At 36.9% G+C, this 59,939-nt stretch overlaps 4 protein-coding genes across 5 annotated transcripts; 2 read left to right on the top strand and 2 right to left on the bottom strand.

The window, feature by feature from the left end:
• Positions 1–8,063: 8,063 nt before the first annotated feature.
• Positions 8,064–18,002, top strand: arr3b (arrestin 3b, retinal (X-arrestin)). The gene is made up of 14 exons (XM_073820681.1): positions 8,064–8,153; positions 9,599–9,632; positions 10,050–10,080; positions 10,341–10,401; positions 11,689–11,733; positions 11,826–12,019; positions 12,118–12,177; positions 12,263–12,339; positions 12,429–12,564; positions 12,664–12,748; positions 15,002–15,074; positions 15,237–15,374; positions 15,982–16,086; positions 16,327–18,002. Exons 2-14 carry the CDS (start codon positions 9,625–9,627, stop codon positions 16,409–16,411), a joined length of 1,098 nt encoding a protein of 365 aa, XP_073676782.1. The 5' UTR covers positions 8,064–8,153; positions 9,599–9,624; the 3' UTR covers positions 16,412–18,002.
• Positions 18,003–19,677: 1,675 nt separating this feature from the next.
• Positions 19,678–26,244, top strand: nkrf (NFKB repressing factor). The gene is made up of 3 exons (XM_073820070.1): positions 19,678–20,545; positions 20,723–20,847; positions 22,487–26,244. Exons 1-3 carry the CDS (start codon positions 20,214–20,216, stop codon positions 24,715–24,717), a joined length of 2,688 nt encoding a protein of 895 aa, XP_073676171.1. The 5' UTR covers positions 19,678–20,213; the 3' UTR covers positions 24,718–26,244.
• Positions 26,245–26,319: 75 nt separating this feature from the next.
• Positions 26,320–32,363, bottom strand: ube2a (ubiquitin-conjugating enzyme E2A (RAD6 homolog)). Its single transcript, XM_073820071.1, has 6 exons — positions 32,162–32,363; positions 31,865–31,945; positions 31,421–31,446; positions 29,877–29,966; positions 29,358–29,446; positions 26,320–27,493 (listed from the first exon to the last, which is right to left on the bottom strand). Exons 1-6 carry the CDS (start codon positions 32,203–32,205, stop codon positions 27,365–27,367), a joined length of 459 nt encoding a protein of 152 aa, XP_073676172.1. The 5' UTR covers positions 32,206–32,363; the 3' UTR covers positions 26,320–27,364.
• Positions 32,364–45,186: 12,823 nt separating this feature from the next.
• LOC141288723 (uncharacterized) lies at positions 45,187–55,439 on the bottom strand. 2 transcript variants are annotated; one of them, XM_073820895.1, is made up of 16 exons: positions 55,180–55,439; positions 54,409–54,511; positions 53,925–54,138; positions 53,114–53,256; positions 50,647–50,806; positions 50,517–50,572; positions 50,213–50,406; positions 50,016–50,126; positions 49,789–49,929; positions 49,573–49,680; positions 49,325–49,483; positions 47,913–48,492; positions 47,759–47,822; positions 47,497–47,672; positions 45,833–45,921; positions 45,187–45,739 (listed from the first exon to the last, which is right to left on the bottom strand). In XM_073820895.1, exons 1-16 carry the CDS (start codon positions 55,360–55,362, stop codon positions 45,647–45,649), a joined length of 2,574 nt encoding a protein of 857 aa, XP_073676996.1. In that variant the 5' UTR covers positions 55,363–55,439; the 3' UTR covers positions 45,187–45,646. The 2 variants fall into 2 exon arrangements, with proteins under 2 accessions (XP_073676996.1, XP_073676997.1); XM_073820896.1 differs by having other exon boundaries at positions 49,804–49,929.
• Between the last annotated feature and the right edge of the window lie 4,500 nt (positions 55,440–59,939).

Genomic DNA, 59,939 nt, shown 5'->3' with positions numbered 1-59,939 from the left:
GGATCATGACCCAAACCACATGCTAAAACTCTCCAATCCTAGCCCAAGCAGAGCTCGAGATTTATTTTAATCACGTTAATTTTTGACTGCATTGGCCGCTAATTCAGTGTGAGCCATTAAGACTAGCAAAGATCAGACTAGCAAAGAGCATTACCTGCTTATTCCAAAGTATTATGAGAAGCAAACAGGTGACGGAAGAGGATTTGCTGTCTCTAAAGATAGATCCCTCAAGCTTAAATAGAAATTTGTGGCTATTTAAAATCCTCCCCAAAATACTATTAGAGTATAGGTCTACAAGCCTACTTTCTATATGAGTTGAGTAGTGAGCATTAAAAGAAAATGTTTGAATACTGAGAGAAACGGAAGGGGAAATCCTCTAGTATTCGAGTAACGTGCTTCAACAATGTTTGTTTTGTCTGCCTCCGAACCGTGAGGAGATAACAAAAGGTCTAAGACATTAGGAAAGAGGATTATGAATACAAGCTCAGCCCCTTCAAGATAAACCACTTTGGTTTTACTGCAAAAACCTTAACTGAAATGTTCTCCAATCGAATGTGATTTCTTCTAGAGTTTTAGGTAACGGCAGCATGTGTGCCTTTTCAGATAAGTCGTTTAAATTAGTCATATGGGGAGTGACTGAGCATGTGAGAACACAGGAAATGAAACCAAGATGTTTAGTGCAAAGTTGAAAACTGAATTTGGTTTGGAAATTCTGAGATGTGAACCTTAGTAAAAGTATTTGTGGCTTGGAGATAGCAAAGTCATGTGTTGTCATCTAGACCACCCGTTTTGAATAAAACTCTGAACCAAAAACACATATGAAGGCCCTGTAAACAATCATTATTAAATGTAATTTTCAACATTCCTTATGACAAATAAACTATAACATATTTGCTTTTTCCTAAGTGAAGACTTAAATGGTTTTGAAACTAAAAACATACTGAATTTTGAACCTTGTAAAAACTTCAAATCCAAATGTGTCTAATTAGTCAGTAAGTCTAACTAAAAACAACTTGTATATACTCAAAGTCTATATGTATATACGCAATATATGCAAATGTATATGTAATATTTTGTTAAATAAATGGACATATCCACCTTCTTTATGCAGAAGTAAGCCTATGGGTGATGATCTGCTATAGGTAAATATCTAGAAGAAAAACAACATGCGCTCAACGGTAAAACTGTTTGCACTACAAACCAGTGTGTTCATAATGAAGATAATACATGGTGAGACACACTAATTTGCAATATCAAGCAGCAAAATGAGCTGTTTTATACAGCTAAAAATAGCTGGATGCTGATGAGACCGGAAGCAAGACCCATAAAATTTACAAATGGCCATGCCCTCTCTTACGGGAAGAAAAAGGTGGATATATTGGTAGTTGTTTACTCAATAAAACCACCTTCAGTGTCTTTTTTTCTAGACTACTGCACACCACAGCAGTTACAGAAACTTAAAAAGGTCTGACAGTAGGTCTAACCTTACATTGTCCATTTCTGCAAATATATTGATACCTGTATTCATAGGTTTCACATAATTAAACAGTTGGTGTCAGAGTTAACAAAGCATAATAGTGATCAAAACACCTTTACATGCCATCTGTGTAGAGTGCACAAGCCCTATAACCTTAGACCATCTGTTACAGCAGATGTGAGGTGTGATGAGATCCCAGACGTCCCAATCTGATCCTCTCTCTTTCATCCTCAGAAACAGGATTACATTAGTTACTACTTCCATTAATAAGGGTCATAAGGGTCAATTTTTCAAAATTGAGATTTATACATCACCTGAAAGCTGGGACAATATTTGGTCGAGATACAGCTATTTGAATATCTGGAATCTGAGTGTGCAAAAAAATCAAAATATTGAGAAAATTGCCTTTAAAGTTGTCCAAATGAAGTTCTCATAATGCATATTACTAATCAAAAATTAAGTTTTGATATATTTAGGGTAGGAAATTTACAAAAAATCTTCATGGTACATGATCTTTACTTAATATCCAAATGATTTTTGGCATAAAAGAAAAAATATATCATTTTGAACCATACAGTGTATTTTTGACTATTGCTACAAATACACCCATGCTACTTAATACTGGTTTTGTGGTCCATTATCACATATCAGGGAAATAGAATAAATAATGGTGCTTACATTATTATATACATACATGCATACTTTTTTTCTCATTTAGGTTGTTTGAGAGAGACCATAGTGACAAAAAACAGATCTTTTCAGCTGTTTTTTTAGGTACATCATATAAAAAACAACTAATAGTGACACCTAGTGGTGAGGATGCAGTGTAATTTAAAAAGATGTTCACTTACCAGTGACATTGCAGATATGCATTATTGTCGGTCATGGTTCATTTATTCCACAAGCAAAATGTGTCTAATAAAAGGTGATTTCTCACGTTGATAAAGGGCGTTTCCTCTGAGCAGGCAAGGGAAGCAGTGCCTCCTCAAAAATGTACAAAAATAAAACAAGGCAAATATTACAAAATATGACAATAAAACGTGTATAAATCGCTTGTTTTTCTAAAGAGCTACTATCCAACAGTGAAAAGTTACAGCAGGAGTCCGTTGCTGCGTCCCAATTCGCCTACTTATACTACGCCCTAAAAGTATGTACTCTTTTTGTGAAGAAAAAGTACATACTTTTGAGTATGTAGCAGAATAGTAGGCGAGCTTTGGGACATACTACTTCGTCATAACTGCTTTTTTAACGGACGCTCTGTTGCTTAATCCTGTCACTGTTTAAACTGCCCTGTCAATCATCACAGTTAACATTTGGTTAACATTATCTACTTTTCGTTTAATTTAATTTCCTACCGTATTAGAGAGAAATGAAGAGGCACGTTCTTTCAGGAGTCTTTCATGCCGAGAACTCTTCTGCTCGTGTTTGCATAATTATGCATTTAAACGTTAATGACCAAACCTATCATTATAAAAGTTCATAATGTTGCTGCACATGAAATATAACGAGGGTAACATTTAAAAAATATATTTTTTATCAGGTTACACACTGATTATTTATCACTCAATCAAACCCCTTTCTCTATCTGTCCGTTGGTCGCGCATATCCTCCATGTTTGTAGTTTTTTAACACTTTTTATGCGTGTTTGTAGTTCTAATCGAATCCTCGTTCACGGCGCAGTGTGTTGTGGGCAATATTAGCCGTTAAGGGGGTCGCACACCGAACGCGCAGCGCAGCGTCGCGTCGCGTCGCGCCGAGGACAGCTGGAGGTATCGCACACCGGACGCGCACATTCTATACGCGCCAGCTCATTAGGCTAGATTCCAATTCATCAATTAGTAGCATTTTGTATTATTACAAGCAATTTCAACATTTCTTATGCTGTAGCTAGTAATATGATTTGTTTGCTCAATAAAAAACTACATGCTATTTTGTTGTGTAAGGTATACTTATTTCTTTTTAAACTTCAATTATAATCGTATTGTTGTTGAGGCAGTTTATTGGAGTCTTAATTCAACATGAGGGTTTGTATTTAAAATAAAAGAATTGTCATTTTGTGGTCAACAGTATTGATATTTTTAAGGACATGAAATGACAATGCCTGTACTGTACATTATTTTATGATTGTACTGTACAATTACATACAGTTGCTCACTATACATTTTACCTCAGATCGTACGTAAACAAAATTGAACATTCTTACCTGAAAAACCGATGACATCGGCAATCTTCCTCCAAGCTGATGAATTCCTTATGTTGAATCTATGATTTGTTGCAAATAATTCTGCCTATTTCTATTTCCCTACTTCCTTGATCAGTTTTTCGTCGTCCATCGCGCTCCGCTACACCGTTATTTAAATGACCTGAATGACGGTTGTGACCTTGTAAATCCAATAGATGGCAGTCAAAGACAGTGAATGTAATAATGACAGGCAATGTTACATAGGACTTTAGATTTTGCGTAGCCTATGTAAAAATGTCTCGAGAAAATAAAATATGAATTAATTATATAGGTTTACATTTTTTTCAAGCTGTAAACCTAATGTAAGTAGTATTTTGCAGCACGGGTATCTTGTTTTTTTAATCTAATAGGACGATTTGAGACAAATATGATGTTATTTAATATAAAACTATGCAGATGGCGCTCTGTGGCGCGGCAGAAATTTGAACAGCTTCCTGAGTCGTAGCTGGGCGCCGCGGACAGACGCCGAATGGCGCCGCCGGTGAGCGTATGCTCATAGAAAACTATCACTGCGTCCCAATTCGCCTACTTATACTACGCCCTAAAAGTATGTACTCTTTTTGTGAAGAAAAAGTACATACTTTTGAGTATGTAGCAGAATAGTAGGCGAGCTTTGGGACATACTACTTCGTCATAACTGCTTTTTTAACGGACGCTCTGTTGCTTAGTTACCTGAATCCTCTCACTGTTTAAACTGCCCTGTCAATCATCACAGTTAACATTATCTACATTTCGTTTAATTTAATTTCCTACCGTATTAGAGAGAAATGAAGAGGCACGTTCTTTCAGGAGTCTTTCATGCCGAGAACTCTGCTCGTGTTTGCATAATTATGCATTTAAACGTTAATGACCAAACATATCATTATAAAAGTTCACAATGTTGCTGCACATGAAATATAACGAGGATAACATTTAAAAATATATATTTTTTATCAGGTTACACACTGATTATTTATCACTCAAACTCCTTTCTCTACCTGTCCGTTGGTCGCGCATATCCTCCATGTTTGTAGTTTTTTAACACTTTTTATGTGTGTTTGTAGTTCTAATCGAATCCTCCGTTCACCGCGCAATGTGTTGTGGGCAATATTAGCCGTTAGAGTGTGCATTGATCCGCACTTCGAATTCTGAAGTCAAGTAGTAGACCATCCGGGAATCTTTGGAATACTTTTTTGAACATACTACGATTTGGGACATACTAATTCTATTTTCGAATACTATTTAGGACGGATAGTATGCGAATTGGGACGCAGCATATGTGTTCGAATTTTAAAGACGTGGCGCGACGCGACGCGGCGCTGCGCTGCGCGTTCGGTGTGCGACCCCCTTTAGAGTGTGCATTGATCCGCACTTCGAATTCTGAGGTTAAGTAGTAGACCATCCGGGAATCTTTGGAATACTTTTTCAAACATACTACGATTTGGGACATACTAATTCTATTTTCGAATACTATTTAGGACGGATAGTATGCGAATTGGGACGCAGCATGTGTCTCATTTCCCCTGAGCCCATTGAGTTTTAACAGACACCTAAAGGGTGCTGTGAGGAGGCAATTCCTTTGTGGCATGTGATTGGATAGACTGGTTATGATCAGCTGTGATTGGTTCATGCAATAAATTCCGCCTCTTGTGTTTGCGCCACTGATCTATAATAGAGAACTGGATTGCTCATGACGTCATAAAAGTGAAGCCACCGCGCCGCCATATTAGTATTCCCTACTATTCGCATACATTCCATTGAATGAATAGGAGATCATACGATTTCATTGAGAAAACATCACATAACAAGTCAGCGTTTTTATATCTGAAGTCTCACTGTGCATTTTTACAACGCAAACGTCCTAAGCATGTAAACGGTTATTTGTTTATTGTCGGGAATTCCCTCTGCTTATTAAAAATGTACGTTCATAAAGCCTACATTACAGTCATGTACATCAGATAAGCATAAACATCGGGCGTTCAACATATGTTTACAAAAGAAAATGTGCTCATAAATCTGAATAATCACTGTTTATGTCATTTTGTTGTATTTATTCGTACAGTAGGCTAACTGCATGTTTCAACAATACTTTTGTTATTAATTCGTTTATTGTATGTTATATTATTATATATTCATTAATAACATTATTAATTTTGAAGCAGGTAATGATTTGTTCGTTAAATTAATAATTAATTCAACATATATACGCAGCATTTTACTCACATGGAAACAGTAATGTTAGTAAATCATTACAGAATTTGGTGATTTGAAGAGACTGAAATAGATGCTGCTCATGAAAAAAAAACGCACCATACCGCGCTGACTACTTAAAGACATTAAGCTTTATTTCAAAGATTTTAATTTATAGTACAAGAGCAATATTGTACAATCGAAACAATTTCAGGTAGGCTACTAATACCATATACACGGTTTTGTTTATAATTTCCTGCATAATTGGGTACATAAATATATTTTCGTTTTGGTTCAGTTAACTCACCTGTGTCTGCAAGTGCGCGGCTGACACACCCACCTAAACGATTTCAATATATATCGCTTATCCAGCCCGAAAAGACCATAAACATTCCAGATAACATCTTAAGTATAATTTATTTACATACACATATCCTCAAAACTAATGATGTGTGAATGAAACGCTTCAAATCGGGTGATTTTAGGTCAGTGGTTTACATGCGAATTCAATGGCGCACTCTGCCGGTAGGGAATAGTAAGATGGCGGATCGAACACTTCCGGTGGCTTCACTGCCTAACGGCATTTTATAATGGCGTTAAATGGAAGACTAAATTAAACACACACTTAAAATAAGACTTGAAATGGCGTGAAAACAGGATCTGGGAGTTTTTAGTGAGTAATCAGCTTGTTGAAATTTAAGGAAAATCTCATTGTCTGTGACCAATATTTACAGAGCTTTGATGACTGGTGATCCGAAAAATTAAAAAATAGACACTGAATTGATGGGATTTATACTTGACTTTAATTAATAGAATACTGATTACATTATTAATGTCAAAATACAAAATAGAATTGATTTCTCTCTCTTTCTGATTGTGTAAGTAATGTTTAATTAACCAAGAAAATGTGACGGGCACATGAATTTACATTTGATAAAAAAAATTTAAAAAAATTGTAGGATGTGTTTACAGAGGGTTTGCACTTACGTCACTGTTTGGTTAGTTACTCAGATGAGCGGCCAAATTGGAGATTCTCAGATGTAAACAACAGCATCGATTGCAAGGTTAATGTATATCATGTAAATCATATAGAGAAGGACTTAGTAAGCAGGAAAAGGTGCAATAATTTGACAAACTAAAGTTAATAGCTGGTAAAGATACGTACAAGCAGTATTTATTAAGATATTAACCTAACATTTCACCTACCTGACTGAAAATAATAAGAACAAACACGAATGTTGTCAAGATTTTTGCCCTGGAAATCCTGGTTCAGTTTGGCCAACCACAAACGCCTTTTGTTCCTAAAACAGTTTTTTGCACTCTTCTCCTTGATTCGTTATAACTGTTGGTAGTCTATAGTACTCCAAATGTTTTTTCCCGGTCCAACCAATTAGTACAACCCAAAACATTACAATAACTGACCTTTTTAGCAGCAGAGATCTGTTCAGTTCAGTGGCATTGTTTATGTTCAGATATTCAGCCTTAGTGCAGATGCATTTTGACCTTTTTGACCTCCACCTTTGTAAGTGTGATTGACAGACGTCCTTGAAATAAATGTTGAGTGTGGAGTACTGGTTAGTCCAAATACTGTAGTAACAGCTGTTTGTACTGTATGTCACGGTCACAAATCCCCCTGAGGGTACAATGACAAGTCCCTCTAACTGCTTTTGAAGCAGCCGATTCTAAAATAGTCTGACACTCACCTCATTCCCTTGAAACCCTAGAAGACCAATGAATTTATTAAGCAAACAGCAAAAATGTGAGCAGGAGTTTTGATGGCTGTCCATGCTCGTCCTGTTAGGATGAACATGCTGTATCATATGAAGCTTTGGGAGCAGTGTTTATTGTTATTCTGGCCTTATGACTTGGAAAGTGATGCCACGGTGAGGACATGCCTGAAATGGACACATGCTATGTTGGAGGAGGAGCTCCGTACACAGACAAGCGTATTATCACAGTTCTGTCGTCCAACCAAATGACCCTGAGGCTGACACTCTCATTCATACATGTACTCCACAATAGCTAATCCCTAAGTCCAATTCTGTGTCTATTTTTATACACATTGTAGCCAGAAAAAGACGGGTACTAATCAACTAATAGGATTGGGAGCGAAATGAACATTTTATAACGTATTCCGTGTAAGCCAAAGAGAGGGAGGAGAGTTTGCACTATAAAGGCGGACAAGACAAACTGGGGAACACACTAGGAAATTTACAACATCGGCTACAGAACGGTGCTCACGTGCAACAGTGCAGAGGACACCAGGTAAGATCTGGACTATCATCACACTGGAAAACACACAGTTAGACTTTGAGGTACAGCTGTTGATTTTGATTCAGTTGATATGAGATTTCTGCATTTCTGGCTGTTATACACATAGAATTTCTACCTTACTAGAGCAGTACCCTTAAAAGGACATCTTTTTACCCTTTTTACCCCTAATAGGTGCATATTAATACCGTAAGAGTATGCATTACTACTCTAATGTAATAATATATACCTATTAGGGCTAAAAAAAAGTTACAAAGATGTCCTTTTAAGGGTACTGCTCCAGTGACAAGCTGTTGTACCCCAAAACAATTTTGACCGCTTTTTTATTGTGTAAGAAATGTGTCATAGTATTTGTACACACTAAGAAAAAAAGGTACAAAAGCTGTCACTAGGGTCCTACCCTTTCAAAAGGTACACATCTGTATGTTATTTACTCCTAAAGGATGCAATTTAGTTCCTAAAATGCACATATTAGTGGTACATTTAGTACCTTTTGAAAGTGCACTGCACCAGTGACAGCTTTTGTACCTTTTTCTGAGAATGTACTTAAATACAAAGATAACAAGATGCTAGAGACAGAGGAGCATCAGTTGTTTGCACATTCAGTGTTTGCTTTCCACATATTCCTTGATGCTATCTGATTTAACCCTGTAACCTGAAGGAATGAGGCCGTCAAGAATATTCATAGTCGATCATGAGAACAATTGTCATCTGAATATGACATGCACTTGAGAAAATATTGTGATTATTGTTTTGTTATAATTTCTGTAGCAAAATCAATATTTGTTTTATTTTATTACTTTTAAACCACACAAGCAAATCCATTTAACTACACACACACAATAAGTCAGTATTATATTTCATGTGATTTATTTCAACTAATTTACACATAAATAGTAATTAATTCATCTTATTTGTTGGGATGCTCCTACTTAGACTTTTGAAAGATTTAATTATTATTTGGAATTTTTATGTTGAAATATATCCAAATATTTTAAAGGAATTTAACTTGACTTCTGTTAAACTCATTTCTGCCCATTCATTTTCCACCTATGTGACAAAGTTGACTTAACACTTTTCAAACATAGTACTTCAATATTCATTACATTGCATTTTCTTAAAAATCTCATTGTTTTGGCTCTTCCAAGGTTTGAAATAGTTGGCCTCATCCACAGAGACACATTAGAAACAGATAAGAGCTAATCCTGAGTGCGGCTTCTGTGGAGGATTATGAAGCAGTCTGTCGTTATGCTAATCTTCTCTTCCCTGATTAGCCCTAATGGCTTGAAATCTCAGCAGGACAACATATAAACATGAATGGGTTTCCAAACACTGTTCGCAATTCAGGGAAAGATGTTGGTATTTTTAATGTCGCTAAATCAAACGACTGTCCTCTACTGGCACATTTTACAAAACAATCTTTTCACTTTTCATTTCAGAACGCTTCAGCTGACTTTCCATAACCATGGCAAAGTAAGTGCATGTTCAACTATTCCAACATTTTATAAACACTTTAAATATGCGACATAAAGGCATTTAAACATAAAAAGTGTTTACGGCCATCATTTCTCTGTATCCTACACACCATTCTATATTTTATTAATTTTTATGACACCTCTCTAGATTAAGCAGCCTACACCCTGTTCACTACTAGCATTAAATCTGAAGTCTTTTTGTTCTTCAATCCTAGTGGATTACCAGATTATAAGAAATCCCTTTTAGAGTGGATTGACAGGATTACCACAAGAGTTTTAAAGTTACAGTGCACAGTTTAGCATATGCAGATGACTAATCACCCCAAACAGACTAACATATTAAAAGCAACAGATGTTGAACTCTCATAATGATTATTAAAGATTATAATATCAAGACATCATGTCGTTTCTACAGGGTTTACAAGAAGACTAGTGGCAATGGTTCGGTAAGCCTACACTTGCCATTACTTGTCATCTGCTTCATATGCACATGCTCTCAACCAGGATTGCCAGATCTGAGTATCAAAACTAACCCAAAACTAGCCCATTGACCCTATCCCAAACATCAAAACATGCCACTCCAGTACCTAAAAATTTTAAAGTAGCCCCATTCTGTGGGAAAAGTGCAGATTTGGCAACCCTGCTTTCAACATATTTATAAGACATAAGCATACATGATAATCATCTTAGTAAACTTTTATTACAGTTATGCCTTTATTTGGGGAAAAGAGACTTTGTGGACCACGTGGAACATGTTGACCTAGTTGGTATGTTCTAGGCTACTTAATGTTAAAATAATTATTATTCCTTAAGTTTGTAGGGAGTTTTTACTTTTTTAATTAAATGTATATACAGTTGAGGTCAAATGTTTACATACACCTTGCAGAATCTGCAAAAATACAAAATACATGTTATTTTTTTTATTTAGGACTGAACTGAATGAGATATTTCACATAAAAAGACATTTACATATAGTCCACAAGAGTAATTAACTCTTTTATTTTTATAAATAAAAGAGTAATTTATAAAAAATGACCCTGTTCAAAAGTTTACATACACCTGATTCTTTATACTCTGTTGTTATCTGAATCATCCACATTTATTTTTAATTTTTTCCTGAATAGTTGTTGTCCCTTGTTTGTCCTGAACAGTTAAACTGCCTGCTGTTCTTCAGAAAAAATCCTTCAGGTCATACAAATTTTGTATTTTTAGCATTTTTTTTTTTTTTTTTTTTTGTATTTAAACCCTTTCCAACAATGACTGTGTGATTTTGAGATCCATCCTTTCACACTGAGTCTGAGGGACTCATATGCAAAATATTACAGAAAGTTCAAATTCACACTGATGCTCCAGGAGGAAACACTATGCATTAAGAGCCAGGGACTGAAAACTTTTTGAATTTGAAGATCCGGAAAAATGTAAAGGCAGTACTAAATGAAAAAAAAAAAGATATTTATACAAAATAAGAAATATGTACACTTCTTCGTTCTGTTCAAAAGTTTTCACTCCTAGCTCGTGTTTCCTTCTGGAGCATCAGTGAGTGTTTGTACCTTCTGTAATAGTTTCATATGAGTCCCTCAGTTGTCCTCAGTGTGAAAAGATGGATCTCAAAAGCATACAGTCATTGATGGAAAGGGTTCAAATACACAAAAAATGCTGAAAAACCAAAGAACAGTAGGTAGTTTAACTATTCAGGACAATCAAGGGACTCACTAACAACTATCACTAAACAAAAAAAAAAACACACACAGCTGTGGATCATTAAGGTAACAACACAGTATTAGGAAAAATTGTATAAAAAACTTTTGAACCGGGTCACTTTTATAAATTCAACTATTATTATCTCTTGTGGACAATATGTAAACATCTTTTATGCAGAATATATTATTCAGGTCAGTACTAAATAAAAAATTACACACATTTTGTACAATCCCTTTTATTTTGGTAAAGTTGTTAAAATTCTGCAGATTTTTCAAGGTGTATGTAAACTTTTAAACTCAACTATATATACACACTACACTTTCCTAATTCAAAAGACTTGTAATTTTCCTCAGATGGGGTGCTCAAGATTGATCCTTCAGCTCTTAATGGAAGAAAAGGTATAATTTAATGTAATACATTGCCGTTATGAAAATTTGTAATTTATTTAATTAATTTAGACACTTCATCTAAATTGATTAATTTTTTTTAGTGTGGGTACAGCTTGCGTGTGCCTTCCGCTATGGACGAGAGGATCTGGATGTGATTGGAGTTTCCTTCAGAAAAGACATCTGGATAAAGCGCATGCAGATATATCCCGTTCAAGGAACCAAGCCCCCAAACTCACCAATGCAGGATGCGCTTTTGAAGAAAGCTGGAGACCAAGGACATGCCTTCACTTTTGGTGTAAATTCACAATTACACATTAAGCATTGAAAAACAATGTTGTTGAAAACAATGCAGGATGTCCTTCATTTGTGTCCCACCTGTTTGTTCTGTTTCAGATCCCAATACATCTCCCATGCTCAGTGTCCCTTCAACCAGCACCAGAGGATGCCGGGAAGGTACAGTAGCAGAAATACATGCATGTACGCAAATGCACTCACAAACAATATGTGTTTCTCTAATATGCAATGTTTACTTTTACAGCCTTGCGGGGTTGACTATGAAGTCAAGGCCTATATTGCAAATGAAGAAGACGAGGTAGATGATAAAGTTGACAAGAAGTATGTACTGCTCCATTTCAACTTAAAGATTCTCTATGATCAAATGAATACATTTTTTAATTTTGATTCCAATATTTCTACAATAATAGGGACACGTGCCGTTTGATTATTCGTAAAATCCAGTATGCACCAAATGAGCTAGCAGCCGGACCCAAAACTGATGTCAACAAACAGTTTATCACTGCAGACAAACCAATTCACCTGGAGGCCTCCATGGAGAAAGAGGTACAGTGTTTTAAATGCCTGTTGTAGATAATTTATTAATTGTTTTCATCATATGCAGTTCTGTGTTTCTTTACTCACTGTTGATTTCTCACCCTTCAGCTCTACTATCACGGAGATCCCATTCCTATCAAAGTGAAAGTGAATAATGAGACCAATAAAGTAGTGAAGAAAATCAAAATCAGTGGTAAGTATTTTTATTATCCCCAAAAATACTATAGAAATGCTTATAGAATTTGTAATGGTTATAATGGGAGTTGTATTGGATTTAAAGGGATTGAAAGTTCACCCAAAAATGAAAAAATACTCTTGATTTACTCACTCTTAAGCCATTCTAGGTTAATATGACTTTCTAATGCAATTGGAGTTGGAAAACAATGATTTAAAAACAATGTCCTGGCTCTTCTAAACTTTGTAATGGCAGTGAATGGGTGTTGAGATTTCCAATAAGTCCAATAAAGTGCATCCATCTATCATACAAAGTGCTCCACATGGCTCCAATGGGTTAATAAAGGTCTTTGAAGTAAATCGATGCATTTGTGTAAGAAAAATATCCATATTTAAAACTTTATAAACTATAATCTCTAGCTAACGCTAACTTTTAAACACACTTTCAAGGGAGAGTGGTGTTTCAGTGGATGACATTGAGTTAGAACCAAGTTTTTTTTTTACAGCAAAGGAAAACCAGTTTCCTCTTGTCTTACATTGAATTCCCAAATACTTTTCTTTACAAATCCTTGTTTTGTACTTCTAATTCATGACTGGTATTTTGTTTTTCTCTCTCCTCTGCGCTTCCGCATTCATCTCTTCCGCGGAAACTTTCCACTTTAACAGAAACTAAAGATTACGGTTTTAAATATAGGTATTTTTTCCATTTTTCATCAATTTGCTTTCAGAAGGCCTTTATTAATCCCCTGGAGCCATGTGGAATACTTTTTATGATAGATGGATGCACTATTTGGACTTAATAATCTCAGCACCCATTCGCTGTCATTATAAAGCTTGGAAGAGCCAGGAAATGTTTTAACCCTTGAGCGTCAAAAAAAAAGTTGCACATAGGTGCAAAATGGGCAAAAATGTCCATGTACAAAAACTGTCATAAAAATATGGTTTATTAATATTTTCTTCCACCTTCCACTGATGTCGATATTTTTAACCAGCATCTGTTCTATCCATAGATACCAAACATTCATTAATTTTCAGAATTGTAACCCTTTAAATGCTGGTTTGTTTACATAATGCCACAGGTGTTTTTTTTTTTTATGAAAAATGAAAAATAGTAGTTAATTTCCATATACTAAATGCTGAGCAGAATTTTTTTTTTCTTTGCTTATTAGATTCTTGGGTGTGTCAGTGAAGAAGAACAACATTAATTTTGAGGCAATTATAATTTTTATATAGTGTTAGATTAAAAAAAAACAATCTAGTAAAAATGGTAAAAAGGTCAAATTTAAAGCCTTACCGATAGAATGAATGCCTATTAGCAAATATTGCATCATTTTATAGTCAAATGGCCTCTGGGTTAAAAAATTGCAGTTTTAATGGGTTTCAATGTGAACATTTTTGTCCTTAAGGTCCTGAGTGTGAGGTTTTTTGTTTTTTTATGGAGGGTAAAATAGATTTTTTTTTAAGGAAATGAGGCAACATTTATGCAGTTGGCATTAACATAGGAACACTTATAACAAAAAACAAAACTAAATTGTCCATAAGGTCGCACAAGGGTTAATATAACTCAAGATTGTTTTCGTCTTAAAGAAACTCATATATAGCTAGGATGGCTTGAGGGTGAGTAAATCGTGGAATTATCATTTTTGGGTGAATTATCCCTTTTATTAAAACTTTAATAGTCTCCTTGGGTCTCTATTGATAATTCGATACCTTACTTCTACTGGTGGCATGTTAAGACTACTAATTCCTAACGGAATATAGTCCAAAACATACTTTTGGACAGGATTGCCAGGTCTATGTAGCAAAACCAGCCCAAAGTTAAAGTGGTAAATTAATGGCTTACAGTAAATAGATTGTAATGTTTGTGTTGGCATTTGTAGTGGAAACCATTAGAAATTCTGTGATGGTTTCTATTGCTTTTGGAAGCAAGATGATGGCGCCCATCTGATTTCTGCTTAAGGCAAACTTTATGTAGCCTAACATGTTTCTGTATTAGTGCAGCCCAACACTTACCTCATGACTTGACACTATTTAGCCAAACCAAATGTATCTCGGTATCGTTATATATCCAGTTTTCTTGGTATGTTGAATAAGAGTGTGTGGTGGACAGATAGTTTGGTGGAAACGTGTTTGTTTTGGTTTGAGATACGGTGGTCCCATGTGACATCTAGTGGTTAAAATCGTATATTTACGATTTAAGAATGATCCAGTCTTTACGTAGAAGTACGTTTCCCAGAATGAGCCAGAATAAACTTTAGTTTATGTGTTTCAGTTCACCAAATTACAGATGTACTGCTTTACTCATCGGACAAATACGACAAATGTGTCCTGAGTGAAGAATTTGGGTGAGTGCAAAAAATTGACAGAAAATGCTTGTATTATTTTTGTAGCAAATTTAATAAATAAGGCTAAACGGATCAGTTAAATAATACAACAATTTTTCAAATGTTTGTTTCATACATTTTCGATTGTTCTTGAGAGGTAAACAAACACCTTTTTTGTAACAGGGACCAAATTAATGCAAACTCCACCTTTGAGAAGGAATATAGAGTCACTCCTCTGCTTGCCAATAACAAAGAGAAACGTGGGCTTTCACTGGATGGCAGACTGAAAGATGAAGACACCAACTTGGCTTCTTCAACAATGTCAGTTAATCTTTATTACTTGATTGAATATATACTTAAATATGTAGTTGGAAACTAGTAGGTTTTCAGATTTTAATGAACATAGTCCAAATAACATCTCTGTAGTTTTATACATTATAAAAAATGTGACCCTGAAACACAAAATCAGTCATAAGGGTCAATTTTTTGAAAGTGGGATTTATACATCTTCTTCTTTTAGGTTTCGTAACGTTATACATGTTTTATCCGACACGTTCTTAGCTGCAGCTGTAACTAGCAGAGCTGGCAACCCGGAGGACGAAACTCTACTGACTTCGTGATTGGTAGATAGCTGGAGGGTGGAGCCTCAGACCAAAACACAAAATGACAACAATAACATCAGTCGTGGGCTGCAACTTTCACTTTTAAATGCCAAATCCTGGCTGGACCACTGTTGTCAGTGATATAAGTATTTGAAATGAACATGATTTCTTAATGTCTAGTGACATGTCAGGGACATTTTGATTAACTGAAATAAATTTCTTACATACGGTTCCTTTAAGACTGGTTTTGTAGTCCAGGGTCACTAATATCAAACTACAGGCAGATAAACAATGTGACTTATATGAATCTCTCTATCTTTCTGCAGTCTGCTACCCAACATGGATAAACAAATGCAAGGCCTCGTTGTTTCCTACAAAATTAAGGTTACCCTCATGATGGGAGGTGGACTCTTGGGAAGCCTAACATTAAGGTTTGCATCTTTATATTAACTTGTCTCAGTGAAGAGTCATAGAGGACAGCATTTTTCTTCCTTCTTTCTTTCATTATTTTTCTACTGATAATGGCCAAACACAACTACCTAACAAGGAACGGTTTGCTTTGTTACCTTGTCATTAAACAACAATGAAAATAAATCCAGCAGCACACAGTGTGATGTGGTTTACCATTGTGAGCAGTGAAAGTACTCAATACATGTTTATCTTCTGTACAGTGATATTACCGCTGAACTCCCTCTGGTTCTGATGTCACCCAAACCAGCAGGTGAGGTTTCTGTTGTTTTTTTTTATTATTATTAAATCTAAAATGAAGTGGCCTTGTGTTTGTGTGTAAGGTTCTAATGATAGTTCTGTATATGTAACTACAGTGCCTTGCAAAAGTATTCACACCCCTTCATTTTTTTTCACATTTTGTTTTGTTGCAGCATTATGTTAAACTGCTTTAAATTAGTTTTCCCCACATCAATTTACACTCGATACACCATAATAATGACAAAGCAAAAACCAGATTTGCAAATTTTACAAATGTATTAAAAATAAAACACTGAAATAAGTATTCATACCCTTAACTCAGTACATAGTTGAAGCACCTTTACAGCCTCAAGTCTTTTTGGGTATGATGCACATCTACATTTGGCAGTTATCTGCCATTCTTTGCCTCACCTTTTCACCTCTCAAGCTCTGTCAGCTTGGATGGGGGCTGGCAGACATTTTCTAGAGTCCTAGTTGTTCCAATCAACTTCCATTATGGATAATGGAGGCTACATGCTTCTGTGAACCTTCAATTTTTTCTGAACTCTTCCCTAGATCATTGCCTTAATGCAAGTCTGTCACTGAGCTCTACAAACAGTTATCTTGACCTCAGGACTTGGTTTTTGCTCTGATATGCATTTTCAGCTGTTAAGCCTTTTCTGAGAGGTGTGTGCCTTTCTAAATCATACTCATTCAAATGAATTTGCCACAGTTTAACTCCACTCGAAGTGTAGTAACATCTAGAAGCAATATAAATGCTCCTGAGCTAAATTTCGAGTGTCCCAGAAAAGGATGAATGAATACTTATGCAACGGGATCTTTTCAGTTTTTTATTTTTAATAAATTTGCAAAGTTGTTACAAACCTGTTTTGTGCTTTGTAATTATGGTGTATGAGATGTAGATTGATGTGAAAAAAAGGGGTATGAATACTTTTGCAAGGCACTGTATAACTTATTTTACATTTCAAATAATACACATTATACTTTATTTATAAAGTGGCACTGCTGAAACATTCTAAAGAGAATAATTTTTCTTGTCTTCTAACCGCATCCTTGTGCATTATCAAATTGAGCAGAAGTGTAAGTACCAACGTAAACATCTTTCATATGTTCCCATGAGAAAGAAAGAATGTTTAACTTTCAGGCTTTAATAAAAATGTAACTTTTTTCCATTTTTTGAAATCCAGGACTGATATCAACCTTGTAGAATAGATTCTACAACCAGTGATGGAGAGGAGCAAGTCAGAAAAGGAGAGACACTCAGGAATAGATGCAAATTTCAAACAACCTCATTTCATGAGCCATAGACTGTAGATGCTTCCTTGTTGCAAATATCTGTGTAAAAGTAATTAGCTGTATATTGTGAAACATTTGGCTAAAGGCCTTGTACACTAAGGTGAACTCAATGACATTGAAATCAAGTGTTGGTCTGATGCTGATGTCATGTTTATTTCTTCTGCCTTTATCATGGGATCTCAGATTAAAAATGTTTTAGTTTATTTTTGTATTGTGAATGTAAAATATCAAAGAGTAATGAACAACTTACTTTAAATGTATTATTATGATTATATTAAGTTGTATTTTGTGTGGTGGTCTGTGGTGATGGTGGAAATTAATAAACACTGGACTGTTATTTGGAGCAATAGCAAAGTCTTTCTACATCCTTCATCATGACTTAATACAGATTCAGGGAGCAGTGACAGAGTTTAATATTATTATTATTTATTATCCTAAAAGTCTGCAAAATGTTAATTATTTTACTAAAATAAGAAGGATCAAACAAAATGCATGTTATTTTTTTATTTAGTACTGACCTGAATAAGGTATTTATTCATAAAAGACGTTTACATATAATCAATAAGAGAAAATAATAGTTTAATATATAAAAATGACTCCGTTCAAAAGATTACATACACTTGTTTAGTGATAGTTGTTCATGAGTCCCTTGTTTGTCCTGAAGAGTTAAACTGCCCGCTGTTCTTCAGAAAAATCCTTCAGGTCCCACAAATTATTTTATTTTATTTTTTAACATTTTGTGTATTTTAAGCCTTTTTCAAACAATGACTGTATGATTTTGAGATTCATCTTTTCACACTGAGGACAACTGAGGGACTCATATGCAACTATTACAGAAGGTTCAAATGCTCACTGATGCTCCACAAGGAAACACAATGCATTAAGAGCCAGCGGTGTAAACTTTTGAACAACTGAAGATGTGTACATTTTTCTTATTTTGCCAAAATATATATATATTCTTTATTTAGTACTGCCCTTCAGAAGCTACTTACATGTTTCCCACACTGCAAAAAAATGCTTTTCGTACTTAGATTTTTTTGTCTTGTTTCCAGCCAAAATATGTAATCATTCTTAAATCAAGAAGGATTTTCTAGACAAGTACAAAAAAATTTCTTGTTTTCAGAAAAATTAAGTCAAAATTAAGTGTGTTTTGCTTGAAACAAGCAAAATAATCTGCCAATGGGGTAAGAAAAACAATCTTGTTTTCTGTTTGAAATAACATTTTTTTTTTTTTTTGCTTACCCCACTGGCAGATTATTTTGTTTGTTCTAACCATAAAACTCACTTTTTTTTCTGAAAACAAGAAATGTATTTTTACTCGTTTAGAAAATACTTCTTGATTTAAGAATGTTTAGATATTTTGGCTGGAAACAAGACATAAAATCTAAGTAAGAAAAGCATTTTTTGCAGTGCAGAGGACAAAATAAGTAAAATTTACCCTGATCTTCAAATTCAAAAAGTCTTAATGCATAGTTTTTCATTCGGGAGCATCAGTGAGCATTTGAAACTTCTGTTTCAATAGTTACAAATGAGTCCCTCAGTTGTCCTTGGTGTGAAAAAAATTATTTCAAAATCATTCAGTCATTGTTGGAAAAAGTTTAAATACACAAAAAATGCTGAAAGCCCAAAGAATTTGTGGGACCTAAAGGATTTTTCTGAAACACAGCTGAAAAACAATAAACTTAACTATCAACAACTATCAACCATCACTTAAGAAAAACACAGCTGAAAATCAGTCAGGTACAACACAGTATTAAAAACCGAGTATGTAAACTTTAGAACAGGGCAATTTTTATAAATTTAACAATTATTTTCTGTTGTGGACAATATTTAAACGTCTTATTTTGTCAAATAATTAACATTTTGCAGATTTTGCAAGGTGTATGTAAACTTTTGTATAAGATTTGATCTGACGCCAGTCAGAAGTTTAACTATTGTTAAACGGGTGTTATGAATAATAAACACCCATTAATAGATTAAAGCAGTGAGTGTCGCTGGTGATAACGAGTCGCCGTCTCTGAATGAATGACTCTTTTCCTGGTTGGACTAGTTTTCCAGTGGATTAGTTTTAGCAGTGTCAGTTTAAGCTGCATATTCGCTTGTGAGTCTGAATTCACCTTAAATCGCAGTACGAAACAGGTAAGCTTCACTTAGTTACACTATGGATTCGTGTAACGTTACATGGTCTTATAAACATCATGACAAAACGGTGAACAACTGTGAGAGAATGAAGACGCTACTGCGTTACTTTCGGTTTCATCCTGTTGAAACAAGTGGTTAAGGTCCATAAGGGAAAACAACAAACGTATGCCGAAGTGCATGTTTGACGAACGCTGAGTTGCGGCCGTGCTATTTAAACTTCAAATCCAGTGCAATTATGTCCGAGAAATTTTGCTGAAGTTGCTGTAATTCTGATGCGAGGTCTGTAATAATGTTGTCAAATGCCATAGAAAATATGCTGGGCAAATACAGATCGGAGAATGTTGAGCATCTCGCAGCATACGACTCTATACTTAAATAGCTATTGCGTAGTTGTAAGCGTTAGCTAGCTTACATGTTATGCTCTATTGTAATGTTATTGGGCCGTGTGAACTTCCCAGCATGCACTGCACGCTCTACGTTGTTTCCGGTTAGCTGCTGGCTACCCTTAGATACCGGGATGATCAGACCTCACGCACCGGGCCCGTGTGTTTCAAATAAACCCGCTGGTCTTCGTCACTGGAACTATAATGTCGATGATTACCGTCAGTATCACGAGAGTGACAAGCAGTGGTCCGCCAGACGCCAGTTCATTGCGAAACACATTGAAGACTATGAGGAAAATGCTCTTGATAAGCTACTGGCCCTGTCGATGGTGTGGGTTAACCATGTTTTCATGGGATGCAGGTACGGAATGCATTGAACAGGACGTGAGAATTAAGCTGTTTAATTTATTTGAGTAAATGCCTGTATCACAAAAGTCTTGCCCAAGTATATTTAATGTCATATTTATACAGATCATATTAACTGCAAAGTTATACATTAGTAATTCCAACCAAAACATGTCAATCTTTTTTTTGGCAGGTATGGCTCCCAACTAATGCACAAGGTGCTTGAGATGGCAGAAGGGATTGATGTCGGCGAAATGCCTTCGTATGAACTAGTTCCAAATGCTGAAGTAAAAAAGAGGCCACATTCATCTGATGGAAGTAAGTCTTTCTATCTATCTACCTATAAAGTCACAATTTGGTCAGTTACCTAAATGCTCGACCACATAGGAAACTGCATGTTTAAGGTACTATTGAATACATTGTTTTGCTAATTTATGCTGTCTAAACCACGGAAGAAATGTATGGAAGCTGCTAAATCATATAGAGAAGGAATTAGTAAGCAGGAAAGGGCCCAATATTTACAAACTAAAGTTAATAGGTGATAAAGATAAGTACAAGAAGTATAAATTAAGATGTTAGTCTAATATTTCACCCACCTGACCGGACATTATAAGAACAAACACGGATGTTGTCAAGATTCTTGCCCTGGAAATCCTGGTCAACCACAAACACCTTTTGTTGCTCAGACAGTTTTTTGCACTTGTCTACTTGATTTGTTATGACTCTATAGAAGTATAATCGTCATCTAAATGGTTTTTCCCAGTCCGACTGATTAGTACAGCCAGTAGTGTTTTGTGTTTTGAGAATAAAGTCAAGTTTATTAATTTAATTTGTAGCAATTAGGAGATTGAAGTTATAATATTTTGAGAGTATATTCTAGCTTTTTGCGCATGCAAATGGCCCCGATTGGAAGAACCGGGAGATATCCCAAAGTCTCAGCTTTTAAAGTCTGTCAGTTTTATAGCGAAATACAACCATTATGCCTATTACAATAATGTGTTTTTTGTGTAATGTATAATTTGTAGTGCGCCAGCCACCCAAAAATAGCAATAAACTTGGTGCTTTTGGTACTTTTAATAAAAACAATGTGTCTTGCATAATGTTTTTTACTCTTTAAAATAGCCTGACAGATCACCTCAGTTTAATCTGCATGTGAATCAGTCAAATTTTCCAATTACAGATTACATTTGTTTCATTAAATTAAATACTTTCACAAAGAAAACAGTATAATTTAATGAAAATTTGTTGTCTCGTTGTAATCAAAAAGACGATTTATTTACGTGAATACAGCAATCCCGCCACATTAAATAGTGTGAAAAACATTGCAAGTTTGCAATTATTGCAAGACACATTGTTTGTATTTTACTGTAAAACTAACAGATTTTGAAAGCTGAGACTTTGTTTCATATTGAAAGTACCAAAAGAACAAAGCTAATTGCTATTATTGGTGGCTGGTGCACTACAAATAAGCATAATGAATGCAGTCGAAGATGTGAAATATTATTTCCAAGCATACTGTCCCTGCGAGTAAAACACATGGTATGATTTCTGTCAATAATGATATGTTCAAATAAATTCCAGTGGCCTGGCACCTTCTCCCGGTGCTCTCAATCTGGGCCATTTGCATGCTCAGGTTATAATCTCAAAATATTAAAACTTTATTGCTATGATTTAATTCTTGTAATTTAAAGGTTATTCTCGAAACGTTTCGACTTAATTCTCAAAACATTTACTTTATTCGTGTAATTTTAACTTAATTCTTGTAATATTACATTAATCTCATAATCTTCAAATGTTTTACTTTTTTTTTTTTGGTACCATGGCACTAAAACGGCGTCTTCATTTTCTAGGTGTTTTACATCAAATAAATACATTTAAGCATTTTTTTAACAAAACATTGAGTAATCATATTTGCATGTAAATGGATATTTTAATCATGTATTATTCCATATTATAGGTGAAGTGCCCATGAGGAAAATGCCTGTGTCAAAATTCACATCCAGACCTCGATTCGAACCAGTACACTTTGTAAGTGGTGGAAGCGGTGGTAGTGGAATCGGAGAAACTGACGAAAAAGAAAACGAGACGGAGCGCAGGAGAGATGAGATGAATGACGTAAGACAAAGGGAACCAGATCATCAGCCGTATAATGGTAATCATGGCAATGGCTCCTTTTTGTCCTCAGGCTCTCTTCAAATGGAGAGTTACAGTTATGATTCTCGGCCTGAGCACAGAAGTAAGGACGTGGTCTCGGGCGGCACAAGTGGGCTTGGCTATGGCAGCAGATCAGGCTGCATTCCGAACTTCATGGGCAAGGTGCAACAGGAGTACACCGCTAGATACGAAGCACATTCTGCCAGACAATCTGACTCATTTCCCCAGGCAGGCCGAGCTGATGAATACGGAGATGGTGGACGGTCTGGAGCCTGGGATAGCGGACGGCGGGGACTGGGATTTGGACATCAGGATAAGCCGACCTCCAGCAATGCTTTAAGCAGGGTATACGACGCCCCAAGCAGAGGTGGCTCTGGTCTTCTCCCAACACCCTCGCTGCAGTCTACTATCCCCACAACAAACATTGACGAAAAACAGAGGCTGATCACAAGAGTATCATCAGCTGTTGCAGTTACCATGAGAGATCCTGCGTTCATGAGTGGACCTGACATGCCAAACTACAATTTCATACTCAGCCGCAGCATTCAAGCTTGCAAGACAAACCCAGAGTACATCTATGTTAATTTAAGAGATATCCCACCTGCTGACCTTCCTAAAAACAGAAAAGTACCCTCTGAAGGATACGCATGTGAACTGAGGTGTCAGTCTGTGTACCTTGCCACAGGGTACTCTGGGAGCAAAAATGGTGCCAGGGATCGAGCGTCAGAACAGGCAGTCAAGCTGTTCATGAGGCCGGTGGAAATTCGTGTCCTCCAACGGCAGTACAAGCGTACTTACGTTAACGACATGGTGGTGTGCCAAGTTAACACTCCAAACCCAATTCTTCCCCCACCTCTTCGCAACCCCGAGGATAAGCCGCCCCCTAGTACCAAGGGCCAGTATGAGCCTGATCGACGTAAACACTGGACTGAATTTGTGATCATGGAGAATGCACATGATGCTATCTGCATACTCAACAACTCGGCTGCGTTCAACCGCATGAAAGTTGATTACACCTTTGACCCGGTTCCTAACAGCAATTTATGGCTCTGTAGTGTGTACTTACAGGACGAACTGGTGGCACAAGCCAGAGGGACCAAGAAGAGCTCAAAACACTTGGCGGCGGAAGAGGCGGTTAGGAAGTTGCGAATGAACCAGGCTGCTCGTCAACAGCAAGAGCAGCAACAGCAGCCAAATTTTTCTGGAGGCAACTACACTCAAGACCACCCTGGTAGTCGGTACGCCCAGCAAAGCAACAAGAAACCGCATCAAGGTGAACTGGTGATTCTTGAAAACTCTGACAACGCTATTTGCATAATAAACGACACTGCTCAATTTAATAAAGTACTTGCTGACTACAAGTTCATGGTCCTGCCGGACCATCGCTGGCAGTGTGAAGTTTACCTCAACGGTGAGTATGTGGCTGCAGGCGTTGGACCTAAAAAGACAGTCAAGCACATTGCTGCCGAGGAGGCCCTTGCCACTCTTCGGCGCACTCAAGCTGTGGTGAAGTCTAACCTCAGGAAGGAGGGCCACGTGGATGCGATTTCCCGAAATCAAATCATGGCTCGTTCCGGCGAGGAATCCTTGCGGCAGGAGATCAAGGAGGACAACATTGGTAACCAGCTCCTCCGTAAGATGGGCTGGACGGGTGGTGGTTTGGGAAGAGAAGGAGAGGGCATTGCAGAACCCATTAAGGTCAAAGAGCAGTTTACTAGAGAGGGACTTGGTATGGACATGGACAGGCAAAGCAGTCAGCTGACTAAGCGTGATATTGAGGAGATCATTCGAAATTATGCAAGTTCAGACCGTCAGGATGATCTGCGCTTTTCTACGGAGCTTAACAATGAAGAGCGTCGACAGATACACCAAGTATCTCAAAGATATGGGCTGCGGAGCAAATCGTACGGACAGGGTCGACAACGCTTCCTCGTGGTTAGCCGCAGAGTTCAGAAGGAACAGCTGATTGGTCAGCTATTGCAGGAGGGCCAGGTGGGACGATATGAACTGGTGAAGCCTCAGGGTTCACAATGACTAGGCTTTTGAGAACCAACAGATGACTGTTAAAAAAAAGCAGAGTGGTTTTACTTGTTTCCTTCTGTTAATTTGTTTCCGAAGATTGTAAAATATTTTTTAAAAAACAGAAGGTGGACTTAATCCTGGAGAAGCTGTCAATTCTCAGTGACTACAGTGTGTACTCTACATCAGTGATTCTCAACTCCAGTCCTCGAGGCCCACTGCTCTGAACATTTTGTATGTCTCCTTCATTAAGCACACCTGATTGAGATAATCAGCTCGTTAGGAGAAAGATCCATGAACTGAACCGAGTGTGTCAGATTCAGAAACATACAAAATGTGCAGAGCAGTGGGCCCCGAGGACTGGAGTTAAGAATCACTGCTCTACATCATTGCCTCCCTTTACAATGTATTTCTGTACAATTTGTCCAGATTTGTTGTAGGTTAGCTTAAGATCATAAGATGAACACATACAATTGAGGTCAAAAGTTTACGTATGTTTACATATAGTCCACAAAAAAAAAATTGGAGTTGAATTAAAAAAATGACCCTGTTTAAAAGTTTACACACACACACACACTTGAATTTTAATACTGTGTTGTTACCTGAATGATCCACAGCTGTTTTTGTTTGTTTGTTTAGTGATAGTTTTCTATCCTAGGACCTTGTTTGTCCTGAACAGTTAAACTGCCTGCCGTTCCTTCAGATCCCACAAATTCAGGTTTTTCAGCATTTTTGTGTATTTGACCCCTTTCCAACAACGACTGTATGATTTTTAGATCCATCTGTTCACACTGAAGACTTTTTCGAATATTACAGAAGGTTTAAACACTCACTGATGCTTCAGAAGGAAAGTGGATGCATTAAAAACCAGGGGGTGAAAGCATTTGTGGGACCTAAAGGATTTTTCTTAAGAACAGGGAACAATGTAACTGTTGAGGACAAACATTGGAACTATCACTACAACAAAAAAATTCTGTGGAACATTCAGGTAACAACACAGTATTAAAAAATCAAGCATATGTAAACTTTTGAACAGGTCATTTTTATAAATTCAAATATTTTCTTTTGTGGACTATATGTAAATGTATTTTACATGAAATATCTTATAAATAAAATACTAAATAAACTAACATGCATTTTGTATGATCCCTTTAATTTTGGTAAAAAAAAAAAAAAAGACCATTTTGAAGATTCTGCAAAGTGTATGCACACTTTTGACCTCAACTGTAGGTCACTAACTAAACTTTGTCATATCACATTTCCTGTGAATATTTATTGACATTCCATTTTATGTTTTCACAACGGACAATATATCATTCACTCAGTCTTTCATCTGTAAAATAAACACTTGAAATATAAAAATAATCTTTAAGTAATTGCAAAACAGTATATTTTTGTCATTTTCTGGTTGTCAATTGTAGAATTAAATATTTATCTCAACCCTGAAATGTTTCAGTTCCGTCCAGCAGCAATGCACGTGAAGTTGTTTGCTGTTACAAATACTGTCAACCGGTCTGCTTGTATTGACACATTAAATTTAGTCTGGTCATAGTCCATTTCTAGTTTATTTAATGAAATGTAAATGCTGATCTTTGTTCAAGAACAAACACCGCAGAGTTCGTTTTACTATTTATTTACAAGAAGTGAGAAAATGTACAGTTTCTTACATGGGTTACTAGTGCAAATCCGACACTCTTGGTAAATTAGAAAAATGAAGATTAGCTTAAATGGATACTGCATGACAGCATCACATCCATATGGTTGGAGAAGCAATTTAATGTGAAAATAAACGGCACTTTAATGGAACTTAAGAAAACGAGCAAAATAACCATGCATCTGGGGTGCAACAGACACAAAATAGTGAATACAGAAAATAAAGCAACACATGCTCAAAGCCAATTTGTAATTTTCTGAATCCCAAACCTTAGGCGTGGGGCGTTGTGGGACTGACAGTTCACTGTGTACTTCCAAACAATTACTGCTGACAAACTAGCACAGTGTCAATAGGCAATACCTTAAACAACACTTTGAACTGCTTACTTAAAACAAACCACTTGCACTTGATAAAAAAAGGGCCATTTTCAAACTGGTTTTAAAAGGTCAGGGTTTCCAAGTGCAGTTATAAAGGCATGTTTATGAAACATCGAAGCTTTCCATACAAGACAAAATATCATCCATCTTTAATGTCCTCGCCATGTAATTTGGAACGACACATTAAGCGGCATTTGGTATGACAATTTTGCAGAGACGCCACAAAATCGATCTCTGGATTCATACAAGGATACTCAAACTCTGATTCATACTGAAAACAGCAACCAACATGTTAATACCCAAAGTGAAATCAGCCCGCAGTGTAGGAGCTACTTATAAAACCAAAGAAATAAGATGACAAAAACAAGGGCAGGCCAAATAAAAGCAAGTATCCCTAGCAACAATATTTTGTTAGACTAAGGTTTATCCCCATCCAGGATAAGGTTCTGCATGAAGAGGGAGACCACAACACAACAGCACTCTAATCTTGCAACAGCTACAGAACAGACAATTCTACCAAGTACGTGGAGAATGATTCAAAACATGATGTGTTTTATTTTATTCTTTGCAAGGTGGTTTTTCCTCTTGTTGGCGAGGCGGACTATTGTTCGTATGTGAACTGTAAGGAGGGTCAACAGTCACGCCAGCTCTGTTCCACAATGGCCGACACACGCTTCTCATACTCTCTCTTGTTTTCCTGATACAGCTGAGCTGCCTGGCTGTTGGCAGGGCTGTTTGGGTTTGGCTCATCCAGTAAAGACTGTGACAATGAAAGGTATGTTAATAACCTCAATAATGTCCTCACATTTTTAACAGTATCATCAAAAAGGCATAAAGAAAAGTTAAGCAAAAATCATGCTAATTAAAACATTTACTCTCAAGGTTCCTACACATTTTTTATTTGACGTGTCAGTAGATTTTAAGACCATATTGCAAAAAATTTAAAGATTTAACAATTAAATGGTAAATTCACAATTTTGAATTTACAATTTGACACTATCCTAATACTACAAACTAGTCACAGTACCAGTACCACAGTTCATGTTTTTGGTACAAAAGCAAAAACTATTAATTAAAAATATTAAGTAAAACAAGAACAACCCAAGAAATGTAGTGGCAATGAGCAAGTCTGTTAGTCTGCATTCACACTGCAAGATCTATTTTTTTTGTCTCATCCGATGCTATTGTTATCACAGAGACAATCGTTGCAATTTTGGATTTAGTGCCACATTCAAGTAATTTGCAATAGGGGTGTCATTAAAGATTATTTTGGTAATCTAGTAATTGGTGTATATTTTTTGGGTGTGCTAATAAAAATAGACCTAAGTGAACAATAAACTTTAAAATTATACATAATGATACATATGTGACCCTGGACCAGAAAACCAGTCATGAGGGTAAATATTTTAAATTGAGATTTACACACCATCTGGAAATTTAATAAATAAGCTTTCTATTGATGCACGGTTTGTTTGGCCAATATTTAGCCCAAAATCTGTAATATGAGGGAGCAAAAAAAAAAAAAAAAAGAAAAGTTGCCTTTAAAGTTGTCCAAATGAAGTTCTTATCGATGCATATTATTAATCAAAAATTATGTTTTCACATATTTATGGTAGGAAACTTACAAAATATATTCATGGAACATGACCTTTATTTAATATCCTAATTATATTTTCCATAAAAGAAAAATCAATAATTCTGACCCATACAATGTATTTTTGGCTATTGCTACAAATATACCTGTGCTACTTATGACTGGTTTTGTGGTCCAGGGTCACATATATAATATAGCAATGAGGTAATAAATGGTTCAAATTAAGTATTAAAAGCAACTAACCATATGTATTTTAACGGTTTTGTTCAATAAAACCATAGGGTAATAAAACTAATTATAACTTATGTACATTATGTATTATATCAAATGGCTGCATAGGGTGCCTGAGAATTATGTTTACACATTATTTGTTTAATATTGAATATGTTAGGGTGTGTTCACACTTGTTTGTGTGAAGTAGCATTTATTGAGAATGGAGCCTTTCTGAGATGCACATAACCTACACGCATTAAACACATTAAGCACATATTACAACCACAGCGCATATATTTATTTAACCGAATCATAGCCTTTGTTCATTCATAATAACACTATGCTCCATGATTTTCAAATGGTTTTAATATTTTGTGCAGCCTTAGAAAACAGTCTAATGTTTATCAATCTATATTTGCATTTGTTTTTACATTTTGCTGGTTTTAATAAAAGCACAAACAACTTTGAAGTGTGTGTTGAATAAAAACTCCAGCATTTTGAGCAGTATTGAGTGGATTCTCACTAAAATAAACATGTCCGATTGGTAAGAGTGCTCACTCGTACCACTGGTCCTGGAGAATGGCTGGTATCATTAGATTTTCAAAATTTCAGTACTGGCACTTTTGACTACTAAAAACATTAATTCTTAATTTTATATTTTAGACAACAGAATGGGACAACAGTCTGGAAACAAACATTTTTCCATACTCATCCAGATGTGGAAAATACTACAATAAAATGGTATACTTTTCCATACTGTGTAGGAACCCTGTATGTGCAAAAAGCAGAAATAGGCATAAGTGCAGATATATCATACCTGTATTGAGGTTAAAATTGAAGAAACATCATATGTTGGACTCCAGCGATTCTGAAGAATGTCCAAACATATACTACCATCTGCATAAACTGAACACAAAGAAATCACATTAGATTTTATCCACCAACACATACTGATTTTTTTAGCATGTGCTATACACTCAAACCAAAATTTATTCAGACACATTCTCACATTATCACAGTTTATGTGCTATAGTTTATAAAATGGTAATAAAATATGACATGAACTCACGAGTTAAACTGTTTCAGAACAAACTCATCTTGATAATGTCTGATAACTTTGATAGAAAAGTATGTAACAAAACATGGTCAGGTCAAAGTGTCACATCAAATGTTTGGCCCCAAATTTTTATCAGTTTTACTGGTAGACCACTGTATGAAGATTTTTTCAGTATAATAGGTCACAGTTTACTTTATTTTGCTATCCATTTGTTGCATAAATCTCAATTTTGAAAATTTGACTGGTTTTGTGGTCCAGGGTCACAAATGTAAAACTTACCATTAGGGTGAAACATTTTGGAGACAAACCGAACTGTAGGAGGTTTGTTTGGATATTCTTCTGTAAATTCTATTGTGAGTTTGAAAGTTCCTATGACAAGCAAAAAGAGAAAAATGGCACATGTAAACAAAAACAACCATACCATGCCAAATATCGGCACACAATTTCAAAGTTGCAAATATAATCAGCTGTTGCTATTTGAAAATATAACTTTTAAAAAATAAATTTCATAAAATATTTAAAATACAGCATTGTACAAAAGTTTGAGGTCAGTTAAGTTTTTATTTTAAAGGTGCCATAGAATGCATTGAGAGAATATTTTAAATTGTTCTCTGATATCTACATAGAAGGTATATGGCATAGGAAAGGGCAAAAAATCTCCAGAAATGGTTTTACAGGTCCATTTACAACCTAGGATTTGCCCCCAGAATGAAATGCTCTGTTATTTGGAAGCTTCATGAATATTAATTAGCTCTGCTCTGATTGGCTGTTTCACAGAGCTCAATAGCTCGCACATGGATAAAAATATATTTTTAATTAGGAGCTCTAGCCGCTTTAAATATGCGGTTTGTTGAATCTGCTGTTTTGAATCGCGGATATTTTAGTGTGATTACTGTGACTGCATGTGCTCTGTGTCAAGTTAAAATGCAGAGGATGTGCTTCCTACCACACAAGTTGAGCTGCTCCTCAGTGATTCTCAAGATCTGTAAATCATTCGCCATCATCAATGCAGTTATTTCTCCATCATTCACCATCATCAGCGCAGTCATCTCTCCGTTTATGTGGTAAGTGAAATCCTATGTATTGCAATGTAACAGGCTAGTGCTAGCATTAAGCTAACCGTGTCCCTTCAGTGGCTTGCCTTGTTTTACTGATGTGCTGACGTTACTGATGATTGGGCAATGCAAATGTTGGAGGCGTAACTATTAACGATCTCGGGGATGTTGGAATTGACCTATTTTTCGGTGGTCTTTTGCAAATACTAGATTTATATAAAAAGGAGGAAACGATGGTGTTTGAGACTCATGGTATGTCATGTCCATGTACTGAACTGTTATTATTTAACTATGCCAAGGTAAATTCAGTTTTCCATTCTATGGCAGCTTTAAATAAATTAATACTTTTATTTAGCAAGAACACATTAAATTGACAAAATATGACAGTAAGAGAGAGAGAGAGAGAGAGAAGTAAATAAATAAAATCCTGTATACAAACACTATATATTGAGCAGCACAACTGTTTTTAGCACTGATAATAAAAAACTGTTTCTGGAGCAGCAAATCAGCATATTAAAATGACACTCGACTCGAGTAATGATGTTGAAAATTTAGCTTTGCATCACAAAAATAAATTACATCTTACAATATGATAAAACAGTCATTTTAAGTAGTAATAATATTTTGCGATATTACAGTGTTAACTGTCAATTTTTAATCAAATAAGTGCAACCTAGTTGAGCAAAAATTCTTGTTTTAACTGACCCCAAACTTCTGAAGCCATTTCTTCAAAACAAATACATAACAGCTTGTGTTTTGTTGGCTTACCATCTTCAAAGGGTGTTCCTTCAGGGCTGCAGACAGAAGAAATGGGTCAACATGTCAGGTTGCACATAACACTTGGCAAGACAGCAAGAAACAAAGCCAAAATCACTGGACAAAGTGCAACAGACCTGCGCATTACTGTAGTCCAAAAATAACAAAGCACACAGTCTACGGATATGACATTATAACCGGTTTCCTTAACCACAACAACACAACACAACACAACACACAGCTCCATTCAGGACACAGTCACTTCAAAGATCAAATAACCAGCACCTCTTATGGAGGAGGAGGACCACTGGCCATCTGGCCTATTTAAAACTGCTTATATTACCGCTAACAAGCTGCATGTCATCTCACAGACTTTGAATAGTCTGAGATAAACAAAATTCTCAGTGTGTTCTGTTTACTCCTCATCGCTGTCAAAAAAAGGCAAATAATACTAACCCAAAAATGACAGCGTTCCAGACCATGATGTTGTTTTCCGACGGGGCTCCGCTAACTCCTGCTGGTGGATCCTCTTGGAGACTGAAAAACATATTACCCGAAGAAGTTACATTACATATACAACACCTACACTACGACAACGCTAAATACCGCACAGATAACATCCAAATATACAATCGGAGAAGGATAATGACGTTAATATATGGCTTTTATGAGGAAAAAGTCGCCATGTTAAAGCCTAAGAGCAGCCTGTGTTCAAAAAGCTACCGAGGGCCTTTAGCATTTTTTGTCGCTTACCGTTTAAAATCTCTCATTAGACGCCGTCTTGCTGGGGTTGACATGGTTTAATTGAATAGCCAAGACATAAACATAAGGTATCGACGTTGTTACTTTGAAGCAGGTTCGGTTCTTTCCGTTCAACGGACGTCGGTTTCGTCGAATCGGTTAAATATCGATGTTAGCCGTTCGCTTGCTTGGATCCTCCTGCCTGTTTTCTCTACTAAACCCGTCTCTCTAGGACTGGACCATACCAACATAAAGTGGGGGAGGACCAACTGCTCGATGAAATAAAAAATAAGCTCGTATTAGAGCTGCACGATTCTGAATAAAATGAGAATCACGATTTTTTTGCTCAGAAAAAGATCACGATTCTCTCACGATTCTGGAGAACTTTTTTTTATTTTAAAGATTTACCCCTGAAAATTAGTTTACAAACAACAGTAAAATAGCAGTGAAATAAGACAAAATAAACTTTGCTTTAAATTTAAAGAAATGTAATGAAAAATAATGTAATAATGTAAACAAAAAAATTAAACATTAAAAAATAAACATACAAAGGTATTATGTCAGAGTAAAGCGATTTAAAGATTCTTAGCTAGAAACACTAGCCTATTTTTGTGTCAACCATTTTTTCATAGCTGTCAACGTCCACTCTGTGGAATGCCCAAGTTTACTTCACCATTTTACAAATAAATCCTAATCTAATCATGACAAACTATATATCGTTGGAAAGGTCTAAGGCTCCTAAATAGATATTTGACATTTTTTTTGTGTTACAAATTATGTAGGAAAATAATTTATGACAAGAGTTTCATAGATTCATTTATGACAAGAGTGCACCTCAAAAATCTACTTCATAACAGGAGTTCTGACCTTTTACTCAGACAGACTTTCTTGTTGCCTTTTTTCCCTATAACACATTAGAAATAATAAGAAATGATATATCAGATGAAAACTTAAAATTTCAAAATGCATCCTTTGGAACGCCATTTTAAAATCAGACATTGAATTAACATGGAAAATGTACATCAAATTCATATTACTAAATTTTCTTGTCTATGAATTATAAAGATTTAAGATTCAATTCTTCATTTTCACGTCTCTGTTCAAAAATGGGAGTAACAGTTAAGGGGTTAATGGATCGTCATGCTCATATATTGTTCCATTGCTCTGCCGGTCCATAAATCTGGCACGATCAAAGTACTACTCTTTCAATATTCAAAGTGCTAATAGAGACCGAATTTTCCAAGCATGATACAGAGCTATCTACACAACTACACAACTTATAGCCCATGTACTAATAACAGCCTTTCGTTTTAACAATCCCGCGAAACTCTCGGCAGCGCTGAGCGTGCATTCTACAATACAAGAAATTACTTTAACAAAACCATTTAAAAGTGGGTGGACACCAACGGGATTTTGAAAAGCGTGTCCCCAGTGGACATTACGCCGCTGCGTGAGTGGAACTCTGCCGCTGAGTTATCATTTTATGTGAATTGTACAGTATATTGAGACAGAGGCGCCATGAATTGCATCTGACAGAATGTGCGCAGAAGATGAAGTTTAATGTTGGAGAGAACGGCGAACCTGTCACTGCATCAGCTCACAGCAGTCTGTGCAGTAATTAGGCTAGCAAAAGTTTTGTAATATATAAATAAAATATAATTGGCTGAATCGTATAAATGCTGGATTAAGATCGTGAGGGGGGTCGAATCGAGATCGCGATCTTTTAACGATTAATTGTGCAGCTCTAGTATACACAAATCAGGGGCGTAGCCACGGGTGTGCCAGGGTGTGCCGGTGCCACCCACAGTGGCAGCTGGTGTAGCTGGGCTAATAATTATAAAATGTTGAATGTAAGTGAACTTCATCAAAACCTATTTCTTTTGTGTTTTGCGTTTATTGTGTTCTTAGTTATAAGATACAATGGTTATAATTTGTTCTACATGGAACCATATATGCAGACGTTTTTGTTGTAAAGAGCACATATTAGTGACGCACATGATACCTCGTGCGGCGCGCTACAGCGCCATCTTCAGTATTAAATTTGCCGCTGACGGGGTCAGATGTATTATCTCTCGCTCTGCAAACGAGAACCTGAGTGAAGGGGAGAGACGTGTGTCCAAAGGAATAATTTGTGCTCTGTGTGTCTGCAGGAATAAAAAAAACCTGAGACCTCCATCATCAACATCGTCTTTATTGAATAAAATCACAACCAGAGTAAAACCGCTACATAAAATGGTGCCGTGACCTACTGGATCAACTGGATCAGCCGCAGCCGACCGCCGGAGTTGTACGTGTTCGTGACTGAGTGCTGAATGTGGAGGCTGAGGGATTGAATTCACAATTGTTCCAGTAGCTGTAACGGGAAAAGAGACTGTAAAGCGACAAGAGACTTCTCTACAGACTGACAAACTGAGTGCTGAACGTGGAGGCTGAGAAATCGGTCTCACCGCTGTTCCAATAGCCATAACAGGAAGAGACAGTAAAGGGAAAATAGACATTTCCACAGACCGCAAACTCAGAATTGTTGGTTTATCAATACCTGTTTGACATTCTCTGAGGTTAGTTCTCTTTTGTGTTTGTTCTGTTATTTTTTTTTTAAGTCCATACTATGGCTGGAGTAAGGAAAGACTCTGATATGATGACACCGTACCTTGGGAGGGGAAGAGGGTTGTTGGGGGTGGAAGAGCCTGTTATTGGTAAACCTAGAGTGTTAATTTATAGTCCCCAATCACCTGAAACACCAGAAAATCAACCTGTTGGGCCAACTGCTTCTACTCCTTGTAATGCTAATGATAACGTTGCAGAGCAGTTGCGTGATCTTATTGGTGAATTAGGCAGTCAGATAGGGGATTCCATAGTCTCCAGGCTTTTAGCTAGTCAAAACCCAGTCACCCCTTCCAGTGCAGCCCCATTCAGTGCTGTTGCGCCTGAACCTTCCAAAGCAGGCCATTGTCTTTCCAATGTTAGCCTGATTGTCAAGCCAGATGTCAGAGACCCTCCAATGTTCAGAGGAGATGGAACAGACAAGTACACAGTACAGGAATGGATCGAATTGATGGAATTGTATCTCCACAAAGCGGATTGCTCTAACAAGGATCGAGTGGATGAGATACTGAGCCATCTGCTAGGCAGGGCCAAGAGTATTGTTAAGGTCAGACTTAAGAGCAGCCCAAATGAATCCATCTCCTCTGGGACCATTTATGATGTGTTGAGGCGTTACTTCAGTGAAAGTCCTGGATCATGTCAACCTCTGGCTGACTTTTATGCGACACAACCCAAAGCGAAGGAGTGCCCTGTCGACTACTGGGTTAGATTAAATGCGGCTGCTGAGTTAGCAGACAGTTATTTGCAGGCACAAGGTGCGAAGATGAAAAACATGAGTTCCGAGATTTCGATGATGTTCATCAGGAACTGCTCAGAACCAGGCCTCTCTAGTGTGTTTAGATGTAAACCTATTAGTAAATGGACAGTTACAGAAATCCAGGAAGCCATTGACGAACACCAGAGGGATGTTCAGTCTAAGAAACTGCCTATCTCACATGAAGTTGACACGGTCCAAGTCGCTGCAGCTGAAGTGTCAACTTACCCTCACACTGTCCCCAAGGGAGAGAGTTTGAATGCAGCTGCACCTCTTTATGTTCCCAAAAGTCCTTTGATGGCTACTGAACCTGCAGCTTCAGAAGCTGGCACCTTGGAGCGTGTCTTGAGTATGCTGGAAAGGGTATTGGAGCGTACAAGTCAAACTGCTCCTGTTTCACAGCCAAGAGCAACTCATTGGCGCAGCGCCCCTCCATGTAGAGTTTGTGGAGAAAGGAATCATTCCACCCGCTCACATTGTATGAGAGAAAGGAGATGCTTGGCATGCCTGGAGATCGGGCATCAACAGAAGCAATGTCACAAGGTTGTCAACCCTACCGCACCATCTGCATCTGATCCGTATGCTCAGGGAAACTGATGCACTCACATTTGGGAGGGGACTATGTGAGTGTACAACATCACACCCTCACTATGGATGATGATCATTTATCTGTCTACGAAGAGTGTTGCAAGTCTGTTTCCAGCGATAGTATTGTCTTGTTTCAGAACATCACCAAGTTGGAGAAGTCAGATAGTCTGTTCTATACATCAGTGTTATTAAATGATAAAGTCACAGTCCAAGCTCTACTAGATAGCGGATCCATGGCATGCACAATCAATGAAGAAACAGAGCGTGAATTGTTGAGTGAAGGGATGCCTGCACAGGTTGACCAGACACATTTGGACATTCTTCTCATTGGTTGTGGTGGTGTAAAAGTCAAACCACGTGGAATGTACCAGTTGAAGATGAATGTGTATGGCAAGTTAGTGAGCGTACCTACATTAGTGGTGCCAGAACAGAAAGATCAGTTAATTCTGGGAACTAATGTCATTAAGTTCTTACTTACTCAGATCAAGCAAGACTCTGGCTATTGGAATGTCATGAACCGTCCTGAGACTACTGGAGAACCTGAAATCGAGCAGTTCTTGAATATGCTGTCGGGCATTAACAGATGGAAGGGTGACAAAATTCCTGATATTGTAGGCACTGCAAAACTGGTCCAGGCAGTCACTCTTTTGGCCAATCAAGAACACCTTGTGTGGGGCAAGCTCCCATTTAACACTCCTATCTCTGTGGGTAGTACTATTGTGATTGAGCCACCCAAGGCACTGACCCACAAGAAAAACATCATGGTGGGAAGAGTTATAGCTTCCATGTCTGGTGATGGATGGGTCCCAGTTAGGATCATAAATCCTCTTGATAAGCCCATAACGCTGAAAAGGAACTCCAAAATAGCCGATGTGTTTCCTGTTGTGGCGGTTGAGGACCTTGACGCACATTCTACTCACCACGCTAATGAGATGGTGAGTGTGCAGAGCCAGAGCACTGTTGGAGGCATCGTCAGTGATAAAGAAAGTCGCCCTATCTTCAAACCTCATGAAAGCTTACAGGAACTCAATCTTAGCGATCTAGATATTGACTCATGTGAAGTGTCCCCTTATTGGAAGAGTCAGCTGGTGCTGCTCATTAAGAGGCATGAGGATGTATTTTCAAAGCATAAGTTGGATTGTGGGAAGGCCAAGGGGTTTGTCCATCATATTCATTTATCAGATGATCGACCTTTCAGGCTTCCTTACCGCCGTGTTCCTCCAGCTCAGTATCAAAAGCTGAGGAGTGTGCTCTCAGAGATGGAGGAACAGGAGATTATACGTAAATCCTATAGTGAGTGGGCTTCACCTCTTGTGCTAGTATGGAAGAAGACTGGAGATCTTAGGGTATGTGTGGACTACCGTTGGCTGAACACTCGAACTTTTAAGGATGCCCACCCCTTGCCTCATCAGGCAGACTGTTTAGAGGCTTTAGGAGGCAATGCTGTCTTCAGTGCAATGGACTTGACCTCCGGGTTTTATAACATTGTCGTGTCTGAGGAAGATAGGAAGTTCACTGCCTTTACGACTCCCATGGGCCTGTATGAATTCAATCGTCTGCCACAAGGTCTCTGTAACAGTCCAGCCAGTTTCATGCGACTCATGACCAACATCTTTGGGGATCAGAATTTCCTTACGCTGCTCTGTTATCTCGATGACCTCCTGGTGTATGCTCCAAATGAAGAGGAAGCCATCAAGCGACTCGAACTTGTGTTTACCAGGCTAAGGGAACATGGACTGAAGTTGGCCCCTAAAAAATGCCACTTTCTCAGGAGGAGTGTGAAATTTCTGGGCCATATTATTGACAATAATGGTGTAGCGACAGATCCTGATAAGGTCAGTGCCATATCAGCTGTCTCCGAAGCAGACCTTATGATGCCGGATGGAGTGACACCTTCGCAGAAAAAAATTAAGTCATTTCTGGGGATGGTGATGTATTATCAGAAATTTATCCCGAACTGTTCCAGCGTTGCAAAGCCCTTGTTCAACCTAACAGCTGCTCCAAAAGGGAAGAAAGTCTCTCTAAGGGGTGATGTAAATTTTAAGAAGCTGAACTCTGGTGATTGGAAGCAAGAACATGGTGAAGCCTTCCATAAGTTAAAGTCAGCCTTGTTAGAGTCTGTTGTGCTGGCTCATCCTGATTTCAGCCGACCATTCATTTTATCTACAGATGCGTCCTTGGATGGCTTGGGGGCCGTACTTTCGCAAGTACCGGAAGGTGAGACAAAGGCACGTCCCATCGCCTTTGCCAGCAAAGCCCTCACCCGTGCACAAACCAAGTACCCTGCCCATCGTCTAGAATTTTTGGCTTTGAAGTGGTCCGTCTGTGACAAGTTCAGTCACTGGCTGAAAGGACACAACTTCACTGTCTGGACGGACAACAATCCGTTAACATACATCTTGACGAAGCCAAAACTAGATGCATGCGAGCAGAGGTGGGTTTCTAAGCTGGCCCCCTATAGCTTTAGTATTCAATACATACCCGGCAGCAGAAATGTGGTCGCTGATGCTTTGAGCAGACAACCTTTCATCCGTCAGAATGTTGGTCAAAGACTGATGTCTGAGCCATACAGTGTTCTGCTGGGAGAGGCACAGAAAGTTCAAGAAGACACCATTCAGGACACCTTTAGGATAAGTGCAAATATCTGCAATGTTACGCATCTTCCCTGTAGGGCATTAGAGCACTGTTCGCTTACTTGTGCTGAAGTGTCAGCCATACTTGATGTTCACACACAGTGGGAGGTAGGCACGGCTGATAGAGCAGTCCAGTGGCTTACTCAGGATGTTCACCAGTTGTTGTCTCCAGGTCCCAGTCCACTGCCAGTGTTCTCACTGAGTGAGTTGCAACAGAGGCAGCAAGATGACAAGGTACTGTCAAGAGTTCTGTTCTATGTGGGTAGAGGGAAGAGGCCATCCAGGCGGGAAAGAGCCAGAGAGACATTCGAGGTGCTCAAAACCCTAAAACAATGGGAGAAGCTTAAGATGCTTGACGGAGTATTGTACAGGGTGTCTAAAGATGTCCTGATGGGAAAGAAGAGATGGCGGTATGTTGTTCCAGTTTCTCTGGTGGGGCAGGTTCTTCAGGGGATTCACAATGAAGCTGGGCATCAAGGTCAGGGTAGGACCTTATCCCTTGCACGACAGAGGTTCTTCTGGACCAGTTTAGAGCGGGATGTGCGTGAGCATGTTAAATGCTGCAAGCGGTGTGTTGTGAGCAAAACGCCTGAACCTGAAGGAAGAGCTCCTCTGGAAAGCATTAAAACATCATGCCCGCTGGAACTAGTCTGCATAGATTTTTGGTCCGCAGAGAATTCCAGTGGTCGCAGCGTGGACGTCCTGGTCATAACTGACCATTTTACTAAAATGGCCTGTGCTTTCCCTTGTAGAGACCAATCTTCAAAACAAGTGGCAAAGATGCTGTGGGACAAGTTTTTCTGTGTATTTGGCTTCCCAGAAAGGATCCATTCGGATCAAGGTGCCAACTTTGAGAGCCAGCTGATTCGCGAACTCCTGGAAGTTGCTGGTGTAAAAAAGTCCAGAACGACTGCATATCATCCAATGGGCAACGGTCATGTTGAACGATTTAACAGAACACTGGGCAACATGATCAGGGCGTTGCCACCGAGGAGCAAGCAAAAGTGGCCGCAGATGTTGCAAACTTTGACCTTTGCTTATAATTGCACAGCCCACGAATCGACTGGTTATGCACCATTCTACCTAATGTACGGCAGAATTCCTAAACTCCCGGTGGATGTCATGTTCTGCAGTATAGAAAGAGACTGTGTCATCACTGACTATGATACATACGTGAAACGTCTGAGGGATGACTTGAAAGAAGCTTTGATTCTTGCTCAAAGGAATGCGGGAGCCAGTCAAAGGCGGCAAGCGGAGCTGTATAACAAGAAGACAAGAGGATGCAGAATTGAAATTGGTGACCAGGTTTTATTGGCGAACAAAGGGGAACGTGGACGAAGAAAATTAGCAGACAAATGGGAGTCCGCACCTTATATTGTTGTTGCTCTAAACCCTCAATGTCACACCTACCGCATCCGCAACACCCACACTGGACAGGAAAAAACTGTTCACAGGAATTTGCTTCTTCAAGCTAACTTCCTGCCGATTGAGATTGAAGATCTTGAACCCTCATTCAGTGATGATAGTGAACCAGAAGATGTCTGCAGTGGAGTAGCATTGCGTGCTAGTGTAACACCGTCGTCTGTATGCAGTGATCGAACTGCCAGTTGGGTTGCGAAGATCACGACTCCAGATGGTGTCCCAGCCAGTGTCCCCTTTGGGTCTGAGAGTGTTCTTTCTTTGGCAGTGAACCCAGAATCTTCAAGGGCTGATTTTACTGCAATACAAGGTGACTCCTTGTGTTGCGATGATGTCACCGTTCATTCCAATGATGCAGAGACTGATTGTGATACACAAGCACCCATATCTCAGAGAAGTCCAGTCAATGATGGTGCAATGACCTCCGACTCTGTAGATTCATCTTCTAAACAAGTTGCATTGCAAGTTAGAACTAGGTTCGGAAGACTTGTGAAGCCTGTGAATCGGTTAATTCAGAACATGACACAAAACGTAAAGACAACGAGTTCTGTCAGTGAGTTTGCAAGATCTTTATTGTCATAAATCAAGTTAAGACATACAGTGAAGTCATATTAGTGAGTTCCTCTTGTGTGATCCAATCCTTTGGCCCATTTCCTCGTAGTGCATGGGATTCTGAGTTTTACGAATCGCTGTCTTATTTATGTCATCATAAGGGTGTATGGGGCACCTTTATTGCGAGTGTGTCTTAGCAGGCCTGATCAACCTGTTTGGACCACTTTCCCTGTGAAGTGGGAAGCGTATGCTGCTTTAACTAGTGTATTAAATGACAGTTTGAGTTTCTTTGAGAATTTTTTTTTTTTGATAATAGATGCTTACCCTATGAACAAGTTTTGTGAAGTTCAGGGGGGAGTATGTAGCTGGGCTAATAATTATAAAATGTTGAATGTAAGTGAACTTCATCAAAACCTATTTCTTTTGTGTTTTGCGTTTATTGTGTTCTTAGTTATAAGATACAATGGTTATAATTTGTTCTACATGGAACCATATATGCAGACGTTTTTGTTGTAAAGAGCACATATTAGTGACGCACATGATACCTCGTGCGGCGCGCTACAGCGCCATCTTCAGTATTAAATTTGCCGCTGACGGGGTCAGATGTATTATCTCTCGCTCTGCAAACGAGAACCTGAGTGAAGGGGAGAGACGTGTGTCCAAAGGAATAATTTGTGCTCTGTGTGTCTGCAGGAATAAAAAAAACCTGAGACCTCCATCATCAACATCGTCTTTATTGAATAAAATCACAACCAGAGTAAAACCGCTACACTGGCACACCCAAAATTAGATGCAGAATATTTCAATAATCGTAATAAACATGGGCGGCGATAAAGAGGGGCTAGCAACTGCTTCAGCACCCCGAAGAAAGACCAAAGCACACACACATTAAAAAGTGAAATAAAACAAAAACATTTGATTCATTACGCATGCATAACTCGTGCATTGCAATACAACGCAGGCGCACTTTCGAAATGTCACTGCATTTTATTTAAAAAACGAAAAGGGCCACGTATGCCTGCCCCCGACTAAATATTGTTCTAGTCAACTACTCACACGTTTATATAAAATATATTAATATAATAACATAAGATTAATATAGTAACCTATACTCATCCTTTAATATAAAGCCCATTCTGCGTTCCATCGCGCGCATAAAGCTTGCATTGTAATGATGATGAATGTGTTGGGGGGAAAGAAAACATTTTAATTATTTATTAATAAACTAGTTCTTTCTTCTCAGTCAGTGTCGGCTGAAAAAGATGAAAAGTTGAACTCTAAAAAGATGAAGTTACCGAATGCCGACGCTGCACTCGCCATCTCCACGAACGTGTCTTTAGGGGTGCGCGGGGCACAACCTACCACTTTTTGAAATTCTCAGTTTGTTTATATCCACGTGGAGTTCAGAGTATAATTTTTTATCCACATTAATTTCACATTCGTGTAGTACAAATATGTCGCTTTGTTTCATAATTACAGTGTAAACGTTTTTCATTATTTACCTCAAAGGAAGTAAGATGTTACAAAATCTGAGCGTCATCTGTTGTAACACGACCATATGACAGCTTTAAATGTTATCTGGAAGAATGAAAAAGTACACGACAAACTATAATATTTTGTCAATAAAATAATGGCGTTTTTAAAAGAATTTAAAATAATCGCATTTTGGAGTTTGACAGTGAACATATCGCAACCATGCACGACCCTGATCGCACAGCTGTACAGTATATTTAAAAACAATGTAGGCAAATAGAGGAAACATTTTTAGACATTCAGAAAAACACTCCATTCCCTCCATCCATACACAGTTCTCATAGAACACGAGACGCATAAACGAGCCAAAATGCTTTATCTTGAAATAATAATTTCTGAACATTAAAAAGCAACTGTGTGTCAGTCTTTATTAACCTGTTTCTTGGGGTTTCTCATTAGAAACTAAAAGTAAATAGTGTAAACTCCATCGCTAATTTAATAAAATAGCATAGTTTAATATAGCTGGGCACATTAAAAAGCACTGACCATCTGCGACTTTGATTAAAATCAGGTTAGTGTTTCAGCCAGAAACTTACGGTAAAATAAATATTCAGCGATGTCTTCAAAAGACTTTTACATTTTCGCACACTTTTTCTCTTTATAGTGTTGCTATGTCAACTAGTAAATACCATAAATTTGGTTATGCTATGTGTGGAAATATTTAAACCACGTGTGTTACAATTAACCCTGCGTTAGATTGTGCCCCGCTCACGGCTCACCCCTAATAGAGAAATGTTACCTTTCCATTCCGACAGAGATTTTTTTCTCGTTTAATATAGGCTACATTTCAAGCATTCTGTGGATTTCTTTGTGCTTTGTGAGGCAAGTAGCAGGTTCGATGCTGTGACGCGCTCCATTTTACGGAGACTTTCTACGATGACAAATCTTGTTTCTTTCCTCTATTTCACAAAAGCACAACCTTTTGGTGTTATCGTGAGTGTACTGAAATCAGAAAAAGTTATTTCAAAATTGTGCAGGCGCCTCCATATCATGCAGTAAGCGCGATAGGGTAATACATTTAAATAAGAACACAAAGTGCGTATTCATCTTAAAGAAGCAGCTGTGGGGATGCCCAAAACAGGACCGGTTATGTGGTACAATGGCGAATTCTCTTTCTTTCTTTCTTTCTGTAGCCTATACTTCGTACGTGAACAAGTAGGATAGGCCTACTTACAGATAGGCTAATAAATCCTCAAATCTTATATTACACTTAACCATATGTTTACAGAATAATTGCATTTATTTTCGCTAAATACTAAGCATCAAGTAGCCTATGTGACCCTTTAAACTTAATTTGTGTTAACGCCTAAGTGAAAAACTTATTTTGGCCAGTATAAATGCAACATGCAATATATATATTTTTTTGTCGGCTATTTTTTTTTTTGTCGGCTATTAATAATATCATGCTGATTGTGCAAATTGTATACAAACTTACGAATTAAAAAACAGCGGAGCGTGTGTCGCGAATAAAGTGATAATTAAATTAAAAGTCAAGTGTCGCGATTGGCAACCGCATTGCATATTTTGGCGGCCGGTCGGTGACCGTCACGGCAGTCTTGAGGAGCGAGAAAGCTCGGAAAATGGTTAAAAAAAAGACAGAAAGTGAATGCCTTTTGCAATTCGGAATCTAAAATGACGTTAGTATGGCGTGAAAAACATGAAATTCTGTCAGTGAGGGGGGAGTTGTAGGGACGCACGCTGGGCAAGACGAATAGGCTACAACCACTTATCTGGTCATTTTAATATGTAACTATCTGTATTGTTAGTGATACGAGTCAGATTTTTTTGCACATTCATCTTACAATAAATGTGGCACACCCAGTTTTTCTGATGCACACCCGAAAATATGTTTCTGGCTACGCTAGTGACACAAATGTTAACTTATTTGTGATTTAGAAATTATTAGATAAGTTTATATTTGACTGGCTTTATTAATTCGAGTGATTTTTATTTAATAAGAAATAGATTTACGGTTAAAGCCATTTAGAGAAAACCCTTCAAACACGTAGAGTTGTAGCAGCCTAGCATAGTTACGTCATGGGTTTGACAGTCATGGTAGGTACAGGAGAATTTAATATTGTAATTTAAAGTGGAGTACGAAAAATATGTGACACAGTGTTACTAATAAAACTGGGTAGTAACTGGTTACATGTAATCTGGATTACGTAATTGGATTCCAAAAATTAAGTACTTGTAATTAGATTAAATTACATTTTATAATGCTCATAACTTTTTATGGATTATGTGATTACATATTATTTACACATTAGCAGTAAATTATTCATAATTCTCCTTAGTTCATTTTTTCATCTTTTAATTTTTCCCAAAATTGCATCAGCTGCTGATGAACAAATATATTTTTATTTGAATCATCACTCATTATTTAACCATGGAAGGCTTTTGTCTTTTAAACACATTAAAATGCACAAATCCACAAACTTTTTTGTCATCTGATCCCATTTCATCTAGTATATTTACTTGAAGTACCCCTGAGATTTTAAAAATAAATATTTTAATAATTATCACATTTGCATGTTCATTGGTTCTCTGACATTGGTTATGATCACATGACATGCAGGTAAACAAATAAAAGATACATTTTCTTTTAGTAAGTATTTTATTTTGATTGATTAATTTTAATTTAATATTTGTATGATTTAATTATTAGCTTTTTAAGCCCAAAAACCCCAGTTTGGGAAACCTTGGCGATATAAAATTTTTTAATGCACTTCATGTTGTTAATAACAAGTGGTATATATTTTCTTACTTTTTGTATTTTTTAATGTCAATATTGTACAAGGTTATCCCATTTAAATCAATGTGATAAACAAGTTAGTCAAAAGTTATCTAAAAGTAGTCTGATTATATTGGAATGGATTACAATTTGTAAGTGATCTACCCACCTCTGATAACTAATATTACAATTTAATGTGCATAAATTAAATGACTCGCAATTAGTAGTAAAATATATTTATTGGCATTATTATTCAAACACATTCTTCAAAGACCCTGATTATTATTAAGTCTTGTAAAATTTTCAGTATCACAATGACTTTTTCTGTTTTGTCCTGAGTAACCTGTGCTGTTTATTAAAATAGAAAATCAGTTCTTCACAGTGTATAATTTACAAAACAAAACAAAATTGTAAACTTAGGTATACAGTGATAATGCTTTAAAATATTAGTTACAAATTTACACCCATGATATTGTGACATTGTTGAAGCGGAACAATCACAGTACATTTGTTAAAATGCTACATTTAACAGACGTTAACATTTTTGGTCAATAAGACATCAATAATTCTTAATGTGGCTCAAAGTGAAAGTGAAAGGCATCCTTGTAAAATATTCACTTAAAATATTAAATAATGCACATTTAAAAACAAAGACAAATTACAATAAAAATATCTTTCTATTAAGAAACAAAATCCTTCACAGTTAAATTAGATATTGAACTGAAGCCAGGCTCTCCACGTAGAAACTCTTTTAGAATGTATGACAGCAGCATCTATGTACACACAAAGACAAAGTATATAAATGTAAATCTGGATATATACATTTCAAAATGGATTTTAATTGCATAATGATCTTGAGTCCTCACATAAACCAGTTTCTTGTTCTCCTCCGTGTCCTGGAAGATCTTGAAGATAGTTTCGACATCAGTCTTCTTGAGGATTAGAGAGTTTGAATCTAAAACCACCACACAATTAGAGGCAAAATAAGGAGCCAAGCATACAACAATAAGTAATTAAAGGGATAGTTCACCCAAAAATGAAAATTTAAAATGGCTTTATAGCCATTCGTCGTGGAGGAGTTCAAAAAAGTAGGTTTTCAACGCAAATCAAAATGGTGGACAGGAAGTTCAGTTGACTATGGCATAATTGGTATCTATGTAGTCAGCTTAACTCAAAGAATATTTAGAGGCTATACACTAATGCAATCAAAAGTTATCAGCATTTCTGGAAAAATTCATTAATAATGGTTAATGAAGTGTTTATTTAATAGGTGGCACTGTTACCAAATTGTACCAAATTAATGTGATGTGGTCAGTGTTTGGTGACAACGGCACACACAAAGTTTGGCGTCAATATGTCAAAGTTTAGCAGAAATACAGTGTCAGACACTGTTGGGTATGATTCCAGCAAATTTATTGATGTGTTAAACAATAAACGTTTCATATATTGACACAAAAACTTTTTGTCAGCATGATCTGAAGATGATCTGAGCCAAATTTGATGAAAATTGGACCAATAGTCAAGGAGTAGTACAAAAAAGTAGGTTTTCAACATGAATAAAAATGGCAGACAAGAAGTTCACTGACTATGGCAAAATACTATGTTCTCGGCCTGGCCCAAGGAATATACTGAATCTACTTTCATTACAATAAGCCAATTAAATCTAAAATTATTAGCATTTTTTGTAAATTCCTTTATAACATCTGGCCACATGGTAGTACTGCCCCCAAACTTTTTGATTATGGTCAGAGCATGGTGTCGAACATACATACCAAATTTTGTAACGATATGTCAACGCGTTCATAAAATATAGCATTATATATGGGAAAATTAGGTATAGTTTAACTCGGCAGAGGCCAGTTGTGTGATTTTTAGAAGTTATAAGCAAAAATTAGAAAAAAAATCATATCTCCTGACCACTAGGAGGCGCTGCTCCGAAACTGTGCAGGTAGCCTCAGGTCATGCTTGTTATAACACACATCAAGTTAGGTGTCAATACGCCAAACCGCTGCCGAGATATAGCCTCACATCTATTTTTGCGTGCTCTTCATCAAATTCATTCACACGTTATTCGAGAACGGTTTGACTAATCAACTTTTTTCCCACAACTTTTTGCCAGCATGGTCCGAGCCAAATTTGGTGTAAATCAGACAAACTGTCTAGGACAACTTTGAAAAAGTAGGTTTTTCGAACCAGAAAAATTGTTTCCACCATTTGTGTTCATTTTCTTCCTAGACCTTACGGTTCAAAAGTTATTAGCATAAACATGAGTAAGTTATAGTTAGTTTGAGTTAGAGACTCCAAACTTGCTATAGTTAATATTGAGACTGTCCTCTATCAGTGTGCCAAATGTCATAACTTTCCTGCAAGTGGTTCTATGGGTTGCCATACACTCGATAGTGGACGAAGTCGGAAGAATAATAATAATAAGAAGAAATCTAATAGATAGAAGAGGTGCCTTCGCACTTTCGGTGCTTGGTCCCTAAAAATGAGGGGGACAGACCAAGGCATGGGAAAATACTGCACGTACATTTTGAATTAATAAGCTGCAATGCCTTCTCCTTGGTCTCGTGTTTCTCCTCATCGTCACGTGGCGGCTGGATGGGCACGTTTCCATCTGGCCATAAGTTCTCCCTGAAATGGTCAATGTAGGATGCAATCTGAGCTTCGGTGGGATGCATCTTTTTTAAAAAGTTGTTTATTTTCCTGTATGGGAGGAAAGCTTATTGTTATCTTCTTATCTACAGATAAGTATCTTTGGTCTTTGAATAGAAATTAAATGGGATACTTACTTTTTTATCAGAGGCTGGACTGCTTTTAGAATGGCATCAACAATGTTAATGAGGACTGAGTTACCTGAAGATGGCAAAGACAAACACTGAATGGCTTTAGTTTGAGTTATTGGCAATCATAAAAGCCAAACAGAAAAAGGGAATTACATCATACCAGTTATTTCCTTAAGTAACTCAAATACGGCTTTGGTGGCTTCAACTTGTTCCCAGTTGTTCTGGGTTTCCTTTTTCTGAGCCGGAGGCTGATTTGTCACCTCTTCCTTGAGCTGTCCAGTTTTTTCTTTTAATTTCAGCTTTTGTAATCCATTTGACTTTTTTTGGGTTAACTTTTCTTTTTTGTTTGTTTTGCCCACAGACTGGGTACTTCTATTGTCTTCGGCTGAGTCACACTGTAAGCCCTCAGTATGGTTTACAACTGAGCTTGAGATATCATTGGAGTGTCCTGGAGGACTGACTAATTTTGACCTATTAACAAAGATATCTAAACTCTCAGCAAGACTCTCCTGTCCATCTGAAACCACATCCTGGTCATCAGAGTTTTGATCTGCCATATCTGCTTCTATATATTTATATAAGGGGTCAGTCTCTTCAACGTTTGTAGCCATTGGCCCTTCTTGAACGCCTCCCTTTGGCTCTTCATTTGTGTCCAAGCAGGCCGGCTGTGCTGTCGGTTCACTGTGATGTACTGAGTATCCTGCTTCATCATGCTTATCCTCTCCTCTGGGGTAATGGGACTGGCGGAAAAAATATAGTATCACCAGAGGGGGGCAGTATACTATTTACATTTAATTTACATTGTGCTGAAGCTAAAGGTACAGTTGAGGGCAAAAGTTTACCGAATCTCCAAAATGTTAATTTTATGAAAATAAGAAGGATCATACAAAATGAATGTTATTTTTATAGTACTGACCTAAATAAGATATTTCACATAAAATGTTTACATAGAGTCCACAAAAAAAATAATAGTTGAATTTCTAAATATGAAAGTTTACATACGCTTGATTCTTAAAGCTGTTTTTTTTTTTTTTTTTTTTTTTTTAGAGTTCATGAGTCCCTTGTCTGTCCTGAACAGTTAAACTGCCCACCGTTCTTTCAGAAAAATCCTTCTGGTCCCACAAATTCTTTGGTTTTTCAGCATTTTTGTGTATTTGAACCCTTTCCAACAGTGACTGTATGATTTCGAGATCCATCTTTTCACAATGAGGACAACTGAGGGACTCATATTCAACCATCACAGAAGGTTTAAACACTCACGGATGCTCCAAAAGAAAAAACAATGCATTAACAGCCAGGGGTGTAAACTTTTGAACAGAATGAAGATGTGTTCTTATTTTGCCTAAATATATTTTTTTGTTTTCAATTAGTACTGCCCTTCAGAAGCTACAGAGAACGCGTGTTTCCCAAAACACAAAATTATTTAAATTCAAAACATTTTCACCCCAGGGTTCAAAAACACAAAAATGCTGAAGAATTTGTGGGACCTGAAAGACTTTTCTTTTAAACAGTGGTTTCATCAGTTTCATCATCAGATTTCCATTAAGCTATTGACATAAAATCTGTTTTTACCTCATCCTCATCTTGGCCAGGAGTGAGGAAGCTTGCAAGTCTATTGAGAAAACTCCAGACACCTCCCTCATGTTCCTTATCACTCAGCAGCTGTGCAATGGGACACAGGAACTGGAATACAGGTTGAGTGTGACCAAGCTGTGCATCAGAAACCAGCTCCTAAAGAGAAAGTAGAGAAAAACATTCCAGGTATTTATTTCTACTGCCAACCCCTTGTTGAATTCTAGATAGTCTGTGTGACAGCTTACTTGTAAATAGTGCTCCAAGGCTGATCTAACTTCTTCTGAATATGCATCATCAAAATCCTTCTTTGTTTCCTCTACTATTCCAGACAAAGAGGGTAAAGTGGAAGTATCCTTAAAAATAACAACAAAAAGCTATTAAGAGCAAGCATTACAAATATTAATCAATAATAATAATATAATACAGCTTTCAATAGAATCGATGCATTTAAGATTCCTCACCATTTCTGTTCTCACCTGCCAGAGGCTGTGAAAATGTAGTATGTCTGACTGGGTCCTTTTCACATCCCAGTTGAGATTCTCAGAGTTATTTCTCTCCTCCAGGTGAACCGTGAAACACAGCTCTTCATTTTCCTTCTGAACCTAAGACAGTGTTTTTTTATTATTATTATTTAACTCAACTTAGCTTGCATGTTGTTTAGCTTTCTATGTTTTAAAATAAGTCTCACATCTGTAACACGGACTGCCCACTTGCCCACCCGCCACATCTCATAGGAAAGCCTAAACTCCATCATATTCTCTTGGACACATGTTGTTAGGTAAACATCTGTGTCACTGTCCTTTTAAAAGAAAGCACAGACAAACTTAGTTGCACCGAAAACTTCATAAATCAATTCAATTTGAAATTTGCTGGCGTTTTCCATACATAATCCACGTCCAAGCCACTACTAGAGCCATCTCTGCTGCGTGCACCATCGTCTTCAATAACAGCAGATCTTCGTGAGGATAATAACCTCTGTAAAAGCTCTCGCTCCTTCTTCTTTTTATGTTGTTTCTTTTTGGCTTTCTTTGACTTGACCTTATCAACAAGTTTAGACAATCGTTCTTTGATCCCACTGCCTACTTAGATAACAGTGAAAAAGGTAATTAAATTTCACTTTATTAAATTATTTATGTACACTTACAGCTCATAAATCAAATTACTAAGATGAAAGATAAAAATGGATCACCCTTCTTCTTTTCTTTTGGGTCTTCAGACCGACCGTCCTCTGCTTCATCTGTCAATCTGTGGGATTTGTGGAAACCAGGGTGAGCTAAATGTGATAAATAAGATAAAACTATGTTTTTGAGATGACTTACACTTCTGCTTCTTCACTTCCCATGGAAGATGGTATGCTTTCCCTATCTGAGTCTAGCAGGTTTTCTGTTGAGTTTTTAGAGGTTACTCTATCCAGCTGCAAAACTACCATCTGATTCAAGTTGTCTGGATTACAGAGGCATGTCACAAGCACATCAAGAGCTAGAAATGGACAACAGGAATAAAAATAAAAAAATCAGTGTATTAGAAGAAAGTACAATACAAGTAGTAAGGCACAACTACTATTAAAATTTTTGGGGTCTGCTCGATTTATAAAAGAATATATATCAGTTCAAATATATCAGTTTTCTCACAAATATTAAGCAGCACATGTGTTTTCAACACTGACAATAAAAATAAAATTTCTTGTTCACAAAATCAGCATTTTAGAACGATTTCTAAAGAATAATGTGACACTGAAGACTGGAGTAATGATGCTGAAAATAAATTGCATTTTACAGTTTTAAACTGTTATTAATAATAATAATAATAATAATAATAATAATAATAATAATAATAATAATAATAATAATAATAAAATATTTTACATTATTTTTACTGCAGTTTTTTTATCAGATAAATATAGCCTTAAAGAGAATAAGAATAAGAAAGACAGTAAAGGCATTAGTAAAAGACAATTTATAAGCACCAATAATCATGATTTGCTATACAAAAATAAACTTCTTATTGATTTACAATTAATTTTATAAAACAAATTTCAATTTAAATGTACAGTGCCTTGCAAAAGTATTCATACCCCTTCATTTTTCACACTTTGTTATGTTGCTGCCCTATATTAAACTGCTTTAAATTACAATATACACTCCATACACCATAATGGCAAAGCAAAAAAAAAAAAAAACATCTTTGTAATTTATTACAAATAAAAAACTTAAGCGATTCCATTGCATAAGTATTCATTCACACCCCTTTCTGGGACAGTTGAAATTGATCTCAGGAGCATTCATATTGCTTGTAGATGTTACTACACTTTGAGTGAAGTTAACCTGTGGCAAATTCAATTAAATGGGTATGATTTAGAAAGGCAGCTGAAAATGCATATCAGGGCGAAACCCCAAAAAAACCTGCTTTTAGAGCTCTGAAACAGGATTGTGTCAAGCCACCCATCTGGGAAAGAGGCCAGAAAAAGTCTGCTGCATTAAAGGTTCACAGAAGCATGTAGTCTCCATTACCCTTAATGAAAGAATTTTTAAACAACCAGGACTCTTCCAAGAGCTGGCCTCACCGAGCAATTAATGGAAAAGGGGCTTTTGTTAGAGTGGTGACCAAGAACCTCATGGTCACTCTAGTTGAGCTCCATAATTATATGTGGAGATAGAAGAAACCTAAAGAAGGACAAAAAAAAACATGCAACACTCCATCGATCTGGGCTGTATGGTGGTGTGACCAAAATCCTCTCCTCTGTGAAGAAAAATGAAAACACACTTGGAATTTGCAACATGGCACCTAAAGAACTCTCAGATTGTGAGAAACAAGATTCTCTAGTCTGATGAACCTCAATTCCAAGCATCATGTCTAAAGGAAACCAGGCAATGCTCATCACCTGCACAGAAGCATCCCAACAATAAAGGTTAGTGGTAGCAGCCTAATGCCACAGGGCTCTTTTTCAGCAGCAGGGACTGAGGGACTCAGAGTAGAAAGAAAACTCAATGAACCAAAATATTGAACCTTAATGAAAACCCAGTCCAGAGCATTCAGAACCTCAGACTGGGCAGAAGGTTCAGCTTCCAACAGGACAATGTCCCTTAGCACACAGCAAGAGTGGCTTACAGACAGCCACAGCCTGGGCTTCAACCCAATCAAATATTTCTGGAGGAACCTGAAAATGTGTGTCTGCCCCCATCCTAGCTGACAGTGCTTGAGATGTGAACAGGTGAGGAGAAGAATAGCAGATAATTTCCAAGTCATGATGTGCAAAGCTTGTTTCATGAGGCTTCTTGAGACTTAAGGGTATGAGTACTTATGCAACGTACTTATTTCAGTGTTTTATTTTTAATAAATTTACAAAGCTGTAACAATTCTGTTTTCGCTTTGTCATCATGGTGTATGGGGTATAGACTGATGTGGGGAAAAAAAGTAATTTAAAGCAGTTTAACATATGGCAGCATAAAACATGAAAAACGATGCAAAGCACTGTATGTTAATAATTATGTTGGAGGCAGTTAGAGAAAGAATTCACTCTGTCGGCATAATCACTGTAGACGAAGTGAAGATTGATATGCATGACTACTGAGGCACAACAATGCAAAAGAACAAGTCTGTAGAAGCAGTAAAAGCATGCTGAGACACTCCTTGAAGCATTGAGTGACAAAGTAGTGTTTGTTTCAGAAATACCTTCCTAAACATATCAATGAATGCTACATACGTTGATGCCAGATAGCTGAGGAATGTTCCGATTATTAGAAAGATCATTAGAAAGTATTTAGAACAAAGGTCAGTAGGACAAACCTTTTGTAGCAACAATCTCAGTCAGGACACACTGGTAGAGTTTTGCTTCCCAGAGGGAGTCGGGAAAAAGGTTTCGCACCAGAGTTTCAGAGAAGTTCCTGAGGACTGCCATTTCCTCAGACCTCGAACCGAACACTGGAGAACTGAAAGAGGTAAACAAATGAACGTGGCAGTTTTCATAATGACTCATTTTACTAGCAGAGTGAATCAGGTGATTAGTCATAGGATGGAAAGTCCATGAGTTTTTAAAACATGACCTTAGGAAATTGTAAGACCTAGTTTTTGTGCTGATGGTCTCTAAAATGCAAGCCAAGCATAAAATAGAAAAGGAAGAAAAATTATATTACTCGTATGTGACCATGGACCACAAAACCAATCTTAAGTAGCATGGGTATATGTGTAGGAAAAGCCAAAAATACATTGTATGCGTCAAAATTATTGATTTTTCTTTTATGCCAAAAATCATTAGGATATTAAGATCATGTTCAATGAAAATATTTAGCAAATTTCCTACTGTAAATATATCCAAACTTAATTTATGATTAGTAATATGCATTGCTAAGAACTTCAATTGGACAACTTTAATGTCTCAATATTTTGTTTTTTTGCACCCTCAGACTCCAGATTTTCAAATAGCTGTATCTCAGATATCTCAAATATTGTCCTATCCTAGCAAACCATTATTTATTCAGCTTTCAGATGATATATCTCAGTTTTAAAAAATGGACCTTTATGACTGGTTTTGTGGTCCAGGGTCACATATCAATTATACAATATTTTCTGAATAAATGAGGCAAACAAACATGCTCACCCATCTGACTGTTTTGCATTATGTAGGTGCTGAGTGAAGATCCTAATGCAACCCACACTGGTAGTGGACAGATTGAAGTTCTTTGCCTTGCAAATGACTCTCTCGATAACCAGGTTAAACTCCGCAAGTAGTGCCCTATAAAGGGGCTGACTGTCGCCAAGTTCTGGAACCGTGTACCACGGCTGGACCAGGTGAACATAGGCATATTTAAACACTACAAAAACACAAAAAAAATAAATGTAATTATCCTCAACTGCATGTCTCTATGACTTTTGGTGAGGAAATGAACAGGGTATAAAATTTCTTGCCAGTGTTGTACCACACAAACCGATGAAACTTTATCTGATCCTCAGCTTCCTGTTCTATGTCATGTTTACAACCAATGTCATGGTCATGTCATGAAAATTCCTTCAGTCATTATCTTCAGACATGCTTGAGAGGCACAATGAGGGTGAAGCCTGCGCACAACAAAATTATTATTTACCCTGGAGGAGTGACCTGTGTACATTTGGATATTCCTTTGTCGCAGACCCGGTTCTGGCTGCATCAGTCTCATCACTGACACCAACACGGTGAGCTTCCTTTGCCTGAAACAGGAGGATTAAGGTGCAAGGGATTAATCTCCAGTCATTTCACTGATGATGTCTGATATCAGAGACATGAATACAGAAATGAGGTCAGTAAGAGCTTTTGCTTTCTGGAAGACCCTGCATACAAAAAAAAAAGAGGAACAAAAAGTCATCTGATGATTCTTTGGACATGAGAACCGGAACTATTCTAAACTGAAACGTACAATCATTTCTCTACTGTAGCTTACTACAGTAATGATGCCGTCCAAATTCTTCCCAAAGTTAGTTCTGCTTATAAGTTGACTTTCTTGTTATGCATCCATTTACAACAACCCTTATAGGTATTCTATTGCCCTGCTGAAAAATCTGACTTGAAAATTTATTTTGGGACACAGACAATGGTTTCTAGCTGGTCTGCAATGGTTACACTGTGTAAGCTGGAAGACCATCTCAGCTGGTCAGTCAAGTCCAATCCAGTCCAACAGGTTTTGGGAACATGACAGCTGGTCAACCAGGTAATGACCAGCTTGAACCAGCTAATGCAAATTTTATAAACTATGTTCCAAAACATAGTATCTGTTAGATACTCTATGCACATGTTTAAAGTAATAAAAAAATAATATTCTCATTCTTAATGTTCTCAAGTCAACACGTTAATACATGCAGGAATAATCAATGATTGTTACCTGTATATCTGTTTCGTCAAGTGTGTCATCCGTCTGGGTGCTTGTTTCACGCTCTTGCTTTTTGAAAGGGAAATTTAAAAAGCATAAAAAACAAAAAAAGGCTTGCGTCCATATTTGTCCAAACGCTGAGAAGTACCAAACAAGTACAAATGCAACGGCGAGGAAGCACCGCCAAGTGTACATTGTTAAAAAGGTCCAGGTTCAGAAAGAAATTCCTTCGCATTAGATTGCCTCATCCGTGCACTTTATCCATCTCCTCTGCTTTCATCCAGACTGCCGAGACTCATCTTAAACGCAGAACCGGAAGGTAAGTGTTTATGGTTTGAGGAACTTGCGATTGTAATGTGATTGGCGCACTTGAAAATGTCGTAGTATTTGCCCTCCCTAGAGCCAACTTCTTAATCTTTACTATAATCTGCTCCCTGTAGGTAATAAATGTATGATGCAGCAGTGATTTCATGAACAAATAGTTCTCGTTGACTTTCACTTTATTATAGGCAACCGTTTACTGTAGACTAATAAAATGACCAGAGTAAAGCACACAGCATATGGTGAAGTATTTTAACTCATGAGTCTTTCTTCATCCATCTTCGCCGCATGGTGGCACACGTGGGCTGCTCGATTTTGGCAAAAATCATAATCACGATTATTTTGGTCAATATTGCAATCACGATTATGACTGGGTCCAAAACTTTATATTAGTGAATACTGAATACTTTTACGCAAGTCTAAAGTAGTCTAACAATACTAAAAATTGAATATAATTATTTGAATGTAAAATAAAATAGTGTCTTCACTGTAAGAATTAAACATGCTTTGTTTCTTACTAACCCTTGTGCGACCTTATGGACATTTTTGGCCATTTCAGTTTTGTTTTTTGTTTTAAGTGTGTCTGTGTTAATGGCAGCTGCATAAATCTTGGCTCGGGGGTGTATTTTTATTGAAATTTTAATATTTCACCCTCATTTCCTTCAAAAAATCTATTTTACCCTCCGTACAAAAAATACTCACACTCAGAACCTTAAGGACAAAAATGTCCACATTGAAACCCATTAAAACTGCAATTTTTTAACCCAGGGCCATTTGACTATAAAATGATGCAATATTTGCTAATAGGCATTCATTCTATCGGAAAGGCTTCAAATTTTAAATTTTTACCTTTTTTTACTAGATTGTGCGATTTTTGCAAATTTGGCATATAAAAGAAATACTCATTTTTTGTCAATTGGAAAAATAATACAGCTATAATTGTCAATTGGAAAAATAATACAGCTATAATTGTGTGGGTATGTTGGTAAGGATGTCAGAGTGTGGTTTGCATGTGTTTACTGAAAATTTTATGGGTGTAATATGTTTGAAAGAAATGATATTGTACTGGCAATCAAAAATCCCACTCCATATATATGAGTCTCAAATTGGCAGGGTCATGTGAAAGCTATGAATAAGGTCAAAGAAGGTTAATGAGCTTTGAGGATTTTTCTTTTTCACCCAAACACACATTTTAATCCTTGATTGCACTTTTTTTATTTGTTTTGTTTTTGTACAGAGATAAAAGGTGAGCTTGAATTTGATGTAGAAGTTCAGAAGCCCCTAAAACACATTGTTTTTGTTTTCACCACAAGAAAACGCTGATTGTGGAGTCTGGTAGATTTTATACAAAGTTTGAGTGTTCACACAGCCCAGGTAGGTGTTTGCAAAGCAAAACCTATACATATTTGGTGCTTGAGGGCTTGGTCATTTCATTGCTTTCAAGATGAAGAGACGTTACTCAGCAGAGGAAGCTCTGGAGCTAGTGTTGCCCACTGACAGTGAGCATTATGTAAAGAAACCAGTTTTTAAAGCATTACAATTCTGAAAATGAATGAATGTTTGGTAATTATGAATAGAAGAGATGCTGATAAAAAAACAACAGTCAGTGAAAGTGGAAAAAAATATTAATATATAACATTTCTATGACAGTTTTTTGACATGGCCATTTTTGTCCATTATGGCCCCAAGTGTTAGTTTTTTTTTTTTTATAATCTGACACTACATAAAAAATATAAATGCCTCAAAATGAATGTTGTTGTTCTTCATTGACACACCCAAGAAGCTAATAAGCAAAGAAAAAAAATCTGCTTAGCATTTAGTATATGGAAATTAACTACTATTTTTCATTTTTTCATAAAAAAACACCTGTGGCATTATGTAAACAAACCAGCATTTAAAGGGTTAAATTTCTGAAAATTAATGAATGTTTGATATCTATGGATAGAACAGATGCTGGTTAAAAAATCGACATCAGTGAAAGTGGAAAAAATATTAATAAATCATATTTTTATGACAGTTTTTGGACATGGACATTTTTGGACGTGGACATTTTTGTCCATTTTGCACCTATGTGTAACTTTTTTTTTTTAACGCACAAGGGTTAAAACTACTAAAGTATTTCATTCAAGAGCAGTGAGTGATTTTTGTCTTTGTAATTTGACATTTTATTAACATTAAGCACAGAGACACTTTAAAGGAGTAGTTACTTTCAGAGCAAAAATTTACAGATAATTTACTCACCCCCTTGTCATCCAAGATGTTCATGTCATTCTTTCTTCAGTCGTTAAGAAATTGTGTTTTTTTTAGGCAAACATTTCAGGATTTCTCTCCATATAGACGTTTTTCCTGAACACGGAAGTAAGTCCGACTCTTAACTGAAAGAATGCTTTGCATTTCCGGTCTGCATTGTTTCTAGTCAAATTAGGGTATATTCCGAGCTAATAAACTAATGTTAAACCTATTAAAATGTTTTTAAAAAGCACATGGCTCCATAGCGCCATCACTTGGCAATGTCGCAATGACCGTCATTTGTCTGTGCCTCACTTTAATGAGTGTGTAGATGACACGAAGCAGCGGACGGAAGCTACATTAAAAAAAGATGGACGGTATTTGAATGGGTTCCTATGGAAACCGGAATAGAAAAGCATTCAATCTGACGTTAGAATTCGTAATGGCGGCGCTCATCGTTTACTCAGGAAAAAGGTCTATAATGGAATTCTATGGTGCCCCCGAGTTTGAACTTTCTTGAAGCTGCATTTTGGAAGTTCAAACTCGGGGACACCATAGAAGTCCATTATATTGTCAGGATTATGTCTGTGTTTTGTCCTGTTCTGGTTTTCCTAGTGTTTTCCCCCCTCTGTTTCCAGTACTTTTGGTTTGTCCCATTTGTTCCCCCTTTTGGTTTAGTGTTTTTGGTTCCATCCATGCCCATATTTGTATTTCCCCCTCGTCATCTCGTTATCTTGTTTGTTACCACCTATGTTCTGTGTATTTAAGTCTGTGTCTGATCATTCCCAGCGGTCAGTCGATAACGTTAAATGTTCTCATTTGATGCTCCTGGTTTTTGTTTATTTGTTTGTATTTCAGTGTTTCATTTAATAAACTTATATACTTTCATTTACTCCGGTTCTCCTCATCCATCTCCACTCCTCAACCCCGCCTGACTGTGACATATGGAGAGAAATCCTGAAATGTTTTACTGAAATTAGGCTTTTATGCAGGAGCGAAAGCACACCACGGGGGCGGAATGGGGCGCAATAATCGTTTCACCTCGATTACTGCTTTTTCATGATCGTTTGAAGCAGAAATCGAAATCAAAACCGAATTTTGATTAATTGCACAGCCCTAGCACACGTTGAGTAGCCTACTTTTTATCGAGGGACTTTTTAATGTGTCTGTGCAAAACAGGTGGTAATATTTTGTTCGGTTATATTCTCATTCAAGGTGATGTGAGGAAGTTATTACAGCTCTTTACAGCTGTTCTACAGAATTGGTCTAAAGTCAGTTGAAAATGTTGAAAGTTGAAAACGTATTGAAAAAAAATGTGCATGCATGCTAAAATTGTATAATATCTGATGTACACATATCTAGTAATTGTGCAGTTAATTCTAATATTGTATTTTCAGAAAGTTTTGGAATATTTGTCCTCTCCCCAGATTTGTCACTATACCAAAACAGTAATATGTGACCCAGTACCACAAAACCAGTCATAAGGGTAATTTTTTATTGAGATTTAGACATCATCTGAAAGCTTAATATATAAGCTTCCATTGATTTATGGTTTGTTAGGATAGGACAATATTTGGCTGAGATACAACCATTTAAAAATCTAGAATCTGAAGGTGCAAAAAAATCTAAATACTGAGAAAATCACCTTTAAAGTTGTCCAAATGAAGTTCTTAACAATGCATATAACTAATCAAAAATTAAGTTTTGATATATTTACGGTGGAAAAATATAATCGAACATGATCTTTATTTAATATTATATTGTTATATATTGTTATAATGTTAGATTTACCTATTAAGATTTTGCTTACATCTGCATTGTAATTTTTTTTTTTTTTTGCTATTTTATTAAAAAAATTCAGAGGTAAATCAATAACAATTACATTTTTAACAATATTTCAAGTGTAATTTATGAGATTTGTTGTATTTTGAATTTTTCTTTGTAAAAGGCAAAAGGGTGATCATACTGATTTCAAAGTTAAAGATTCATTATATACATTGAACCAAAACCTATCACATCTTAGTTGATAATTTAGTATAATTTATTTTTGACAAAACATGTTTCGGTAGAGACAGTATGCATTGGTAGTAGTAACTGCAGTAAAATATTGTTTATTTTCCACAAATAAAGAATTATGTGTTCCCTTTTGTCACTACCGAAACAATGATTACATGTTTTGGTCATGACTGTTTCGGTATAGTGACAATTTTATGGGACAACAC

The sequence above is a fragment of the Garra rufa genome, chromosome 16 (assembly GCF_049309525.1).
Source record: "Garra rufa chromosome 16, GarRuf1.0, whole genome shotgun sequence".
NCBI lineage: Eukaryota > Metazoa > Chordata > Actinopteri > Cypriniformes > Cyprinidae > Garra > Garra rufa.
Note: the sequence above shows the minus strand (reverse complement) of the source record. Positions and strands in the feature narration are given on the sequence as shown.

What these genes read in the sequence shown, in the direction of transcription:
- arr3b (XM_073820681.1), top strand. An exon ending in CACCAGAGGATGCCGGGAAG is followed by an intron (nt 12,178 to 12,262) that starts GTACAGTAGCAG and finishes TTACTTTTACAG; the next exon opens with CCTTGCGGGGTTGACTATGA. An exon ending in GTCCTGAGTGAAGAATTTGG is followed by an intron (nt 15,075 to 15,236) that starts GTGAGTGCAAAA and finishes TTTTTGTAACAG; the next exon opens with GGACCAAATTAATGCAAACT.
- nkrf (XM_073820070.1), top strand. Translation starts at nt 20,214, where the DNA reads ATGTTATGCTCTATTGTAATGTTATTGGGCCGTGTGAACTTCCCAGCA. An exon ending in CATGTTTTCATGGGATGCAG is followed by an intron (nt 20,546 to 20,722) that starts GTACGGAATGCA and finishes TTTTTTTGGCAG; the next exon opens with GTATGGCTCCCAACTAATGC. An exon ending in GCCACATTCATCTGATGGAA is followed by an intron (nt 20,848 to 22,486) that starts GTAAGTCTTTCT and finishes TCCATATTATAG; the next exon opens with GTGAAGTGCCCATGAGGAAA.
- ube2a (XM_073820071.1), bottom strand. Translation starts at nt 32,205, where the DNA reads ATGTCAACCCCAGCAAGACGGCGTCTAATGAGAGATTTTAAACG. An exon ending in CTAATGAGAGATTTTAAACG is followed by an intron (nt 31,946 to 32,161) that starts GTAAGCGACAAA and finishes TATGTTTTTCAG; the next exon opens with TCTCCAAGAGGATCCACCAG. An exon ending in AGGAACACCCTTTGAAGATG is followed by an intron (nt 29,967 to 31,420) that starts GTAAGCCAACAA and finishes TGCTTGTCATAG; the next exon opens with GAACTTTCAAACTCACAATA.
- LOC141288723 (XM_073820895.1), bottom strand. Translation starts at nt 55,362, where the DNA reads ATGTACACTTGGCGGTGCTTCCTCGCCGTTGCATTTGTACTTGTTTGG. An exon ending in TTGACGAAACAGATATACAG is followed by an intron (nt 54,512 to 55,179) that starts GTAACAATCATT and finishes CTCCTGTTTCAG; the next exon opens with GCAAAGGAAGCTCACCGTGT. An exon ending in GGCAGGTGAGAACAGAAATG is followed by an intron (nt 49,681 to 49,788) that starts GTGAGGAATCTT and finishes GTTATTTTTAAG; the next exon opens with GATACTTCCACTTTACCCTC.